Raw genomic sequence first — 69,323 nt, 5'->3', positions numbered from 1 at the left:
CTGATTGTCCGCGCGTTGCCTCTTTGGTCTCCGCGAGATCACCCTGGGGGCACGGGGCTGGGTTAGTGGAGCAGGATGATAGAAGCATCGCTCGGCCCTGCCTTTCAGGCACCGACCGCAGACGGGACTTCGGTGGTCACATCGTAATTTGGACTTTCGGCACGGCTCGCATGAGGAAAGCTGTCCATTCCGGCGAGGTGTTGCCATTTTCACTTCCCCGATATTTGAAAACCAAGAAAAGTAGACAAAGGTGTATCCGCCGTAATTATCTGGGGGTTTCAGGAGGTAAAATGGTGCTCGATCGGAGTCCAGTGGTGTGTCGGAGCCGAGCGGAGCTCGACTTGAAATTACCCTAATTAGGAAATTCTGGTCTGGAACTCCGAGTGGACTAGAACGTCTTATCTGGGTGAGAGACTATAAGAAACAGAGACACATGTTGATTTTTCATCAGAATTGAAGGAGTACGCCGATATCAGGACTTATTCTGTATTTATTGTGACAGTAACTGTCTTGTCCGATCGTGGAGTCATAACATCGGGGAACTATCGAAGACGCCACTCAATCCATACGGCAATCTAGTAGAAACAAGCCTGAACACAAGATTATTAAATAAACACAAATAGCTCTGTATTAGATGATGTTTAATAAGAAATCACAAATTTTCAATCTGTTTTGCGTATACAACCCATATCCATTTAATCACGCACAACATGCAGCTAACACACCTATTTTCGTCAACGAGTTCCATTTCCCTTTCTGCACAATGTGGTTGTCAGCTGCATGTTTAACAAAAGTGAGTATATCAATCAAGGATGTACTCACAAGTAAGAATGCATAGAAACATATTATCTGCGTGCAAGCCCATCTTTCTTCTCATTGTTCATGAATTTGTCTTTTTCCTTTCCTTTTTTTTCTTTTGGCCATAGTTTCCAAGAAAACCTGATAGGTTGCCTTAGCTCCCCCCAAACAATTTTGTTTCCTGTGCTAGCTCTGAAAGAGGGCGGTCCGGAAATTCGGAGAACCATTGGATAGCCTCGACAAGTTCATCTGCCAACAGCTCCGCTTTCGACTGTTCCAGTGTGTCACCGGTCGCCGTGATCATAAGATCGAGGCCCATTCCCCGTTTCATTGATACAATACCGACCTGGCCTTGCTCAAGTTTTGAATTCGCCCAGCTGGAGCTGGAAGAAGCACGAATACCGCCCATCTCGAAGGATCCTCCACCATCGGCTTCTTGATGGTGGACAATACAGCCAAACTTGGAGTTGCTCGGCCAATCAGTGCATTTCCGCACAATGTCTTCAAATGAGAGATAGTCGTAGGAGAGTGTTTCCAACTGCTGGACTTGTGTATGCCGCAGAAGATCCATGATAGTCCACTCGAGGCTCATGACGACACGCAGTGGTAGGAGATTGATGCAAGGCCCAAGAGCCTTGTCCACATTTGGGATGGGACAACCACGTCCGTGAACGACCTGACCGAAAATAACATCGCGATTTAGACCGCCAGATGACAATTTCCATATCAGTGCTGCTTTCACCAGAGTAGAGGATGTGATCTCAGAAATGAAACAGGATCTTGTGATCTCTCGTCTTGCACTGGTAACTGCTGTGCTGTCATTCTGCTGCGATGCAGGGGTTGAGGTAACACGTAAGAAGTCGAGAGTGGCGGCGGAAGCGTTTTGGAGATACTTGCGCCAAAACGAGAATGCTTCATCATTTGTATCATTGAGTCGATTATAAACCACTTCGCTGAACTGCACAGCTTTCGGAAGAGTGTTTCCTTCGTACGCGGCCGCTAGGGCCTGCCACAGCAAGTGCAACGAGGCACCATCATATTGGGCGTGCGATATCCGAAGGATGAAGATGCAACCCGGTCCATTGGGGCTAGTCACAACGGTGAAGCTCATAGGCAACGATCCTCGGGGCAGAGACGGAGAAATCTTTCGCTGGGACTCTTGGGTAATGTATGCCTCGGGATCTTCACATTCGACGACATCGAAGACCGGCTCAACCTCTTGGAGAATGACTTGGAAAATCCGGGAGTCGATTTCCACAAAGACTGTTCGTAAAATGCTATAGTGCGACATGAGTCTTTTGCAAGCCATACGGAGCCGGTCAATGTCCACGCCCGTTGGGAAAACCTGGGCGGTGGAGACTGGCGATGAGTGGGTAACATAGTAGGACTGGAAACCAACGGCCGGCAGGATATCGACCACATTTTCTGATACGAAAGAATGGTCTTTGTTTGCTGTCGTGGAGAGAATGGCTGCACGTTCAGCCTCAGTGACCGCTGAGTATGGAACATTCTGTTGGGAGGGGAATGCGTCCGCCTGCTGCGCATCGACAATGGCGGCCCACTCCGCTATTGTTGGATGTCGGAGGACATCGTGCGAACTGATCTCCATTTCTTGTGCACGGGCATTAGCAGCAATTTTCATCGCGAGAATTGAGTCTCCTCCTAGATGGAAAAAACTGTCATCTGCACCGACTGTCTCTGGAGCTATATCAAGCAATCCAGTGAGGATGGCGTGTAACCTCACAGCCGTCTCGCTCTCCAAAGGCTTCTTGTTTCTTTGTGCAGCAAAATATGCTCGCAATTCAAGAGGTGGGATTTCCTGAATGGCCTTGCTTAGCTGGTGTTTGTCCGTCTTTCCTGATACCGTTCGCGGCAGCTGGGCGACAGAGACAAAGAAGTCCGGAATCATGTAACCCGGCAGATCGTCTCGAAGATGCCGAAGAGCATTCGCAGCGGTAGAAGAAAAAGTGTCGCTTGGAACGTGGAGAAGATCCTGTTCTGTGCATGTGTTGTCCTCATATCCATCATATATGCACGCAACCAGGCGTGGAATCGCTACGGTCGGTGAGGTTGTTGGCGTGTCTGAATATGACTCTTCCAAGAGCATCACCTGCTCGATCACAATCTCGCTTGCCCCAGAGAAGAACCGCCGTACGTGATGTTCAATATCCTCCAGCTCAACACGCTGCCCCCGTACCTTAATTTGTCGATCTTTCCGGTCCTCAAACCGTAGAGAACCATCAAATATTTCATACCGGACAAGGTCCCCAGTCTTATAAAGCCGCAATTGCTTTAATTCTTGCTCCGAATACATACCTCGTAGCCAAACTGGTGGTTGGCCTTGCATAAAGGCTTCGGTTGTCTTTTCCGGTTCATCCAAGTAGCCTAGGCCTACCGCTGGCCCAGCGAGAACTAACTCTCCGACAGCGCCTAGAGGAAGTAGCCGGTTTTTGTCATCCTTATCAACGACCCAAGCGTGGACCCCTAAAGGCCGCCCAATATTGCGAGGATCATCACCCGGACGAACTGCCGATGTTGCTGTGCTGTAAACTGCACATTCTGTTGGCCCATAGCTGTTTATCAAAGTGACAGCCTTTCCCCATTCGCTGGTGTGAGAGGATGACACAGGCTCGCCTATAAGAATTAAGGTTTGCAACCAAGATGAGGCTCTGGTCGCGTCCAACCCACTGGCCAGTGATGGAGTTAGCATTGCATGTGAAACCGGAACAGGACAAACCCCAGTCATCATCATCTTATTCTGCTCCAAATCAGAAACTACGCAGACTGTGGCTCCCGCTATCAAAGTAGTGAGAATTTCCGCCACAGACACATCGAATGCGTAAGATGATGCTTGTAAGACTCGGGAAGAAGGATTCAGAGAGAACGCTTGAATTTGTTGGTCGGCTGAAAAGGTATACGACGAGTGCGATACCATGACTCCTTTGGGTGCACCTGTGCTGCCCGATGTAAAGAGTATGTATGCTGCCTGTTCAGGGTTGGTAGGGTGGCTGACATGGGATTGAGCATAGTGGCGATCGTGGTGATCAAGGGTCATGTTACTGCCGACCTGAATAACTTGATCGGCAAGAAGCCGGCTTAGTCCTACTTGGGCGGTAGACGATATGATGAGGTTCACCTTCAGGCGACGGCAAAGGTCCTGAAGTCTCCCCATCGGCTGCATTGCATCAAGAGGCACAAAGGTTCCACCAGCCTTCATGACCGCAAGAATAGCCACTATTGTCCAGCAAGACTTTTCAAAGCAGAGAGGGATAGGTTGAGCGGCATGAATTCCTGTTTTCTGCAGTTTTTCAGCTAGCTGTGACGCCAGCTGATCGAGCTCGCTGTAAGTGAATTCACCATCCCAGCTGGAGACTGCTTGATGAGTTGGCTGTTTTTTCGTGCGTTCTTCGATTATTTCGTGAATCCCAAACGGCACAGGACTTGGCAATGCACCATTCCAGGAACGTAGGCGTTGTTGATCATGGTCGCTTAGAAGCACCAAGTCGCCGAGTGAAGAATCCGGGTGCTGAAGAATCCTTGAGACTGCAAGATCAAAGTAGTCGGCCAGCTGGGTGGCCAAAGAGGGTGATACACGCGATGAATGGTATGTTAGAGCTGCTCGGGTCTGGCCGTCGTCTTCGAACACCACATACAGAGCAATCTCGTGCTAAAAGAGGCGTATATAGTTAGACAATGGACAGACAAACAAAGGGATTCCGGGGAGATAAGTAAACATCTATGAAACTTACAATACCTGGGTCCAATACTCGCCGCTGCGTCAGTTGGAGTGAGGCCGTCTCGAGGGGCGTCGCCATACCCGCTGGCAACGGGTAGTGAACTATGACACCAGTAGAGGCCAATGCCTCTATGGGAACTCCAGCGGCTCGCGCAATCTCTACCAATGGGAAAGACTGGTAAGATAGAATTTGGGAGTAATCCTGCTGCATATGAAGAGCAACGTCGTTGAGTAGAAGGTCAGATGCCATGCGTGCACGACATATCGACATGTTTGAAAATTGGCCAACGGCGCGGTCAATGTGAGGGACAGGAATCAACCTCCCTGATGTTGAAATCGCAAAGCACACATCTTGAGAGCCTGTTAAGGCTGATAGTGCCAGGGCCCAGGCAAAATAAACAAGATTGGATGGGGTCCAGTCAGTTGAGCGACAGAATGACTCGATATCCTCTCCACGGAAGGTCAGCGATAGCTCCAACCGTTTCATGACATCCGCGGAGGACTCGGAGGCGGTCTCAGGTACGCGTGCTCGTGGAAGGGCCAATGGTTCAATATCCTTCAAATACGACTCCCAGTACTTGCGAGCTTCATCGTGCGGTTCCCTCTGAACAAAGTTGATGTATTCCCGATATGGATCTGGCTGGGGCATTTTTGACAGTGGCGCATCATAGGCATGGCAAAGATCGAGCTCTATAATGGCTAAGGACATGCCGTCCAAGATGGCGTGATTGATGTCTAGTCGGCAAAAGACGCCTCCAGAGGAGTCGGAATGAACGGTGAGTTGATGCGGTATGGACTGGCCGTCGTTGCGCCACCCTATATTTGCAGAGGGATCAATGAGGGCGTCGGGCAGCATGGAATCATCAGCAAAGCCATCATGGCAATTTTCACCGCGTATTATGAGCACAGGTGTGTCAATTTCATGAAGCAGAGCCTGCTCGAACTGACCATCATCGCTCGCGCTTGGCTGAAACGTGACTCTCAGGGCTGAATGTCGGGAGACGACCGCCTTCCATGCCTTCACAAGGCGGTCTACATCCACAATTTCACCCCTTGTATTAACTTGCCAGATGAAGTGGGCGGCATATTTGTGTTCAAATTGCATCTGATTCAGCAGGATGCCCCGTTGTGCCGGAGTACAGGGCATTACGCCCGCCACATTGGGATCTCTTTGCTGCACATGCAACTCATGCGATGGTGCGAACCGCTTGGCAACCTGTAGAATTGTCCTCCACTGGAATAGATCTCCAACTGAATGGGCAATACCGACGGCGCGTGCTTGAGACGTGGCCTGGAGAGCTGAAATAGAATCCCCGCCGAGACGGAAGAAGCTATCCTCCACACCGATTTGTTCGGCAACGATCCCCAGTGCTTGTGCCCAGATTTTCTGCAAGGTGCTCTCTGTGGTGGTTGCGGTGTTTCGTCTCTTATCTGAAGTCTTCGGCATGAACATGGAATCCAAGTCTCGCCGCGATACCTTTGCGACGGAGTCACGCAGTCGCGACCTGTCTAGCTTCCCGCCAGTGGTCCGAGGCAGGTGTTCGAACGGTACAAAGATAGTTGGTATCATGTACTCTGGCAGAACATCTTCGAGTCGTCTCTTGACAGCGTTGACCATCTCCCCAAATGCCGTCGGTATCACGACATCCAATGATGGTAACAGCGAGGAAGGAGTAGGCCCCAGTGAGCCAGGATTACCTTTAAGCGCGATGAACACTGCCAGGCACGGATTCTTCACTGCGCCTGCCGGGGTGATAATATGGGCCACCACGTCTTCAATATCTGCAGGGAAATTGTGCTGCACCTGAGATTCCACTTCGCCAAGTTCAAACCGTTGTCCACGAAGCTTGACCTGGTAGTCTCTTCTTCCTACAAAGCAGAGCGATCCATCTATGTCGTACCGAACTAGATCACCTGTACGGTACACACGTTTGCTGGTATCCCTGTCATCTGCCAACCACAGTTGTTCCCGCATCCAGGGTGGGCAGGGAATAAACGAAGCATCGGTTTGCTGTGTATTATTCAGGTATCCGCGGCCAACTAGTGGTCCTTGCAGAAGAAGCTCACCCACAGCGCCGATAGGAAGTAATCGCTGAGGGTCTCTGGGATCGGTTACCCATGTTGCCCCTGCGATGGAGACCCCAATGTTGGCAGCCTCACCGTTGAGATTAAGAGACGGTTTCATTGTGAAGACCACTGTACACTCGGCAGGCCCATATGTGTTCAAAAGGTGCACTTTATCGGCCCACTGCCGGATGTCACTTTCTCGGACTGGCTCTCCTATCAGCATGATGGTATGCACTGAGCTCAAATCCGCCTGGGTCACTACCCGCAGTACAGACGGTGTTAATATCGCATGAGATGGCTGCAAGTTTGTGACAGCCCGAGCCAGGTGATCTGTCCGTTCAGATTCTGACAAGACGCAGACACAACTTCCAATGAACAGCGTCCCAAGAATCTCAAGGATGCTGACGTCGAAAGCATAAGATGCAAAATGGAGCATGCGAGACTTCCTGTTAAGCCTCATTTCCCGAGCATACGGGATGGCCATTGTCGCAAAGGACCCATTCTCAACGACAGCTGCTTTTGGTTTTCCGGTAGAGCCGGATGTAAAAACAGCGTAGAGAGCCCGGTGCGGGTTGGCAGGAGGGCTTCTGATTTCGCTTGAGCTTCCAGCGTCAGGACCTGCCGTCACCACTACGGTGTTTGACACCAGCGATTGCGCTGCAGCTTGGTGGTTGATGGAGGTAATTATGATAGGTGCCTGCAGTTCCTCGCAAATAGTGCGCAGTCGTCCGTGAGGATGGAACGTGTCGAGCAGTACAAAGGCCGCACCAGCCTTGAGAATGGCCAAAACCGCAACAGCGGTCCAGCGTGACCTATCAAGATAGATCGGAATGAACATGTCTGGTCCAACTCCCCAAGAGCAAACTGCCCTTGCCAGGGTATCAGATCGGGTATCTAACTCCCCGTAGGATAAGTTGCCATCCCAGGCGCAGACAGCTGGCGCCGATGGCTGGAAAGCACAGTGACCTTGAATGACTTCAATCACTGTTCGAGAGTCCAGATTAGGAATTTCTCTATTCCATGTCTTCAGGTCATGGAGGTCTCTTGGGTTGACCGTCGAGATTTCCTTCACTAAACGCTGTGGCTCTTTGTGGACACGCTGTAGAACGTGACCAAATTGGTCCAGAATCCGCTTGATTTGCCATTCTGGTAGAACTGTTTCATCAAAGGCCGCCTCCACAGTGGTATCATCAGGGCCGAGGATAATGGTCAGTTCCAAAACATATGTATTTGCCGCATCCTCCCCGGAGGAGGATTTAAGAGGCTGGGCAATGCCCAATGGCTCGTCGTGGGCCTCATCTCTTCCCTCAATCAGGAGGGTCTGAAACGAGCATGCTTGAATTGCTCCCGGCCCGACCGAAGCGATTTGAGACAATCCGACTTGCTCGTATGGGATGAGTTGCAGCATCTGTTCTTGTAGATCTATAAGAGCCTGTGACACTGTCACGTTGTTATCCACCGAAACAGACAAGGGTATCGTGGCAATCGTGGGGCCAGCCATCAACTCGATGCCACGGACCGGCGCTGAACGACCAGATGAGACGACCCCAAAAACAACAGTGTCGCTGCTTTGATACTGTGATTGTACCAGAGCCCATGCTAGTCGGCTCGCTGTAGTACGACTGACCAGTCCATCCATCACCGGGCCAGTCGTAATGGTACGCTGGACCTTTTTCGACGCCTGGGGTCGATACGATGGGAAGGGAATGGAAGGGAATGGGTCGGCATCAAAGCCGCTAAGTTTATCATGCCAGTATTGAAGAGATTCTTCCTTTTGGCTCATGGTGTATTGGATAAATCTCTGAAATGGAGCACAGCGCAATTTTGGTGATTCAAGGTCGTCGTAGACCAGCTGTGCCCACTGGAGGAGGAGAGGCAGCGACCAGGCATCGTAAACCGCATGATGCACGGTTATGCTCAGTTCAATGTGTTCTGGCTTCACATCGATCTCAAAATGGATGAGCGGTTGGCCAAAAAGCATCTCCCAGGTCGGTCCTTGATCTTTGTTTTGGCCACCAGCAGCAACTTTCCAACTGAGTTCGCAGTCGCGGATTATCGCTTGCAGACACCCAAACTCGGTTTGAACAAGACGCGTGCGAAGAATGCTGATCTGAGAAGAAACCCTTTCCCAGGCTGTCTTCAGCCTATCCAGATTGACATTTGCAGCCAGTTTGAAGTAGTGATGTGCAATATAGGAGCCCGGTCTTTCTGCCGTTAACGCAGCCAGACCAGCTTGCAATGCTGTGCAAGGATAAATGTCCTCAATTTGCTCTGCTGTAACATCACATTGACTCATCGTCTCTCTCTTAGCAGTCTCTCGCTGGGCTGAAGCTAGCAATGATAACGGAGAAATGGCATCTTCTTCGTGTATCGTTTCTCGTGCTTCGGTTTCCGGTGGTTTTGTCTGTTGGCAGACATGAAGTCGTGCGAGATCCTTCAATCTAGGATGCAGGAATACGTCTGGCACAGAAAGTTTAAGCCCTTGAGTGGCAGCCGCAGACGCTAGTTTCATGACAAGAATAGAGTCTCCGCCCAATCGGAAGAAGTTGTCATCCGGACCGATGCTATCAACTTCACGATGGAGTATCTGTGCCCACAGCTGCTGTAACAGTTGCTCGTCTTTGGTGGCCTCCCTGCGCTGTCTTGTCTTTGGACTGCCCTCGGATTGGTCCATCCGTACCTGAAGGCCACGCGACGCTTCATCGCACAGCCGGCGCCGATTCACCTTTCCGTTAGGCAGTCGTGGCACTCCAGCAATGGGCAGGAATGCATAGGGAATAAGAAACGCCGGAACCCTGCCTTGAAGCCTCAGTTCAGTCTCCTGTACTGCAGCTTCAAACGCGCGGTCTTTGACGTTCTGGTCAAGATAGACAATCGAGGCAACTAGATATGTGTTGGTAGAATTGAGAGGCTTGACAAGATCCGCGAAGACCAGTGGATCACATTCGGGCCAGCACTGTCGGATCTGATGCTCGATTTCGCCCAGTTCAATGCGCTGGCCGTGCAACTTGACCTGTCTATCTTTCCGTCCCAAATAGTGGATAGATCCATCCTCGAGAATCCGGGCCCGGTCGCCCGTTCTATAGAGACTACCCTGCTCAGTCCCACGGATGTGATGCAGCCATGGAGGATAAGGGAGGAAAACAGCTTTCGTGTGATCCGGCCTATTGACATAACCGCGCCCGACGATGGGTCCCTCGATGAGGAGTTCTCCCACCGCTCCAATGGGCATGGGCTTTTCCGGTGCTTGGGTATCGACCACCCAGGCGAGACATCCGACCGGGAATCCAATGTTTGCCGGGTCCTTCAAAAGGCATTGAGGAGACGGTTGGACTGTGGCGACGACAGAGCACTCAGAGGGGCCATAAGCGTTCATCAAATGAACATGGGGTGACCACAAGCGCACATCATTTTCACTCATGCCCTCACCGCCAAGAACGAGAGTTTCTAGAGTTGAAACCTGTCCGGGTTTGAGAATACGAGCTACAGAAGGTGTGAGTAACGCCCATGTCACTCGCATATCTTGAATTACTTCAGATAGCCTCCGAGCTCTGTCAATCTCATCGGGGATGCAGATACACCCGCCCACAAGAAGCGTTGTTAGGATCTCCACGATACTCGCATCAAACGCATACGAGGCAAATTGAAGGACACGGGAGCCTTCCCGCAGTCTTAAAGCCCGAGAGTGAGCCTCTGCTGCGGAGCGGAATGCCTGGTGCTCAATAACGCTTGCTTTAGGCTTTCCCGTAGAACCAGAGGTAAACACCGCATAGGCTGCAGCCCTTGGGGTTACTGCTGGAAGCCCCGCTACCTCATTACCTGCAGTGCATTTTGAGGTATCAGTCTCGATGTGAATGACCCTCGGAACAATGCTGGCTGCCAAATCCACATGCTTCGTGGATGCGAGGATGACAGGACACAGGAAATCTTGATTCACCATCTCTTGTAATCTCTCGGCTGGATGTGATGGGTCCAGCAAGATGAAGGCTCCACCAGCCTTCAGGACGGCCAGAACGGCCACCACGACCCAGCGGGACTTCTCGCAGCACACAGGCACGAACACGTCAGGACCCACTCCGTTTTCTCCGAGATTCTGGGCCAGAATAGAGGAGGCCTCGTCAAGCTGCCCGTATGTCATGTCGCCATCTGTGTCACAAACTGCAGATGCTGTAATGTGAGCACGGCTATACTGCTGGATGTCGGTATGAATACAGGTTCGCGCGGCCTGTGGCACGAACTGATTCCGTTGAAGCAGCCGGTCACGGCTCATTGGACCCAGCGGATCTAGCTGGCTTATGTGAGCATTGGAAGAATCAATGAGTTGCGATAGAATATGGAAGAAGGTATCGGACACCAACTCCGCCTGTGCATCGGTCACAACGTGGGACCAGTAAGTGAGGTCTCCACTGATCGTTTTATCGCCGACGATGATATTGACCGTTAAGTCATACTTGCAGTTGTCAGTTGGTTTCCTTATAGTGGAAAATGCTAGCAGATACGTACCTCAGTGGAGTCAATCCCAAGAGGCCCTTCAAGATTGATCTCTGACGGATAATCACTAGGCATCAGCTCCGTAGCCTCCCTCTGCAGGGACATGGCGGTGTTGAATAGTGGCTGGCACGCGAGGTTCAGGGAATGCATGACTTCCGCTAAAGAGCAATGCTGGTGTTCGAGATTCCGAGCGTGTGCGTCCTGGTTTTCTAATAGCGTCTTCAACACTGATGCATCCCCAGTCAAGGACAGTCGGCAGATGAGCAGATTGATCAATGGTCCAGACATCTTGCGTGCGTTGGGCACGGGGATATCGCGGCAGGAATTCAAATACCCGAAGCACACCGAGTCTGACCCCGTATAGACGCGGAGTACAACACCCCACGCTACTTGTAACAGGCTAGAAATGGTGATGCCATGGTGTTGAGAGAAAGATTGAAGGCGGCGTGCAATTTCGAAGCTGAAAGGTACCAGATTCAGCGCAGATGGCTCGGTTCTGGGGCTCTTGGTCACCAGTGAAGGAAAAATACACGCATTGGCGCCATCCAAATACTGCTTCCAGTACATCTCTGATCCCGTTAGATGATGGGTCTGCAGGTATCGAAGGTATGTGCTGTATGCGCCTGTCGGCTCACTCTCCAGCTGCCCATGATACGCACGGTGGAAGTCAGATAGGAAGATTTGCCAGGTCACGCCGTCAACAAGCATGTGATGGATGCTCAGTTCGCAGAAAACATCACCACCACGTTGAATTGTGAGTTTGAGCTTATGAGGTGTCTGTCCCTCCTGGCTTAAATGACTCTGATTCAATAATGACTGATAGGAAGAAGGTGATAAAGTCTCATCATCTCTCAATGATGCCTCGTCCTGTGAAACAACCTCGATGTTTCCTGGAGACGACTTGAACACAACTTGCAAGCTATGCTCGCCAGCCCTTTCAGTAAACACGGTGCGTAAAATGGGGTGGCGATCAACCACTTGTTGCCAGGCCCCTTTGATCCTCGAAATTTCGATGAGCGGAGACTCGCTGGATGAGCGGTGCACAATCCACCTGATATGCGACCAATACATCTGCGGGTTTTTCGCGTGGCTTAACCACATACCGAGTTGAATATGGGAGCAAGGATATATATCTTCGATATTGGATAAGGATATATCAAACTGATGGGAGATTTGATGCAGTAGCTCCTGGAGCTGTTCATTGGTCGTATTCGGCAACAACGGGAAATCCGATACTGTAAGTCTCTGTCCCTGCTGCAATATCTCAGGCACTTCTCGAAGAATTCCTTGACATGACTGGACCCATTGATGAAGTCGCTCTTGATTTTTCATATGTTTGTTGTAGACGAATGCAATATTTAGGCATCCATCTGTCACTGATGCTGTCACATCGATGAGGGCAAAGCGCGGCAAGTCCGCAGGCATCGGAACCAATGCCTGGTCGGGGATAGACTGCAACTGAAGAAGAGCACCAGGTCGCTCAAGCTGTTGAAACAAACCGGTGTAGTTGAATAGGATCTCCATTGGCGAATGGGCTGCGCAGTAGTTCATGCCTTCGGGGTGAAGATACCGCGAGGCAAAATAGGCCCAACCATTGCGTGGGATGGCTCGGCGGCCGTCCTTGGTCAGCTGGAGAAGCTCCGTAAAGTCTTGCCCTTTCTTTGCCCTCACAAAGACCGGTGCGATTGTGGTGAACCAACCTACGGTCCGAGAAATTTCAATTGCTGGATCCCATGGCTCCCGTCCATGACCTTCACTGAAGATAGCCGGCGCAGGTCTGTTGTCAAATACTTGAACAAACGCATACAGAATGGCAGCTTGGATGATTTCGACAGGACGAGTGTGAAAAGCGTCATTGGCAGCACCAAGGACTGACTGTGTTACTTCTTGGGATAGTCGGATGGACTGCTCGGCCGTGTCTGCCCATCTGTTGTTGGCTAATTTGGCTGGTGGTCCCCAGTAGCGAAGAGGAGCAGCTGGAATATCTGTAGATAGGGCTGTTTCGGGATCAAGGGACTCCTCTGTGTATGCTTGTTGCAAGTGGCACCACTTTTGGAACGACACAGAAGCTGGTTGTAGAGGAGACCCTGTAGTAAGAATATCTTCAAGGTCCTGGAGCAGGACCCGCCAAGAGACCAAATCAATGACCAGATGATGCGCCATCAAGCCCAGGTACTGCTCATGTGTCTCTGTTTCGATGAGGTCAACGACAAGCATTGGCCCGTCTTCGATGTTAAGTCTGCTCTGGCTGTCACCAAAGATCAATTGTAGGGTTGTATGTTCTTTGATAGAAGATAACTGGTGCTCACGGTACTGGAAGTTATTGGTCGCCTTTTTTCCTACAATCTGTTCCCAGTCGCCATCATCACTTTGCTTGAAACGAGCCCGAAGCATTGAATGCCGAGTTGTCAGATCCTCAACAGCTTGCTTGATCTTGGAAGCTGGGGTCGGCTTTGTGACACGGAGCAAAAACTCTTGCGTGAATCTGTGATGTCCATCTGGGACATGCTCGAAGAAGAGCTGTTGGATGGGAGACAGACCAAACCAGCTCTCCGTTGCATCCTCCGCCAAATGCTTACTTTTTGTTTGCGGTTCGTTGGATTCCTGGATCTTCTGGGCCAGCTTGCTGATGCTGGGGAAGCGGAATATGTCGGAGACCATTACATTAAGACCAGCAGCTTGACAACTGGCAGCCACCTGCATGGCACTGACCGAGTCGCCTCCTAGCCGGAAAAAACTTTCATTCACTCCAATCTGGTTGATCGGCCTGTTTAGAGTTTGCGCCCAGATCTGCTGTAACTGCTCTTCGCGCGCTCCTGAAGGAGACTGTGGCTTGATCTGTGCCGCACGGTACTCCTGCATTTGCTCCCAAGATAGCAACGCTGCCTTTTCGCGGAAATAGCGTCGATCAGTTTTCCCAGATGGAGTCAAAGGAACGTGGGATATTGGGAAAAAGATGGCCGGAACCATGAAAGACGGCAGGGACTCTGATAGGCGAGACTCAGCCATGGAGCATGCTCCGCGAAATTCAGCATTTGGAGGCAAGAATAGAGGCTTCTCAAGCCCATCATCCCCTGAAGGCGATGACGAAGCGAAACAAATGAACGCAACAAGGAGAGCATCCGGGCGGCCATCATCGCTAGATGACCGCAGCATCTCAGCGACAGCCTGTTCTGCTAGGGGAAATGCATGACAGAGATGATGCTCTATATCCGCCAACTCCAACCGTTGACCGTGCAGCTTCACCTGAGTATCCTTTCGTCCCAGATACCGGAAGCTGCCATCCCCTGTGTGTTGTACTAAGTCGCCAGTTTTATATAGCTGGCGGGATGGTGCATCTCCAAGTTGTCGTCGCCACGGTGGAGCATCAATGAAGACCTTGGATGTTTGTTGGGAATTTGACAGGTACCCGTTTCCAACAATCAGGCCTTCAATAACCAACTCACCGGGGCATCCCAGTGGCATTAGACGGTTGTGGTCTTCGGGATTAACAACCCATCCAACACCTCCCGTAGGAAAGCCTATATTTGCTGGGTCCTCTGACTGAAGAAGTGGCTGAATGCTGAACACCGCTGAACATTCAGCTGGGCCGTATGCATTGCGGACCTGAACGTGCGAGTCCCAGCGGGCCACGTCACTTGCCAACACGGATTCTCCGACGAATACCAGGACCTTGAGAGTATCCATGCGGCTTGGGGAGAGAATTCGTGTAACGGTCGGTGTCAGGCAAGCCACATCCACTGCGAATTCATTCATCACTTCCGTAAGTCGGCTTTGACAGTCTGCAGCTGAAGGAACGCACACGCAACCTCCCATGATCAGAGTAGACAGGTGCTCAATGATGCATGAATCAAAAGCTGGTGATGCGAATTGCAAGATGCGCGACTGTGGTGTAAAGTGGTATGGCTCTCCATGTGCCAAGGCACTGGATGCATAACCGGCGTGGGTGACAATGACACATTTGGGATTACCAGTGGACCCTGAAGTGAATGTAGCGTAAACAGGGTCAAAGGGAGAAATTGTGGGTATGGGAACAGGGTCACTGCCGTTCTGCTTCAAATCGAGCCCATCGATATTGAGATTCGTTGTGACTCCCAGATGAGAGGCCACAGAGGCATGAGCATTCGAAGTCACAATGACATTCGCTCTGAGTGTTTCACACATGGTTCGCAGTCGAGAAACCGGATATGATGGATCTAGTAATACAAATGCAGCCCCGGCTTTCATCACTGCGAGCATGGTCACTGCTGTCCATTTTGACTTCCCTAGACACAATGGGACAAACATGCCACGAGCCACTGAGTACTGCGATAGCCGAACAGCCAGTGCAGATGATATTATATCCAAGCTCTGGTATGAGAGTTCGCCGTCCCAGCTGCTGATTGCAGGTGCCAGAAGCTGCTGATCTGTGCGCTGGCGGATGAGCTCATGCACACGCGGGGGGGCAGTGTGGGTGACGGAGGGCATATTCCGGCGCATAAGCTCCTCTCGATCCTCTCGGCTTACTGGATCAAGCTCTGAAAGAAGCAGGTCAGACTCCTCGTCGATCTGCTCGTAGATATGGGCAAGTTGAGAAAGAATTCGCTCAGTTTGCCGAGAATCTATGACCCCGGGATCGAAACGCGCCTCGATCCACATAGCGTTGCTAGAAGGCCGACACCGAAGAACCAATGCGTACAGGTCGTAGTTCCTCTGTGTTGATTGATGTTTCGAAAATAAAGCGGGTAGTTGATGGCCGTCGCGCGGTTCCACGGACAGCAACGTTTGGAACTGACAGGCAGCCTTAGGGCCCGGACCAAGATGAAGTAGATTCTGCAACCCAACCTGTTCAAATTGCATCATGGCCGCCCATTGCTCCTGTACAGCAGCGAGAGCCTCAGCTACAGTGTGACTCTTGCATAAGCGGACGCGAACCGGGACCGTTGCGACGGCGGGTCCGCTCAGTTCTTGGACTCCAGGGACCGACACCCCGCGACCGGCGTTGACGGTGCCAAACAGGGTATCGTCGGATCCCGTATAGAGATACTGCAACACTGCCCATGCTAGGCGTAGCTTAGTGTTGACCGTAAACCCAGCACGGGAGCTCGGTTGGATATCGAATGTCTTCTCTAGCTGGCGCGTTGGTCGAGAAACATACCCGGCTGTTGGAAGATGAGGGAATGAAGTCATGGATGCCCTGTGCGCATCTCGGAACTCCTCTTCCCAAAATGCTTCCGCTTGTGTTCGTGTAGACTGTACATATTCAACCAGCGGTCGAAACGGACGGTGAACCAATTCTTGGCCTCTGTAGGCCTCATCCACCTGACGCAGTAACAGTGCAATGGACCAGTCGTCGCAGATTGAATGATGGATCATCATGGTCAAACTATGCTTCGTAAGATGGAGGGTTAAGTAGACCAGAGGCGCACCCGCCCTCCAGGCCACACTGCTCGTCATATTGGGCATCCCATCATCGTCGGACTCCTCGTGCCAAGGGACCAGCCCTTTCACCACCGCCTGCATTACGCCGCGCTGGCTGGTGGGGACAATTCGTGTTCGAAGAATCGGGTTGGCTTGAGAGGTCCGGTCCCATGCATCCCGCAGTCGTTTGGCATCAATCCCTGGCGCAAGGTGAAACTCATATTCCACTGTATACGCACTTGGGTCCTTGACGGTGGCGGCCATCATGCCTTCCTGGAGCGCGGTGCATGCATATACGTCTTCTAGCTCCTCCAATGTACAGTGGCAGTGGGTGGCCACCTCTGAGAGAACGTCATCCTCTTTAGGGGGGTCTGACGATGCCTCTGCGAATGATGTGTAGGTTCCCCCGTCCACCACAGATTTTGCTTTGATGTGGTTTCCATCTTCTGTAGAGCATCCGACTTTGACCCCTTCGTGATCGAGGTATTGAACTGCGCCTCCTGCCCCTATGGTGCGTGATGCGCTAGAGGTGCTTACGCATCTGTTCAACAATAATTCAACCTCTTTCATAGCGGTAGTGGTTTGTTAAAATAGAGTGAGAAGGTCTCGTCCTTTTCTTTCCTGAACAGATGAGGAGAAATACAATGAGATTAATTGTGGCTCCAGCAGAACACACTTCAGGTGGGCTAAGCGTGCTACAAGATCACGCCTTCTCCAGACAATGCTGGAGGTCCAATCTCATCCCAGCTGTCTAGATCCAATACATGATTCCATCATGCCCAACCCTAACTTGCGCAGCTCTGTGATTGTGGGGTTCATGAAGAATATCGATGATGCTGCCGAAAATCTTCGCAATAATAACCCCCCCAATCATTTTGGCTTTGACAAGCTTAGGTTACATCCAGAGCATGGTTAGCAATCGTCGTTTTAGACCTTATTGTAGACCCTATTGTAAACCATGTTTCTAGACTCTATTCTAGACCCTATTATAAACCCTATTTTAGATCTTTTAGTGGTCAAGGGTGAGGATGAGGTCGTAATGTGAACAATGGGGGAATCAGATTTGGTAGTTGGTTTTACATGATGGCCACCACCCGATTGGATACCATATCCACCATATCCGGCCATGAAGCCGTAAGCCACAGGGCGGCCCGCACTTTAAAATGCAACATTCAGTTCGCCACGAACCGGAATTGGAAATTCCCATGATGCGTGTATTCGTTTACGGTTGTGTTTACCGACCTATAGGCCGGAGCCAGTGATCATGCGGGGCTCGTGTGACTACTCTCTAGATCTTTACGTAGTTTCCTTTCTGTGCCTAACCTAGCGAAAATATACTTGTCGGATACCATGACCGTAAGACGGCTACGAAAAACTACAAGGTATTGAGCTTCAAACATTTTTGCTATTGTATTTTCCGTTGCGATAGCAAATGCCATGGACTCGCCTCCGGTCTCTCCTCCAGAGGAATCAAACCTTCGAATCGATAGGGAAGACAAGGAGAGCGCAAGCTCCCCTTCTTTCGCAAATTATTTGGTACTATTCCTGAAAGCCATCCTTCCCTATTGTACAGCGACTGATGCTCTATTTAGAGGATTGTTTCCTACGGTGCTAGAAATGGACGGGTATTCCTCGTTATCCTGGGGCTCATATGCGCCATGGGATCCGGAGTTGTATGTTCGAGAATTCTATCCCTTTTCTGTATGGATGACTGACGGCTTCCAGGCTCTGCCGTTGATGAACATCGTCTTTGGAAAACTTGTCGGTGACTTCAATCAATATTTTATACCAGGCGCAGCCCCAAGCGAACAGACCTTTAAGTCTTCGATCAATCAAAGCAGGTTGGGCTTCCATCCAGAATATTCGTATGGTTTGAGTTATAGAACTGAATATTTTGATTCTAGCCTTTATATCGTCTACTTGTTCATCGGCAAATTCGTGTTGACATACATTTCTATGGTAAGCCCATGCCTTTGTGGACCGCTGTCAGTCAATCACTCAACAAAATCGGGTAGGTTTGCTTTCGAACCCTCAGCTTATATGCATCTGCCGCATTGCGTCTCGAATATACCACGGCACTCTTTGCACAGCCGATAAGCCGATTGGACGAAATTTCTGTAGGAACAATAACCAATTCAATCACGGGGTTGTCGAATACAATCCAGCAAAGTGTCTCAGATCGGCTGGCTATCCTATTTCAGTCCCTTGCACTCCTTGTATCTGCCTATGCCATTGCCTTTAAATACTCATGGGCGCTCACATTGGTAGTCAGCGCGGCAATACTCTTTGTGCTGATCAGCTTTAGCTTGACGGTTCCCTTCCTGGTGAAGATACAGCGGAACGTCGATAAAGCTGATAATCACCACTCATCCGTGGCGGGGGACGTGTTCGCGTCCATTCGGACAGTTTTTTCTCTGGGTGCAGAGGCCCCATTGGCCAAGAAATATGCCCGACTAGTTGATGACGCCAAAAAGGAAGGATTGCGGATGACCCCCGTCACTGGTATCCATCTGGGGCTTCTTTTCTTTGCGATGTATGTGAGCTTCGCATTGGCCTTTTGGTTCGGATTGAAGCTCTACCGTGAGGGGCACATCGCCAATATTAACACTGTCATAACGTATGTCAAGTTCCGTTCAAGCGCATCTAACAGCATCTTTGACCATCACATAGGGTCTTTTTCTCTGTGCTCCTTGTGGTCACTGTCTTAGGGAGTATCGCTTCGCCGCTCATGGCCATTACAAAGGCAATCAGTGCCTCAGGTGCCTTTTTCAGCATCATTGACTCAAAGAAAATTTCTACAGCTGGCCTTAGAGACCAGGATGCACTCAGTCACGCCGATATCATATTTCGAGATGTTTCATTTACCTATCCAACAAGGCCAGGAATATATGCTCTGAATGGATTCAACGCGACAATCAAAAGCGGCAAAACAACAGCACTAGTGGGGCCTTCAGGCTCTGGAAAGAGCACCGTGGTCGCGTTGCTTGAGAGATGGTATCAACTGGGCGATGAATCATCATCAGATTCAACAAAAGATACCCTCTCGGGAGAGATTAATGTGGGCAATCATTGCATCAACGAATTAGATCTGAAATGGTGGAGATCACAGATCGGACTAGTTCAACAGGAGCCATTTCTGTTCAATGACTCCATCCACAACAACGTTGTTTTTGGGCTGATTGGGTCGAAATGGGAAAATGAACCCGAGGCCGTGAAAATGGAACTCGTAGTGGAAGCGTGCAAGGAGGCCTTTGCAGACGAATTTATCGGACGGCTACCTCAGGTAATTCCCCATGTCCGAATATCTATTCTTCTCCATTATCAACCGAAACGTTGCTGACGATGCTGTGGCAGGACTATTCAACTGTCATCGGTGAAGGCGGGATCACCTTAAGCGGGGGTCAACGCCAACGACTCGCTATTGCACGGAGCATCGTCGGGCAACCCTCGATCTTAATATTCGATGAAGCGACTAGTTCAATCGATGTTCGCGCTGAAAAGGTCGTCCAAGCTGCTCTTGACCATATATCAAAATATCGCACGACAGTCATAATTGCACACCGCCTCTCCACCGTCCGTCGAGCAGACAACATTATTGTGATGAAGGATGGAGTTAATGTTGAAAATGGAACGCACAAGGACCTCATAAAGAGAGGGCAGATGTATCATGGCATGGTTGGTGCGCAACAACTTGAACCACTTGAAGCTCTCGACAACGAAGATGAATGCGACGATATGATTATCCCTAAGGAGGAGATTGAGCCTCAAGAATACTCCATTCACGAGATTGAAGAAGAAGAAGAAGAAGATCTGCAAACCAGTCGTGAGTCCAAGAAATTTGGATTCTTTCGCTCGTTTTGCGTCATCGCCCGTGAACATCAGAGCCATTGGATTTTATATATTTTTATCATCGTGGGAGCCATGGGAGCGGGCTGTAAGTATCGTGTACCCTTGTTGCACACTTTAAACTGACTAAATTTAACAGCGGGATATGCGCTGCAAAGCTGGCTGTTTGCGCAGTTAATTCAGGTCTTCCAGTTTACAGGACAGAAACTCGTGAATGCAGCTAATTTCTGGGCATTGATGTTCTTCATCTTGGCTCTCGCCATAGCTGCATTCTATTTTATCTTGGGATGGGCCTCAAACTCTATCTCAATGGTGAGTTCGCCCACTTCTTCTGATTGGAATGAACCTCTAACCAAAGGTAGTTTGTCGTGTCCACGTATCGCAAGGATTATTTTATGAATATGGTCCGAGAGTCCGTGTCATATTTCGACCGGGAGGAGAACGCCTCTGGCAGCTTGGTATCCCGGTTATCAACAGATCCAAGGCAAATCCAAGAGCTATTTGGCCCTACCGGAGTCTTTCCTCTGATATCTGTTTTTAACGTCATCGGATGTGTCATCATATCTTTCATCTTTGGATGGAAATTGGCAGCTGTTACATTTTTTGCCGCAATGCCGTTCCTCTTCCTGTCTGCTTTCATGCGCATCCGCTACGAGATCATGTTTGAATCTTTAAACGCTGAAGTGTACAAAGACAGTTCGAAGTTTGCAGCCGAAGCAATGCGTGGATTTAGAACTGTCACTTCTTTGACCATGGAGGATCACATTATCAAACGGTATTCGGATCTGCTGCAGCGGCAAAGAAAAAAAGCACTTCGAAAAGCCTGGTATGCAACCCTTGTTTTTTCGTTTTCAGACAGTGTGGAACTATGCGCAATGGCTCTCACTTTCTGGTACGGTGGACAGCTGTTGGCATCTCGTGAATACGATACCACCGGATTCTTTGTGGTATATATTGCTATCATTCAAGGCGGCCAGTCTGCGGGGCAATTCTTCAGCTTTGGTCCCAACATCGCTCAGGCCAAGGCCTCTATCAACCGTATTCTCAGTACCCGATTGACAGCCAACCGTCAACTTCAAATGTCCACGACAGAACCGCTTTTCTTCCCTGACCAGAACCGCACCGCTGATATCGAGTTCCGAAACGTTACTTTTAAATATTCTTCTCGGAATGTTGCAGCATTTTCCAATCTCAGCGTATCAATCCCGAGCGGTCAATTCGTTGCATTTGTTGGACCCTCTGGCGCTGGGAAGTCCACTGTCATCTCATTACTCGAAAGATTCTACGAGCCCACACACGGCTCTATCCTATTCAATGGACGTGATATCCGCTCTATAGAGCTCTCTTCCTACCGAAGATGCATTTCTCTTGTCGCGCAGGAGCCAAGGCTATTCGACGGCACCATCCAAGACAATCTACTCCTGGGTCTTGACAACACGGACGACGAGCTCATGCAAGAACAGATGGTGCGAGCATGCCAAGATGCCGAAATTCATGATTTCATCCTATCCCTTCCCAGCGGCTACCTCACGAATCTTGGTGTCAGCGCGCAAACATCGCTCAGTGGCGGCCAGAAACAGCGTCTGTGTATTGCACGGGCTCTGGTCCGGAGGCCGCTCGTTCTTCTTTTAGACGAGGCAACGTCCAGTTTAGACTCTCAGTCTGAGAAACTCATCCAGGAGGCGATGGAGCGCCTAGCCGTGAAACGCAATATGACTATCATCGCTGTCGCGCACAGACTGGCCACCATCCAAAAGGCAGATAGTATATTTGTCTTTGGGGAGAGTGTCTCACATCAGGGGTCGGAGATTTTGGAAAGGGGGACGCATCACGAGCTGCTTCGAAACAAGGGGCCTTACTGGCAAATGGTATGTTCACATTCAAGACAGTATCAGACCGAGAGTAAGGCTTACCAGGAAACAGTGTCAAGCACAGATATTGGAGATGTAGATTCGCTCTTAGATCCCTGCAGGTCATCACTGTCAAAATCTACTTACAAACACCAAGCTCGATAACATATTTTGCATCGGTGTATGTTTGCCATCATCCAGAAAGAATACATTACTCCTATATGTTAATACGTATAGTTACCGCTATTCTTCGTAAAGCCCAGTCGTCCGTATAATATCCCCGGTTATTTCAATGTATCGCTTGCACTTCCCGGGCATATACTCCATCCAAATAAGCGGTATAGAATCTCTCTATAAGTATTGAGGTTGATAATTCATAGGAGATAGAAGAATATTAGTAGTTCGCAACAGTTTTAAGGTAAAGCCACCATGTATTCATATAAATATAGCTTGCTAATAATAGTAGAGACGGAGTTGTTCATCGAGGGATATCCGATTGTTAGAACTATGCTTTGAATTGCAAGAGCTAATGTGTCTAAATTATTATAAGAGTGGAATTCTTAAAATCTATACAGCAATCTAAGAAGAGCTCCTCTAGCTCTACTAAGAGTGATACCGGGTTAAGTGTGCTGTGTGCTTAAAACGCTCTGTGTGACAGAATAGGGCTGTTCTAGAAGTGTTATAGGTTAAGTGATCTTTCTAGGATTTGTTAACAGTTTTTTATGTTGCTATTTCTTATTAATAAGATTAAGAAGCTAATATCTGTCACGCTGTTAACGAACTACTATCCTACGAGAAATACACTTGACTCATTTCCCTCCTATTAATCAGGAGGACTACTCCGCTCACCGTGACGTGATGAGTCGGGATAATACCTGGAGAAAATTTCTCAGTGATTCTGTCAAACATCAGCTTATGTATTGATTTTGAAGGGTTTCTATGGAGATAATGCAAAGACGTTGTCATGAATAAGGATAAAAAAAATAGACTATTCTAAGGGCGGCACTGGATACCACCCAAAAACAAATATAATGGTGAAACATGGCTGATGATCATTCTTCTACCTTCCATCAACCACAGCCATATCAACTGGGATCCTTCCTATTGGCAGTCTTATGTAGGACGTGGTATATCGCCTAGGAGACTCACAATTGCACGGAATTTTGGATTTGGCTCCCCGGTTATAGCTTCCAAGTTTGAAAGAGCGGCTCCACCTTTCCTCTCGAGATTTTCGAGGTCCTCCCATGTCTGCTGAAGTGCACCCGTGTGCCGAAATATATCGAGGATCTGCGTCTTGACATTTAGTGCAAGCGGTGTTCCACTTTGCCGTTGTCGGAAAATTCCCATGATGACTCTTTGGGCCATTGGATCAAGTCCGCAACACACTGTGAGAGGATATGACAGCTTCCCTTCATCCAAATCCTCACAATATCCCTTCTGCGACGTATACTGTTCATCTTGTAGGTTCTGATAGTCGTCTCGTATCTGATACCATCGGCCAAGGAGTTTTGCAAGCTGATTTAACTCGGAGATCGGCCAATTTGGGATTGATGAAAAGTCTTGCATCATCTGGATAATCAACTCAAACATAGCTCCAGTCTTGCCATCCACCATAGCCAAGTATTCTGCAGTAGACGGACAGTGTCCAGTGACCTTCCAATTGAGATCCCAGCTCTGGCCTATGGCCAGCTGCTTCAGACCATGAAGGAGGATTTGGACTAATTGCGGATGCTGAACCTGATGTGTAGCAAGCCTGGATGCGGCTCGTGCTACCATATAAGTAGCACTGTTAATGCATTGGCCTGGGCCAAAGACTTGATGGGCTGTGGCAAATCCCCGTCGTAGAAACGATGCATCCTGGATGTCATCAAGTATCAGGGTTGAGTTATGAATATCATCAATCACGCTTTTTACCGTATCCAGATTGTCGTCGGGCAGTCGAAACCAGATATTTAAGGCATCGATGACTTTCGATCTCATATTCTTTGATGGGAGAGACTGGATGTAGTGCACAGGATCCAACAGAGCGGAATCGTCCAGAGTTGAACAACTGGAGGATTGAGTGGCCATATTCTCGCTCTTTTCCTCGATCGTACATATATCTATTCCTTTCCCATCTGATATGGTGCGGACCTTGTATCTTTCACAGGCAGCGGACCAGATATGATGACCGCCGAGCAGAAGCTCAAGCATCGCAATAAATCTCTGCACATGAGGTGGGGCATTTGGGGATGACTGGAAGAACTGTTTCGACAAGTGCTGATAGTTCTTCTCGTCCTTCAGGATTGCGTTTTTGAGCTTCTCTTTGGCTTGCTCCTCGGATCTGCCCTCTGTCTCCATTAATACCTTTATCGAGTTTTGTACCCTGTTGCCATTGTCTCGCTCAACTTCCCAACTAAAGTAGTCGTTTGTGTTGGCGAAAATCCGATCAGCGACATCCACAATGTGTTTAATCTGTTTCATCTCGTCATCTGACAACAGAATGCCAAGAGAGAATTCAAGGATGCCCCATATCGCCCTATACTCAGGTCAGAAGAAATTATTTCCACACCGTACCGTGGCAATGCCAGACATACCTCGTTCCAATATTTACGATTCGGTTGGATACAGAATCTTCGAAAGTGGTGGGGTTTGAGTTCACAAACACCATCGGCCGAAGCCAAAACTCCAAAATTTTTTCCCCCAGGACTTTACCTTCTGTTCCATATCTCGCAATAAACTCAAGCGCCACTTTCGACACAAATTCTTTCCCCCTTAGACCTCGTACCGATTGGATGGCACCGACTCCCTGAGTCATACCCAGAATTGAGGTAACCATGCGGTGATGATCCATTGCAGGTTCCAGGTCATCTCGTTCGACAATATCTTTCCTTTAGATTAGCATTGCTCATCCTACAATTGAATAAATCGAAAATGGTGTTAATATTCATACCATCATGAATAGTACCTCCCTCCAATATCATAGCAACTGTATCTAGCCTTTCTGGTAGGCATTCGGGGTATAAGAGACTGGACATGTGGCCAACACAAGAGCCCACATGGCAAGGGAGGTCTGATCGTCGTCCAGATATCGCCGCCATCATCTCAGTACTAAACAATTTTGCTGATTCGACTGTTTGCGCATCCTGTTTATGGAGACGGCTAGGTAGCACGGTGAAAGCACCGGATGGTCGCTGATGAACATTTTCCAGGGGCTCGGAGTGCAAGAAACCATCGGCGTCAGGTCCAGTGAACAAGATTGAAGATCGTGATCTACCAGACAATGCTTTGCGAATTTTAACTTTTAGTTTCATAATGACTTTGAAACAGAGCCCGGTTGTTGATGAATGTTCAAGGTTCCAATAGGGAAAACCTAAATTAAAAATCTGAAGACAAAAATAAAATTACTCAAGGGGAATCTCCGCCTTTTAAGTGATGGGAATATGGGGTCATCCCACGCAGTTATTCCACTAGGCCCTGTAATGATACATTGGACCCTTTTGTTTACTCGCAGATCATATTTGTTCTGGAACAGCGCTGCTTGCCCAGCAACATCCTCATTTAGGACTACGTATCTTGAAGGATCCGAAGAGGCTAATAAAAAGCAAAATAGCATATTACCGCACGAGTAAAAATTCAATATAAGGCGATTCCACATACAGCAGGAATGTGCTGGTCAGGAGAAGCCGAGTATACAAAGAACTTATCGTGTAATGACTGTATTATATCCACCGTAAAGTAACCATAATATTCGTTTAGCCGCCGCATAAATGTTGCTTATTGTTTATTCTTGTTCGTAAAAAAAGCATATTTTCAATAACTCAGCATTATATCCACCGTAAAGTAACTAATATTCATTTACCCACCATATTGCTTATTGCCCGTTACTTGTTGCTGTATCGAGTATGACATCTCCAAAAAGGGATGAGTCATGAATGTGACGAGCCACTGCGCGGGTGGTTTTCAGTGGAAGACAGTGGCACCTGAGGGTTCGGATTTGACGTGTATTATTGACTATTGAAATGTGGATGGCGCCGCGATGCCAATCTGGCATAGCAGACGGGCCGATATCAACAAAGAGCGTACAACCTACCACCCCCCTGATCTGTGGTACACTCCCCCTTACGTGCAAATACTCGTTGTCGAATTCCCAAAGCAAATAAAATAATTCTGCCGTCCTTAATATGGAAAAAGACGAGGAAAAAGGAAAGAAAAAAGAACACATATTTATCAATGTAGTTTCAGCTTTCTTTCTCCAGTCTCCAGATTATATGTTCATCTGATGAGCACCATTTAATTTCTCATTAAATCGCGCAGGCCAGACTAAGTTCTTCATTACGGAGCCATACGAGCAAAATAGAATGAGTTTGAATTCAACCCTCTGCATGTCGGGTGCGAACCCGGTTGCACTTTCTTCTTCCAACATTTGCAACCCTGGGTTCTACTGTACGTCTCATCAAAATGCGTATGATAAAGATGGAGAGAAACTGACAAACCTCCTGTATATAGGTCTGAACAATACCGCGGAGCACCCCCCAACTTATTGCGCACCAACCTCTGAATGCCTTATTACTCGACTCCAAGCCGTTCAAAATACCTGTTTTCAGCCACAAGGTGTATACGAACCTATAATATGTAGGCCAGGTTACTACTGCCCTCTCGGCGGGAAAAAGCAGTTACTTTGCCCCAAGGGGCATTATTGCCCGCTGGGTAACGTCAAACCGCTCAAATGCAAAAAGCTTTCAAGATGCCCTGAAGGCAGTGATCATGAAGTTCCTTTCTTCGGATTCCTAGTTTGTGGTCTTCTAGACTTGTTTTTGGTATGTCTGTTTTTATGGCCACATATTAAAAGGCGACCAAATCGAGGAGAGGGGAAAGATGAACCTGGAACACAAGAGTCACGCCTGGAAATGCAGCCGGCATCTAATTGTCTGACAGGGCCCGCAAATTGGCTAGGTCTATTGTTTTCAGAGGACACAGTGAATGTGGGTATGGAACTTGAATTTCGAAATGTCTGCCTTCGCAAGCCAAAATCAACTGAATTCATTCTTTCTGAAATCGATGGCAAAGCACAAACAAGCAGTCTCACTGGTATTATGGGACAATCTGGCTCTGGGAAAAGTATGTATCAACCAAGATGGGAAAGTCGATGTAAAATTGACTATTTCCGTCCTATAGCAACGCTTGTCAATATACTTGTTGGCAAGGTGAGGGCAACCTCGGGGTCTTTATCTTTAAACGGAATTGAGAAGAGATTGGCCAAGTACGCATCACAATCACAATAATATTCGTGGCTCGGAGTTTGATCCCACTAATATCCCGACTAGAGGACACAACTTTCGCACGCTAATCGGGTTTGTTCCGCAAGATGACATTATCCACCCACACCTCACTGTCTTTGAGAACATTCTTCACTCCGCGCGTATCCGGCTTGGGGGCGCATTAAATGACGAGATAATCCAGAAGCACGTCGATGCTATAATTGACGGCCTGGGCCTCAGTAACGTCAAACACAGCGTTGTGGGTTCCGAGCAGCGGCGAATCATCTCAGGAGGAGAACGCAAGAGAGTCAGCATTGCCTTGGAGCTGGTTGCAGCACCGCAAGTCTTAATTTTAGACGAACCAACCTCGGGACTCGATGCTCAAGCAGCTCTTTCAATAATGGAATTGCTTAGGTTGTTCTCTCGCCAGGGACTTACCGTTATCTGCGTTATCCATCAACCCCGTGTCGAAATCTTTGAGGCGCTGGATAATCTACTGATTCTCGATCTGGGAAAGGCCGTATACAGTGGGAAGGCCTTGGAGGCAAAACGGCATTTTGAAGCTCAGGGATACGTTTTCAACCCCAATCTTAATCCCGCCGATCTCATCATGGATATTGTGTCCGGGAAACTCCAGCCAGCGGACGCCGGTATAGTAGACCCCAAGCAGCAAAAATTGCCACATGACAAGATGGAACCTGTGACCTCAGGCTGCCATGATGAGTCAAATATGAATATGTCATTGTTTCATGAACTAGAGGCAAAATACAACAGAAGAGTTGCCGCTTGGTATAGACAAGTGTACCTCTGCCTTCTCCGCGACATTATCCAGCAGAGCAGACAGGCTGCCATGTTTCTGACGGAAATAATGGGCGGAATCCTGACGGGATTACTGATAGGATTGGCTATATACGAGCTTCGTGGTCAGATATTTCAGGGCATGTTTTTGCCACCATTTGAGGTTCTGTCCAGCGCCGTCAATTACAAGCTTGTGACCCAGCTGGGGCTTCTAGGCTGTCTTGCTATAAGTATGTCACTGACCTCCGTTATCTCAGCCCTTACTAACTGGAAGTGTTTATCGTAGCATTTGCTGCAGCCGCCCCAAGTGTCGGTATATTCGGAGAGGAGAGTAAGTGCTCCATTGTTTCATATATAGCTCGGTTTGCCTTGCTGACGCCAATCCCTAGTTCTCATCTTCCAGCGAGAGTCACTCTCGGGTCATTCAGAAGGTGCTTATTTCGTCGGAAAGGTTCTTTCGAGTCTCCCTCGAAGTTTTCTTGCTGCATTCCATTATACAACATTATATGCGGTACTAGCAACGCCTCATGCCTCATTTAACATTCTACTAGTGCTCAACTTCTTCTACTTTTATTGTGAGTGCAATTCGTCCGTTTCATAGGAGACACTGGAACACTAACTTGCCCAAAACTACAGGCATCTACGGCATTGGTTCTGTCGTAGCTGCAGTGTCTAGTCGTGAGAACGGCCCCTTAGTCTGTCTCTTGGTGACCATTGTCATTGCCGTTTTTGGGGGTTCGGAACCACGTCTACCAACGGTCAAGGGATGGCACATGGAATGGCTTTGGTATATGAGTCCCGGTGTAGGTGTTCATCTACTCATCAATATGTATGCACAATTGACACATTTTTTAGATGTGGTACTCGGAGGCCTTTGTTAGCGAGCACGTCACACCTTTCGCATATCTGTTTGACTTGGGCGCAGCTGCACAGGATACAGGGTATACCTTTAATCGCACAGGTTTTGATATCTGGTAAGCGGAAGGCAAAAGCTTTTTTTGGGTATAATTGTCTAATGCTTGTCTGTATAGTATGATGTTGCTTATTGGCTCATTATGTCGAGCTATTGGCTGCTTGTTGATGGTTATTCGGGCACGAACTGCCTGGTGGTAGAGATTTTTAACTATAAAAAAAATTCACAATTCGTTTTGAAATTCATACATAGACGTCTCTAAATGCATCGCAGATCCACACGCAACATTTAGGTATGGAAGATAGTTTCAGACTCCATGAATTGCAATATTCCTTGCCAATCCCAAGATCCCACACTGCCTAGTAGTCTAGTAGTGTCTGTTTCCTCCGAACCTCCACTCAAGGTAATGGCCAAGGAGTGAAGGAGAAAATGTGAACAGATAATACATCATGACAGGTCCCAACCATTACGTAAAATACAAGATATATTCCTAGAGGCGGGGGATCTACATCCACACCATAGTTAGCATAGTTTAAGTTAAGGCTAAGGAATTAATTCGCGAGAGTATGGAGGTATATCTGATTTCGAAGGTTGCTGTCAGACAGAATAAAAACAACAGATACAGAGATACACGTGACCATTGAAATCAACGTCTTGCCCGTTCTGAAGAGCGCAAAGTTCGTCTCCGCTCAAATAAGACCGCCTTTTCCTGTACTCTTTTGCGTTTCGTTGATTGTGCGGTAGAGGCACCATCGGATAATTTCCAGTCCGGGATTTTGTTAGTATCGACTGCTGGCTCAGGCGCGACGGCATTAGTTTCCAAAGGAGTTCGGAAACAGCTAGTAGGCATCTTGGATATCCCATTTGTTGAGCAAGTCCCAGTGCATGCACAAGGACCGGTGGCGCTAAACCGGAATTGTCAAAACTTTTCCTAAGTACGACTCCACCGTAACCCTCCGATATGGTGTCAATGGAGATGACGGTGGAACAGCTACGGTATGGCGTGAACTGAAATCTTAAAAAAAGTCGGGGTATTTCACACAGGCATTAACCCTACTTAGTATCGCGCTAGTATCGACACCACAGTAAGTTAGGAGTTAGTGAGTGAAGGCTCTCTAACTTGAGCTGAAAGGGCTTCTCATCGATGATGATTGATTTATATCTCAATTGACTTAAATATTTCCGCTATGATCTCCTGTATATGTATCTACAATTAATTCAAATTTAATGCAGGTCAAAACTCTTCTTCCCACAACTCATCACTTTTTTAGTCCAATGACCGCCAAGTTACGCGGACTCTCACTGTAGTCGAACACCGGCTGAACCCAGCAGTCTTTGACCGAGTCTTGTTCACGAAGGAATTGCCACCGATCCACAACAATGATAGCCTCGACAAGCTGAGCACTGAACGCCATTAAGCTCCACACAACACTCATATGTTTCCTCACGTGGTGGTACTGAGTCTCGTAGCAATGAATCTCCTCATCAGTCAGGGTAGCAATATGCTCCTGCACCTGGGAACCGTATATTGGGTCTCGACTCATTTTGATCGTCGCAGCACGAATATACGCAGTAAAGGACTTAAAAGCAGCTTTAGGTAAAGCTCCAATGAGAATAGTGTTGGTTTTAGCTTCTGGGTAGGTTCCGTCAGAGAAGGCGTCTTCCGGCACAGAGGGCTTAGGAAGAATTCTTCGATCAACGAGAATACGCTGGAGAAGAGCACGGAAGAAGTGACGGGTAAAGGACACTTCACTGTCATTGAAGCCCCAGTTGTATGGAGCTTGCATGGCCAGTGCACGAGCTGTGATGTTAAGCTTCACGCCGGTCGTTGCTCCGGGACTTCGGTAATTCTCGTAGTATTTAGACATAGGGAACCCATGCGGATCGTATGAAGTTCCAGTCTCTTTAAGACGAGGGTGGAGGGATTGAAGAATAGGGAGGTCATGTGTGTTTGGACCGAGGCGTTCCGTCAACAGATTGTAGCAACAGCCGATCATAGCGACAGCCACAATCGAAGGATTTAGAATCAGGGATCGTAGACCATGGTGAACAAGGTTTCCGCACGAGTGAAGGGACACGACCATCAATCTAGCATCGCTCTCTTCTTTGCTTTTCCCATGAGAAGCTTCAGCGGGGGTTGGATGGATAATATGGTCGATAATGGGCTCCAAGTAGCCATCTTGGATTTCATGCTCAATATAGCTGAGCGTACCACGGGTATGGATCTCTGGCTTCGGTACCTTTTCTTGTAATGGGCCTTTGGTGGGGGATCCCAGTAGCTCGTCAGGTTGAAGGCTAATATCGCCCAGCATCTCGAAAAAAGGAAGGTCTGAGACCCGCGAGCCCTCTATCGTTGGTTGGGAGGTATCCGTCGTTTCAGAAACAGTCACTTCTGGAGACCCGTCGTAGCCATCACATGAACTTTTGTCCTTGTGGAAATATCGGGCGTTCGGGTTCTTTGCCAACTTGGCTCGAACATCCATGCTCTTTGCACCGCTGATGTACTGATGCTTGCGCTCAATCGCGATGATATGCTTGTAGTAAGGCGAGCTGGCCAGTGTCCGTCCAAGATAGTTCTGTCCAGACCCAAAATCCACAATATGAGTGACTTTCTCACCGCGACGCTTATTGACAGTGTCTGATAGAGACGCGACATGTTGAGAAAAGCGTTCAACCTCGTGTACTTTTTTTCGGTTCATATGCATGGCAACTTGTTTTGGTAATTCGGTTCTCTTCGAAGATGAGATGTACATTTCTCGTTGGAGTGTCAGTAGACGGATCTTGAAAATGTAGTCCAAGAGGCTCTGGGGTGGGAATGCTCCTCCATTCCAAGTACGGCTGCTTTGATTTTCGGAAGGCTCGCCGGCGCCTCGTAAGTGCTCAATGTCCTCTCGTAGGAGTAGACGAATGATATCTTGAATATCATGCTGTTCGAAAAAAAAAATCCAATCTTTTGGCAGAATTGCTGTATAGAGGTCGGGCTCTCGGGTCAAAAAGTCGACCATGTGCACGCCACCGCACAAGTTCATAAAAAGCACAGATGTAGTGGAGAAGCAGAGGAGAGCCTCAATGTAAGCATCAGGGTGCTCCCACGCCCCGGAAATGGGTAGGGGGCGATTGAAGGTCATGCGAAATAACGATAGTCAATTGTCTCACCAAAGTCTCTATGAGAATTCTTCAATCGCGGGAAGCCGTTATTTATGGAGCTCTTTTTTGTCGCGAGCCCTGCTGAGTCATCTTCGGATCCTCAGGGCCTTGATGGGCTTGGTGAAGTAGATTACCCCTCCACCCCAATTTTTACCTTGAGACATGCATTAGTTTATCATACAAGTAGTAGCCTAGTTTATTCCTGCAGCGTTGAGTGTGATATCAATACCCTACATTCGCTTAGTGAATAGGGGCCTCACCTGGGCCGATAATGTTTTGCGTGTTATAGAGACAAATGCAAACTTTGAATGATTGACTGCATATTCTCTACTCTTTCACGTCAACATTGAGTCCAGTTGCGACATTTAATCCTGGCCAGAAAGGCTGCAAAGGCTACATTTGGTAACAGTCAGAATTTGGAGTGCAATTGTAATCCCCGTTAGGGCAGATGTGATCGACGACGCCATTTTGGTGGTAGGTTAAGATCGTGTCAAAATTTCTTTTATCAATATGTAGGAGACTCCGGATCCTTTTGATATTGAAATCTCTGTCAAGCTTGAGCATCCAAGTCCAGGTGGGCTGTCTTCCTCTGTGAGAACCTCACCCAGACTTTCCTCCACACAATTGGATCCGATTGCTAGTGATACAACTTCATTTGTTTTTTTTTGGCTTAATGTTTTCGTACTTATTACCCACTGTCCATGACCCAGCTTGAAGACTATCGGCGAACTCGAAATGGAGGCTGTGTCATTGGCGCTAGCTGTTGCTGGGACGTTGGATTTTTGTGTCAAGTAACAATCTCCGGAGTCAAGTCAAATGAAAAGATTTGCTGACAGTTATCTTTGCTATCGCTTTCTAGATATGGTAAAGTACTCGTCAAAATTTGTCGAGAAATACGGACCCTCAGCAAGGACATCGAGCAGCTGGCATTGATCATCGAAGGAATTTGGCTCAAAACAGAGGTACAGGTCACCTTATTGGGACGACTATGGAGCTCTGCCTCTTCGTTATATCCTTCGTTACAAGCGCACTATGCAGATGCCATCCAAGGTTTCTATCAGCAGATTCATTGGGCTCGGGATATACTTCAAAAGAGCAATGATCGCCAGCTATCAAGCTCCAAGCCTCTGGAAAGAGCCAAAGTGCTGTACCTAGTAAAAAGCCTCAAAAAGATCGTGGCCGATCTGGAACAATGGCAGCGAAGGTTTGATCCATCATGGTATTTAATCACACTTCTATCAGCCTCGAATATTGATGAGAAACTTCACGATGGAGGGAGCACCCCTTTCTCGACGAGACTCATCCAGATCAGAAACGCTATTCGTGGCGTCTCCGAACAGAGAAATGACTCTACGGACTCGATTTTCAAGTCGGAAGACTCTACGGGGATGGACCGCGATAAAATATCGGGCACGAATACTTATACCGCACGATACAATGGACGTCGGGTCCTGTTGGACAGAACAAACTATGGAATGAACGCCAACCTCCAGACAGTCAAAAGCCATGTCCGAGATCTGGCGCGCATGCTCATGCATGTTGACCCAGGCTCCTTTGGTCTTCTCAAATGCGTCGGCGCAGTTGAGGTCCATCATGATTCTGCACAAACCTCCCCAACCACACAATTTGAATACATTTTGGACATACTGGACAAGCTCAAATATCCCAGACATTGCGAAGCCTTCTGTTGAGCAATGCAAAGTTATCTTTGACAAAACGCATTCAACTTTCTAAGCAGCTCGCAAGATCAGTTATGTTTGTCCACACGACAGGATTCGTCCACAAGGGTATCCGCCCTGAAACAATAATCGTAATCAAAAGATGTTATCACTGATGTGGGGCCATCCTTCCTTATTGGCTTCGAGCGTATTCGACATGCCCACGGTCAGACGGGATCTCATGGGAGATCTTGAGTAGCATAAGAACATATATCGTCACCCTGTACGCCAGGGGCAATGGACCGAAGAAGCGTACATCATGCAGCTGATATATACAACCTGGGGGTTTGCTTGCTCGAGATTGGCTTGTGGCATTCCTTTGTACAGTGGGAGTCGGATGACAGCCAACCACACCCCTGGTCGGATTTGGACACACAAGATGCAATTTCCGAGAAGGATCCTCGCCATGGTGGATGTACCACCAAGAATAAACCGGTAACCATAACAAAGGATCGACTTCCAAGCTTAGTTGGAGATAATTACACCAGACTGGTTCTTGCTTGTCTGTGCTGTCTTGACGAAGGAAGTGAGGACGATGTCTTTGGAGCATTAGGGAATGGTATTAGGGATAGGGACGGCATCATGGTGGGCATCCGCTACATTGAAAATATAAGACTCTGGTTTACAATACCCTTTAATATTCTACCACAAATGATTTATTTTTCTCGTTAGGTTCTACTCAAAACCGAAGAATTGCTGATCTAGTTGTCCGGGTCTAGCAATTGTTGATAGTCATGGTCTCTAGCTCTATGATTCGAGGGAACAAAAAGGTACCCTATGTTGATTGTTTGAAAAAAGGGAGAGAGCCCACTATCATATGAACGAAACATCAGAATAAACGTTAAATGTTAATTCAGGTGAAGGAAATGTACACAAAGAGAACTAAAAGTAGATAAAGGACAGTATCTCGATATTTTAGGGCCTAATTTATAAATATATACCTAAAGAGTACCTATTCAACCCGGGAGGGCGTTCATTTCATGCCATCTTTAACTTGACCTCTACATATAGACAGGATAATGTCTGACAAGTCTTGGCTTTCCCTTTCCGTTTTAGTGCTCATCCCATGCCGCTTTTTGCTCACTGAGTAAAACTGAGCACGCCCCTGAGCATTATATAAGCATTGTTTTCGCTCACTGCGCATCACCTAACTATTATGTAAGCTAGATGATCCGTCACTAAGCAATCCGATCCCACTCACTAAGCGTGACCTGAGCGCTCTGATTTGCTCACTAAGCACCCCGATCCTACTCACTGAGCGCGACCTGAGCGAAGCGGAAGAACTAAGTTAGCAGCTAAGTCAGCAGCTAAGTCAGCAGCTTACCTCAATAAAATGCACCACACTAGCCTCATCTAATGCAGTTTTTGACCAAAACACTCGACCGTTGTCCCCTTAACGAAAGAATGGCATAGCGTTTGATCCTGGTTGTTTCGTCTCTAACAGCATAGTAGGGCTATATTCATTAGCATTACTATCTTACGGCTATGCCACCATTCAACTCGTCGAGTTTCCCATCCCGAATACCGTCTCTACTTAGTTGCGTAAAATATCCCACCCTCAATTTTTGGTTTTACAAAATTCTAGAAACACCCAACTGGTTTGTAATCCAATCTGGTGATTTATTCTGGTTCTTTTTTTCCGCTTGATCTTCGACGGACTGTCACTATTGCTGTTTGCCGCTTACTCCTAGGAATACGACTTTAACTATAGCGACCTGAACATTTGCAAAACCATTCTAGACGTATAGGCCACGTCTACTAGATAGTCTAGCCTCCCATAATAGCATTGGCGACCTCTTATTTGCCCGATATATTCTAACTAGTACAAATAAAACACCTCATAATAAGCAAATGAAGCCTAGTAGGTATTCCTAGGAGCTTCTAGACCTTTTGTGCCGCCACAATATAATTGGTGAGATAGGATAGATCCTAGGAGCTCAAGTACTAGTACCTATTCGCGAGAACTAGTACCGCTAATACTGAGAGTCAAAGTATATAAAGAAACACCGATCCCTCCTCAAGGCCTCATAAAATCTGCTCATAAATTTAGCAACTTCAGTAATCTAGGTCTATCTCCTTTTAACCCCTTAGCCAGAGTAAAAGCCTAACTATTATGTAGATAGTCTGATGCCGCAAAGAAAACCGACAACCTAATCGATATCCAATATTTCACAACCGATAAGAGTTACAATGCCGTTTCCTACGGATGCCCGAGCTCTAAGTTCGTTATATATGGTTAAGAGCCAAATAGGGAGATGTACGTGATGTACATTCTTCTTAATCTTGCTAGATATCGATTTAGACTAAATAGCAGCGAGACAACTGAACCTTTCGCAAAATTGGCCTAAACTAATACTTATTTAGATGAGATTTATACATCACAATACTACTACTTCGGAAACTAGGAAGGTCCTAAGTAGAGTACTATACCTAGAAGAGAAAGTTTAAAGATACCACGAATACGCACAAAAATGAGCCCTCGCTTCTTCCGTTTCTAATGAGTAAGTGTCTAATCTAACTATCGGCCATGCTATAATAATTAGCCTCGCTTACTAGTCTTCAGTCTATATCATTCCACTCTAACTTATAGGCATCCTCTTGACTCTAGCCCTTACGCCCTTACTTATTCGACTATGCTTCTTCCGGTAGTAGGACTTAAAAGCTTTTAGTCGAGTTATGATATTTAAGAGAACTAATCTATCGGAGCGGAGACGCGTATCCAGCAAAGCCAATATTAACTATATAGCTTTCTACGCTCAATACTTATGCGTACAATATAATCCTCAATTTCTTTAAGACAATCCGCTCCATTGGGTCTCCGCTTTCGCTGCTATAAAGCGCACTTAATAATAACCGACAAAAAGTGACACAGAAACTCTATGGCAATTTCAACCTATTCGGACTTAACAACCAAAAGGCCGTATTCTACATTATGCCCTCGGCGTTCTAGGTTTATATTGCAGATCTAGATTACAGTTTTTATTTATCTTATTATATTGTCTATATTTGCTAGGTCGATACGGTTAGATTACATATAATAGGTTTAGAATGTTGTGATTTGAGTGAGGCATTTGTAGATTAGGACCCAACCCGCTTAATTTTGTACTATCTATAGGAATAAATGAGCTTATTGAAAACCAGTTAGACTTTATCTTATATCCTTACGGTGGATATATAGATAAGGCCCGACAACCTACTCCTATATACTTATATTATCTCTGAAACACATTAAATCTTAGAAAATCAAAATTCATAGAAAGTGTAATTACGCCTCGAGACTCGATTGATTAATAGCCCGGCTATTTTGGTTATTAGCTTAGTAGGTGATGTTCTAGGCCCGTATTCGATACAACCGCTTATTATTTACCGCTATAAGGTAATTATAGCGGCTCTGTCTAACCTACATAGCCACCGCTTTAAGACAGATAAGCTACAATACTTAAAACACCTATAACCTAAGAGTTACATAAAATAGGTATGATCTTATATAATACTATTATCGTATAGTGCCGTTGCGGCTCTTAGTCCTTTTAGCCTATGATATCTCTTATAAATCATGGGATTTTATTTAAGCGCTCCGTAAAGGAATACCGAATCATGAAATTGTCTTAGGCTAAACCTTACGTCTAAGGGCTATAGCTTTTTAGAGGTCGATGTCACTTATCCGGGGGCTCGTCGGAGTATCCTAGGAACAAGAAGTTTGTTCTTCTTACTCCTAGGCTTTAAAACTTTAGAAGTACTCCTAGAAGCTTCCTTAACTACTGTGACGGTTTATAAATGCTTAGGTTTTACCACTACGCTATCTAGCCTTTGCCACTATGCTATCTAGCCGAAAAGACACAATGTTTAGTCACCGACCAAACGCCTAAGCTACTATATATGCTCGATCTCTGACAGTTACTTTTAAGAGTAAGACTCTTTCAATCAATATTACCTAAGTATCATTATAGATCACAGTTGCTTGCGTTTCACCACTAGGCTAGCTAAAGTGATAAGAAATAACTTGAACAGATCGGGTCAGTTGAGGTTTATACACGTTTTTAAGGTATAAAAGTAGCTTCCCCCTGGAACTTTCAATGTTTATTTGAGTGATTCCCACTATGGCAGGATAAGAGGTGGTGTTTCCCGAACTGGCGCTCGCTGAAGCAGCGGACTATTTTCAGACCCCGTCCGATCCACCACATCCACGTTCGACTAGGCGCTATGTATCATCCTCCCCGTCGATTTCCCCTTTTTGGATATTCGCGGCTTCCATTTTCGGTGGGGATTTGGTGTCAGAGTCACAACACTGACTACTTTTCTAATGTTGGGGAAGCCGTACAGCCACCGACCATTTTCTTGAATGTCTAAGATCGTTTGACTTTTCCGGATATCAGTGGAAGACCCGTAATCTCATCTGTTGTGTGTGCTTTCGATGGCCCGAACGCATGCTTTGAATGACCGGGTGGCCCGTAACGGTAAATTATCCGTGAATTACCTTCGAAGTAGTTGCATAGACAATATGCTACGGCAACACCGCCCTCGTCAGTCATTTCGGGTGACGTGTTTGGAGCGGTCTAGGTTAACGGGCTGCCAGGATAACCCTTCCTCTTTTGATTGTAAATACCCAGTCTTATGGTTTCTGGTGAAGCTAAATCGCCACTGCCTAGTGTTGGAGGGCACTCTCCATTTTTCCCTCCCTTATGGTCGCCCGAGGTGGATTCTAGATACTGTGGCTTACTCTAGGGATCCACTGACTTGCTAGTCGCGTCGATACCAAGCTCCTTTTTAAGCTTAGCAATCTTCTTATTTTAAGTAGGTGAGAGATCTCCCTTTTTGACTTTTTTGAGTTTTTCTAATTGCTCTCTTTTTTCATTCAGCTTCGCTTACTAGTCTTGCCTTGCTTTTGTATCTCGAAGCGGCCTGCCTCTATCTGCTATCGAAATTGATATATCCATAGGATCAGAATCCATGTTCGCACCTCCCTAGTCAGTACCTATAGGCTCAGAGGTTAGATCGAATACAAAGCGAGCCATTAATAGGCCTTAAAGTTTAGTGAGTCTGTCCTTATCTTGAGATGTCTTCTCATACTTTCGATAAAGTTTGGTATACTCGTCTTTTAACGCTTTGGTTTCTTTTATATCTTCTAAGTTTCTCGCTATTCTCTCGTCTAGAGGGTATAATGCAGATTCAAAGAACTTCGTAAGAGGCATAGGTAGCTTAAACTAGCTTGAAATGGCTTAAAGTGAGCGAACAGTGACTTTGAAGGAAGTGCTACTACTAGGAGGGAAGGATTATATTTGTATTTATAGGTAGCTAGGAAAGCTACGTAAGTAAAGCTGCCATCAGATTTGATCATTCCACAATCTGGGACCTCTCTGAGAAAACTGCGATCAGCCCGTGCAAGTCTGTTCGATTACATATAGAATCTGAGGACCTGTGAAATCGACGCCGAAAATGGCCTTTTTTGGCGCCAGAAACGGCCGTAACTTTGTAATCTTATACGTAAAGGAGATATTATAATTATAAGGTATATTATAGTAGAGGACAATATTACAGATAGTTTTATAAAGCTATTATTATCTATAAAGTTTAGAGTATTTATTAAATTAATAAAGATAGATAGATATTAATAGTGATTTTCAAGCGGCAGTGCGCATATCCACCCCATCTTGTAATCATCGGGACTCCGAGATACTGACATAAGTCAACTGTGTCAGGGCTATTGGTAACCGGGGCAGTGGTATGCTGAGGAGTGGAGTAAGAAGTGCGGAGGATGAAGAAAAAAGGGTGGGAAAGTGGCGCTACGGAAATAGCATGTTCTGCCAATAACCAAGTCATCATGTGCCAAGTGAGACTGGGGATTTACCATAAACCAATGAAATGGTTCTCGCCTTGTATATGTGGTGAGTCGAGCTGCCTTACCGTGCAGAGGCTGCCGATCCTTACTCATATAAGCAAAAAACCGAAGTGAAGTCATGCAGGAGCTTTGATAATTTTAACTCGGGTCAGATCACGAAGCCATATTCGGACTTTTACTAACCTGGCTTAGCTGCAGTACAGTAGATATGTTGAGTGGTTCTAATTAGACCGTCGTTTTCCTACTTGGACCATGGTTCTACTTAATTCGGGGTATATCTCTAACGCAATAACTTACATCAATAAAGTTACATATACTAGTAAATATCGAGATAGCGCAAGACAAAGCTACTGATATACTTTGGCATTCTTCACCACACTTATGCTCTTCATGCCCTGAATTGCTTGGGCTCCTGTGTGGAATACGCCTTTTCGCAGTAGCTCCCTAGCCAAGACCCTTCACCATCTATTCGGACTACCGACGGGCAAAGAGTCGCAATCGATTTAAAAATGAGTCGCCAAGATTCACAATCACACCTTCTCCGCTAGAATCTTCAGCACGAAGATTAAATTCCTCAACGGCTAGATGAGCCCTAGAGCCCGCAATCCCCCGTGGTTACCTTCTATGATAGCCATCTGGGACTAGGCTTGCTATAGACAATCGCTATTTCTGCACATCTTGCGTTGGCGATGGGAGCGTTACAATCGTAATTGCTTGGCACCTTGGCATTTCCTTGGTCACTTAATCAAAGAAAGATCGTTGGCTAAAGCGATGAGTTACTCCGTTTAATCTACTGATTCTCCGTCGGGGCTGAGGATATCTCATCATTTTCATCCTCAGGTTATGATAATAGAGATGGAGTTGAGACCGGAATACCGGCGGCGATGAGTATCTCTCCAAACTCTCTGTATATTTAAAAAAGAACTTTCTGTCCCGAAGTTGAGGATTCTATTCAACATCTTCCTGGGGTTTAAAATTATATTATTCAGATCTATATCATTTCAAACTACAATCATGGGTTTCCTGAAGGTCCTCGTCACGTGCCTTGCAACTCTAGCAGTCGTCGATGCCGGTACTCTTCTTACCGCCAGTAAAACCGACGCGGTCATTCCTAGCTCCTACATTGTTGTCATGAACGATGACGTTAGTACCGCTGAGTTTAAAACGCATCGTGACTGGGCTGCAAATGTTCATGCTCGTCTTTCTCGCCGTAAGAATGGCGAGACTGGACCAGGAAAGCATTTCGAAATCAATGGCCTGAAAGGGTACAGCGCTAGCTTCGACGAGGATACCGTCAAGGATATTGCCAATGACCCGGCGGTATGTTCCTTCAATACCAATCTTGACTCCTCGGGAGCTTTTTGCAATCTAACTCGTGGAAATATAGGTGAAGTACATTGAACCAGACATGATTGTGAACGCAACCGCGAACGTGGTTCAATCTAATGCTCCTTCATGGGGTCTTGCTCGCATATCTAGCAAGAAATCTGGTGCTACCGACTATGTGTATGATTCCACTGCCGGTGAGGGCGTCGTGATCTATGGAGTCGACACCGGGATTGATATCTCGCATTCCGACTTCGGGGGCCGCGCTAAGTGGGGTACTAACACTGTTGATAATGATAATACCGATGGCAATGGCCATGGCACCCACACTGCATCTACTGCAGCCGGTAGCAAGTACGGTGTTGCGAAGAAGGCCTCTCTCGTTGCTGTCAAGGTCCTTGGTGCCGATGGTTCTGGCACTAATTCGGGTGTCATCTCTGGTATGGACTGGGCTGTTAAAGATGCAAAGTCTCGCGGGGTCACTGGAAAGTCTGTTATGAATATGTCTCTTGGTGGTGAATTTTCCAAGGCTATGAATGACGCCGCTGCCAATGTTGTTAAGTCCGGTATCTTCCTCTCTGTTGCTGCTGGAAATGAAGCCGAGAATGCGAGCAACAGCTCCCCTGCTTCTGCTTCGGAAGTATGCACTATCGCGGCCTCTACCAGCTCAGATGGCAGTGCTTCATTCACTAACTTCGGATCTGTTGGTAAGAGCTCCACCTCCCCTTAGTTTGAAGAATTTTTCTAGTCACAGCAGCGTACTGACGGTACTACTACAGTGGACCTCTATGCTCCCGGGCAGAGCATCACAGCTGCATACCCTGGTGGTGGCTCAAAGACCCTGTCTGGAACCTCCATGGCCGCTCCACACGTTGCTGGTGTTGCTGCATATCTGATTGCTCTCGAGGGCGTGACAGCTGATAAAGCTTGTGCACGCCTTGTCGAGCTTGCTACCTCGTCTATCTCCAGGGCTCCTTCTGGCACTACGAGCAAACTTCTATACAATGGTATCAACGTTTAATGAGTAACCTCATAGCGTGGCGGATGATTTAACTATGGCCCCGTTGATGGCTATGTTTATATTCTTAGACGGGCTTTTGCAAAGCCAATGGAGGCTATATTCATGCGTGTTAGACGCCACGGTCTGTTGGATTATTCAGCTTCAGCTTATCTTACTCTTATTGAAGTGTGCGGAGATATTTTATAAAACTATAAAATATCGTGCTAACTAGATGACTTCCTAGGGTAACGAGAATCTTCATGGCTCAATGATATACTAGTAAATAGTAAATTTATAGTCATATTCGAAATCAACTTGACATAATTTACAGAAAGTATGCACCTGGGTATAATCCTATAGTTACACAATTTTGCTATTAAAGGAAAGACTCCCTTGTCATCCAACGTGATAGACGTGAATGCTACGGCACTTGAAGACTCGGATTTTAGTAGTTTGCTCAAGAAAGCCAGCTTTGTTAAGACCATCGGTATGGTTGTGGCATTGGATATCTTGCTCTTCGCGCAGATGCTGCAGACGGAAGTCAGAGCGGGTCGAAAGGTACTTATTTGAAGGAACTACTTCGTGTACTCCAAGCGGTGTATGCGCGAAATCCACCAGTGAGATCATTATCATTTCTTCGCCCAACTCACCTTCAAGCGATGAGCCAAGCCCTGGTGCGCTCGAGGGAACCAACTCTAATCGATTGAGCAACCTCGAGAAAGTCGTGACTCCGTCAAATCAAACAATTCAATATTCTTCCCCCGCGCTTGGAATCTCCTACCACAGGAAATCGAGGCTAATCTGTACATTGATGTCTTGAATAAGGAAGATTATGACCTTGATTTCCTGAAAAGGTTTGTCTATATTTACTAAAGTATCGAAAGCGCAGGAGAATAATTATTATAAGATCCAACTCCGGGTATCAAAATTCGGGTTTAGGCAAATAGCTGGGTATATCAGAAGGACTCCGTAAAAACTAGCGCATCATGGTATTGGGCCCAATGAACTAGTGGAAAAATGTAGGTAGTCGCACCCCTTGGGGTGTACTATATAAAGACGTTTGAGAACTGTCAGAGAGTGAATTTCAATCATCCAACTAACAAATTATTGCATTGCAGTTATTTAATACCTATATATAATGACGCGCTTTGAATTGCAGCATATATATTTCTTTCTTGATATAGTAGCTCTAGAAGCACCTAGCTACATGAAATAGTACTCAAGCTATTGTTCACCTCGATTGTGGACAGGTCTTAATTTCCAAGAAGTGAGAATAGAAAGAACATTACACATCACTAGATATTCCGTGTCCGTGAATAAGATAATTAACGGTATCTTAGTCGGTTAGCAGATTTCGAATTTCCTAAATCAACGACGATATCTCCTTCGGCGTTCCAGAGCGCAGCTTAGCAGCCATTCGGCAAAGGGCGACACAGAAGTTTAGCAGCTCGGCGGTATAAGCCTTACGTCTCCGATCACGGGCTAGATAATACAAGCATTTACGACTTTCAGTCATACATATCGTGCAAGGGGTCGTACCAGAGCACTACACTAGGTCAGCTCTGTCGTCGAATAGAGGAACGATAGTTTTAACCTTAGATTTCTTTTTCTAGCACTCGGTACAGGCCAGAGAGGCATTACGTCGCTGTTTTGTCGGCGAGTCCAATCTCAGATAATAGTTGCTAAATTCCTTATCCCTCGGCAGAAGCTCGCGCAGAAGATTATTCTTCGACATTGCAGGATTAGATAAGTGACGGCACTTCGCGGATAGAGAGGTTTAGATTTAAGAGTGGGCTTTAGGAGAATCATTGAGAACCAAAGAGTCAGGGGTACCTTTCAGGCTCCATTTGTTCTCCTTTCACATCCTTGCTCGCAGTTCTCTTTGTTTGCTAAACGGAAAATCATCTATGACAAACAAAGAACCTAGCTAGGAGACCCACTATAAGGGAACACTCCGCAATCCTATTAGCAGATAATCTATCAAACGGAAGCATCAGCTCTTATTGGCCACGTTACGTCCTAGAGCAACCCCCCATTATATTGAGCTGCAGTCGTTCCGCACGATCCCTAGCGTCTCAGCTAAACCAGCAAAATCGAGATACTTGCTCTTATACAGGAAGAGCACGATACGCACCAAGTTTATGTAGCAATTTAGCCTCCTTCGTCGACGCAAGCCAAATACACTTAACCCCGAATTACCGACTATCACTGAAATCTCTTCCGCAATGATAACGTCACGGCAATGTCCTTCTATTTTGAATTGTTTGCAAAACGTCGCAGCTCAGATAACATGCAGGACTAATACATAATTTGTTTTTAGGCTATCGTTACATATGTATACTAGAATACTGCCAAGAGCGGGGATCAGGATATCGACTTTAGTAGGTACTGTATATAGCGTGTCTTAAAAGAGGGTTCGAGAAAGAATCAAATTGGCGGACAGCCCCTATTAAGCATTCTATTGGTCCGGTGTAGATACGATCAGCTCCTTTTCAGGGAACCGGATCGACCGAGCCAGAACTAGAGCGCTTCCTCTTTCTTAGTAGTTTTAGGGATTTCTAAATAGCTTAGTGAAGTCCGTGCTTATCGTGTAAGTGATATTGTAACTAGCGTTCACTATTAAATATTTAGATATATCTATATAGTGGTTTTAAAAGGGGCTAATTAATATTAGGAATATATTAACTCTCAATATATTCTATTAGGTTATAACTTCGCGGCTAATAATCTAAGCGTTTGTCGGCTAGAAGACTAGAGTCCGATAAGCAGAAGGGGTAGTATCTAGGACGAATAACGGAATAACGGTATTTAATTACTTCATAGTGTCGGATTTACTGTATCTAGAGATATTCGGCGCAATAATCTCGCTACTAATAGGACAAGTACTATTCTATACACTTATAATAGAATCTTATTCGTGCTTCTAAGACTTATAAATCAATCGCTTTCTCACGCCGTATATATTTATAAATATAAGCGCTTCTTTCACATTTTTTTAAGCTAATAAAGTCTATTAGTACCTATAATCTAATATAAAGAAGACTACTTACCTTTTAATATTAATCTAGCAATATTTAGAAGGGTAGAGCCCTTTAATAGGCTCTTTATTTAGTAAATAGACAATATTAAATTCGCGGGCACACTAAGTCTATAGGTCTTAGACAAAGAGAAGTTTCTCTTTAAAGGAAAGCTTAGTAGTGAGGGCTATATGTAAAGAAGAGGGGTCTAGTATTTGCAGGATAGAGCCTGTCAACTAGGTAAGACGAAGATGCCTGGGAAGCAAGTAGTATATCGGAGGAATACAGAGACTGATTCTTGGAGAACCTCTAGGTTCTCCTGGAGTGCACTATTTAACATGGGGGATCAGCGTTACGGTGAGGAAACGCTGACGTGTCGACACCTGTATGATGTTGATCCTCTGGCAGTGCGAGAGATCTGTGCATGCTTCCTGAGGACTCCGTTACACTATAGCTATTACAATTCGCCCTACCTCCAGTATTATTAGGCTCTAAGCTCGCGTGAAAATATTATTTTCTAATAAGACCGGTTTGTCTTTACCGCGACTAAGGATTTTCTAGTCTCTTCTCTATTATATCTATTAACATTGATACTACTTAAGCTTAGATCGACGCTTTCGCACTATTAATTTACGTAAATTTAACTTCTCTGCCCCAAGTGAAACTTTATCGTTACAGCTTTCAAAGTTTTCAATCCGATTTTATATTTCCACTATTTCCGGTTATATCAAAATACTTTCTTTAATATACGCTAGAAGTTTAAGGGGTAAGCCGGGTTCACAAAATTGCCTATAGCCCTAGAAGTACTTAATGTGTTGCGATTAAGGCTCCTTATTTAGTATAGGCGACACTATATCTATAGAAGAGTAATAGGCCTAATAATATTCGGGAAATATTTTTAGATCGCGATATACAAGAATCTGCGAAACTAGAGCAGAGCTATACCTTTCTATCTAGGGCGTTAGTCTATAGGTCTTATAGTGTGGGACCACGCAGTCTCTAGGTTTGGATAGGTAAGCTAGGTAGATGGCCCAGTTATACGTGTAATACAATAAGGTTGATTGTATCAAGAGACTGAACGCTGGTCCGTCCAATAGACCAGCGAGAAATGCTTATATACACGACTGGCCCATTCGTGGGCGGTGAGATCCTAGATCATCCTCCATGCCTTAGGCGTTATCGACCTCCTTAGTTTGGTAGTGGTCCTGACATTATCCCCCTCCTTAGAGACCACGTCCCTAGGGTCTTATAGTGGAATGGGTTATTCCCGCCGGTCGTGTTGGTCTATTAAAACCATGTAGGGCAAAAACCTCTATCCTTGGGAGGGAAATCCCTGCATAGGAAAAGGTATCCAACGTCGACTAGGTCATTCCGGTATAAAGTGGCATATCTATAGTAGTGGTAATGGCTAGGAAGCATGTGATTAGTGTAATAAGAAGGGTCGTTCCGATAAGCTTTTATGGGGTATTCCGGTAGGGCTGAGTAGTAGGTTAAACGTTTGCTTGTTAACAGCAATTGCTATCAGACTTACTACCTATAAAAGGACCCTTTTTATGCTCCACGATCCTTCCTCTTCTTTCTCCCTAACCGATACGCTTATAACCATAGTAAGTGTCCCTTTTCTCACTATTTCTTAAGATACTACATCATCAACTAAGGCACCTAATACTTCCTTAGCTAAGGCCTACGTATTACCACGTAGAATGCATGTATAGTATGCCTTAGCACAGAATGTCCTCGTGTTCAATCAACTCAATACCACGCCCATCATACAGTAATACAGGATCCACGCTGTTCACAAGTAAGACCCTTGTTTAGGCCAAGTTTTCTTCGTGCCCAGCAGTTGTTTTGTCTGAGACTGCGTCGCGGCGATGAGTTGGATCCTCAACTTCAGCCAATTGAGCACCATAACCACTTGTCTGGTACGTGCGGAAGCGCCACACAGATACCTTTTCGTGGAACAACTCATCGAGCTCCTCCAGACTACGAAAGCCGGTCTCCGGGAAAAACAAGAAGGCCCATATAGCAGCGGCAAAGGAAAACCCACCGTAGAGGAAGCCAATTCGCGCTCCAAGATTTCCGTAACCAGGATCCTGAATGAAAGGGGTGATGAAAGTAACAAGGATGGAGACACAAAACCCGACAAAGGTGGCTATCGTGATCGTCTTCTCCCTGAGCTGCAGGGTCGGCACCTCGGCTGTTACGATCCACACACTAGGCGCCAGTCAGTGAAATGTCTCAGCTTTCATCATCCTATGTCAGGTGATGGACTCACCAGCTGCTCCAGCCGATAGACATTGCCGCCTGCCATATGAATATAAACGCAGCAGCGGTCTTCTGGCCGCTCGCGTGACTCGAGTAGCCAGAAGCCTGGATTGCTGAAATTATGTACATGCTAACCCACAAGGCCACCGCGGTGACGATTAGCAGCCAACGTCGACCAAAACGATCAGGTACGTAGAACGCGAAGCCGGAGGCAAGGGCCATGGTGAGCGACATCAAAATCTGAATCTTGTAAATGTCCTGGACGCCGAGTAATTTGAGGTAAACCACCGAGTAGGTGGCCATGAAAGAATTTCCCTGCGCTTGCTGCAGACACTGAACTCCGGTGGCTATCAAGGTGCGACGGAGGTTGGATCCTCTGTAACCCGGTTCTCAGAATTGTTCAAAAGGGCTAGATTTATGATAGAAAAACATACCTAAAGCATTCAACCCAAGATCGGTCAAATTGACTCTTGTTCTCTTTTTCCGCCGCCATGATCAGCTGGATCTCCTGGTCGACGACCTCTGGCGACGTGTCTGTGCGAAGAGTTCTCAAAGAATTGCCAGCATCCGCATGACGATCTTTTCCAATTAACCAACGAGGACTTTCGGGAACGAAGAAGGATCCGATCACGAAGATGATGGGTACAGTCAGTTGAAGAATGAGTACCAACCGGTATGCCCACTGGTCTGTCCGTTGATACATGCCCCAGTTCGCCGTGTTCACCAGAATTGCTCCGATCGAAATCGAAAACTGGTAACAATTGACTAGTGTTCCGCGGATGGAGAGGGGTGAGACCTCAGCTAGGTATGCAGGTACCGTGTTCGCAAGGATGCCCAGTGCTAATGAGTTTATGATGCGCCCAACCATAATCTGCCAGTAAGAACCCATAGATGTGCACTGGATGAGGATCCCCGCGATAGAGATCACAGAGGAAAGGCGGAAAGTTTTTAGGCGACCGAGATGATTGCCGACCATTCCAGCAATAACGGCGCCCACTGCAAGGCCTGCAATTGGAGGCCCGCTGCCTGCAGATTTCCAGGTTGACGGGAGGTCAAAGCTGTTGGTCTTGGGGTTGTAAACGCCGAAGTCATTAATGAACTGAGGCATCGCCAGCATTCCCGACCAATAGCCGTAATCTGTATGCAGTCAGCCAGGGTTGTACGTAGAACACAGTTGATAGTGGCTCCCACCGATACCAAATCCAATAGCACCGAGCTGTGCATATTTTCCGCGTTAGATCGATGCACTGGAACTCCAAACAACCGTTTTTGTTCCCACTTTCGTTGGGGTTTCCGATCACCTACAGAGCAATAAAGGGCAACCAAGAAGGTGGAGAGCGTCATTTCTTTCATGACGTTCGCGTCAAGGAAGCCTGTGATCAAGTCCATGTTGAGGGTATGATAGGACGGTAAGTTCACAATTTTCCAATCTCAAAGGTGGGGAAGTCCACAGAAAAAGTATTCTCTCGTATAAAATGTGGTATTTCCCGCGCTTTTGAGACTGAGAAGTCAATACCTTCCTGGCACCGATTGGATGAGTACTGGTTCATATACCATGCGGAGCTTCCGAGATTTCGGAATCTGGGGTTGAGCACAGAATGTGGAGAGAGGAAGATAAGATAAGCTATGGCGTTCCCACTTATTGGCTTTGGCCATCAGGACCTGGCCAATATGGTCGGCTATTTTGATAGCGACCGGCTATTTCCCCATTTTTGCGAAAGAGGCTTATCTGACGATCCGCGAGGTGGTTCCTTAGCAGAATGCAGGTCACAGCCTTGGGAGACCCCGCTCCAGCCTTAAGTGAGTCTAACCTGATTCGGTTTAGCATTAAAGTCATATGACTCTTGGCATACAGTAACTTACATACCTAACTCTCTTCCTCATACAAATTGTTTACTGTCGGAGGTGAAGATTTCGGTATCGACTAGTACTCATCGGGACCCCTTGAATCAGTCTCTTGGTTGATTGATTGAAAAACTATCTATAGGCTGCTGCTCAGAAGGGCCATCTGTTCAGGGGTTTGTTTAGCGCGTTACAGCACTGATCTCCCGACAATACAGTGGTGTATCATAAGTATTTGACCTCCGGTACTTCGGGCCTTGACCGCCGTTAATACCGCCTACTTGATTAGGTCATAAACCTCGCGCGTGTCAACATGATAGCATACACGCTATATACCAACGCATTCTAATACAACTCTCGCATTCTTGTATTTAAACATGCCTTTGATACGCGGGAAAAGGGGCAGTGGCTGATGTCATTAATATATCCTACTAGCTATTAACTGAAACTGAACTTTCTGAGGTTTCTGCATGGCAGTATAAAAAGTGGGCCTTAGGTCAAAGTACCGGATATCAAATCCACTATACACCGATTACTATACAAGACAGGTCGGAGGTTGGGTGCTGAATCATCCTGCTCCTAGTGGTAAGATATCCACCTCCCTTATTGACATTTACTTCCCTCCTACCCAACTTTACGTGAGTGATCGACTCCCTACATCTAGATCTATGTAGATCCAGCATGGCCCTAGTTGCGCGGGAGTCATGTGACCTCGCATAGATGAATTTATACAACAGTAGTTAACATAGAAGACGCGACTGTAGGTTTTTTTTTTTTTTTTTTTGGGTTTTTCTCCCCGCTGGGCTAATCTAGAGTCCGAGTTTCAGATTCGCTAACCGTCTCACCTCCTTTTGCCCGGGGGTCAGCCCTTCTTCGTCTTCGTCTAAGCGTAGCAGTCCCATCGCCTTCAGACCATCGTCACTTAAAATGTTTTCTGTCCGGGCCCCGTGGTCTTCGTGCTCATATTCCTTCTCAAGGCTACCCTGCTGCCGTACGAAATCGGAGGGCACATCCGCCTTTTCGAACGCCGCACGGGTAAGAACGAGAGAATCCGCGTTGTGGGGAGTCAGGGGGTTGCATGAATTGTAAGAAACACTGGAATCATTTTTGCCTAGGTTGAGCTGATCAACCCCGTGTACCAGGTCACAATGCCAGAAGACATAATCCCCTGGCCGCACAGGGGGAATGCCGACTATCGCCTTCTCAATTGCCAAGTGAGGATGGTGATCCGCCATAGGGAAGAACTGGGTGTGTCCAGGGCTGGCCCCTGGAAAGGTGGGCAATGAGTCGTTGTACTCTCCGGTATGGAACAGCGGACGCAACATGATATAGGCAACAGATGCTTTCAAGCTCGGCAGGAGGCGTAGGGTTCCCTCGCCTGTGTTCGTATGCGATAGCGAGAGCCAGCCTTGGAGACTGCGCCAAGTTGAGCACGATATTCCGGATTGATAAAGGTCGGTCTTCGCCGCGACGCGGTGGTCTGCCGCCCAGCCATCCCAATCTTCCCAATTGCCCTCGAAAATCGCGGCGAAATTCTTGCGATTTTCCTCGTCCTCCCATCGCTCGATTGCACCGCTGTCAAGGTGTGGGGCCAACGGGAATTGGTCGGTGTTGTCACTGGGGTAGCGGATTCGGAATCGATCAGGGTAGACCACCTGGCTGTCCAAATCAATGAGGGTCGATGGATCGGCTACATGCCAGAGCTGGGAGACAGCTCTCATAGCCTCAATGACTGCGGGGTGCGAGCGAATCTGCACCTGTGCGGGGGTCCAGAAGGTATTCCAGCAGGCCGGCCTTTTAGCAGGATGGCCGCCGACTCCGGGATGTCGATGCACGTAATCCTTTAGCGACGCTTCCCAGGCCGTAGCCTGGTCCTCGCTCACGACATTGCGTAGAATCACGCAGCCACGGTCTCGTACAATATCGGCGAAGGCCTCAGGAAGACGACCGTCTAATATCTGTTCTTTAGCCGCCACATCATCCGGACTGGACATGGAGAACACCAACCATTTTTTCGAACATCATTAAAGTCAATCTCTGGAACCAAAGCAGAACCAGATTTCTCAATTAGCGCAATCTCTTTTGTCAAAACCTTGAGAAGTCTGTCATAGGACTCAATCACCCTCTGCTTGTTTTCGGGCTTGACTAGGGATTGTTTCAAAACTGAGAATCTCTCATCCAACAGCGGGGCACTAGCAAGCGCAGTGTCAGCGGGGGAGAGGCTTTGGTGTTTGCTACAATGTACTCACTTGACAAGCTGATGGATCTGCTTTTGTAGGGTGGAATTCATGTCAATTGGTCGAGAAGGAGGTTTTCTTTAGCAGTGCTAGGCAGTAAGATAATCAAAGCACGAAACTAGGTTTCTGGTGTCCTATGTTTCTCTTGTATGTCTTCTCTCGTCGGAAAGTTGGGAGTCCATTGACATAAAATACCGCAATTATCGGGATAAGCTAGAATTCGTCGCCAGAAAGTCTAGGTTCCTTCGGGCTTCTACGCCACTTGCAGTATCAAGAACAGCCGGTCGCTAAATTCAGGCGTTCCTCGGTAAATTGCCCAGGAGAGATCTGCAGATCTGCGAAAATGCCGGCCTCTGCATCATTTCTACTGCATTCCATTTCTGGGGCCTCAGATCACAAATGGATCAATCCCACTCTGTCCGAGCAGCTCAGAATACCTAAGGCGCCTTTCATGCGGTTTTTTCTGGGGAAATGCAGTATGGAGAGCTTCACGGGCCCTGCGTAAGTTCTCACCTGCCTTCCCAAGAACCTCAAATCGCTCCAGAACCCAAGCCCGATGAATCATGTCATCGGACTCAAGTGCCACCACGAACAAAGGCCAGGCTATTCGCCCCATGGCCTGATCCCCTTGGTCACTATAAGTACGGAACCCGAGGGTCATTATCTCTCGTAATGATGAGGTTTGCTTGACATTTAATGCCATCGATGAATTGACGAGGCTGTAAAAGCAGAGGACAATCGCATGGTAGAATGGAACAATAGCCCGGACATTCAGCACGTACGTCCTCTGTGGGCCTTCTTTCGGAAGTTCAATCAAACTTGCGGCCGTGAGGAGGTCTTTATACCTCAGTCCAACGTCTTCTATAGCGTATGCCAAAGTCTTCTTGTCAACTCCGAGGCTCGAGTTGGGACATTCATCGACAGGGGCAAGTTTAGAAAGCATGTAGCGAAGCTGGCCTGCCTCCGCTTGGAGGCAGAAGATTTGGCTGCACTGGAGATCCTCAATAAGCTCGCTTTGAGGATAACTGGCGCCCCAAGCTTCATGATATACGAGAATTGCATGCTTCTGAAGAATGTTAAACCCCCTGAGTCGTGAAAGGGCTTCGTTCTCCGCCAAGTCCGACATAGCTTCACCAAGCAGGTCGTTGAAGGCAGCCTCAATTCCATTGAGAGCTGCACCACCATCTATCAGGGAGATCCAGATGAGCATCTGGCTTGAAAGGGAAGTGATGTGACACCTTCCTCTTCCGAACGAGATCGAATGTCTTCAGCCCCTTGCTCGTCAAATTGAGGGCCATTCTCGGCGACGATGCTTCGGAGATTTCTTAGTCGTCCTTGGAGCAACAAAGCAGCGCCTCGTAGGTGAGTTGAGAGACCCGCTCCGGTACCATCGCCGTGAGTCCGCTCCAAAGCAATCATGAGCCAGAGAGCAGCAAGAATGAAGTCCAGATCGGACATCTGCGTGAGATCCTGGATGGCGGTCGCCAATAGCCGAAGCGCCGCGCTGTAATGCTCAACCGCCTCTGATTTGCGGCGCTGGGCCGTTGAAGGATGCGAGCTTTCCTGACACAACTGTAGCGACCCCAAGGCACACGCCATGTGGAGAACCAGTGGACTTCTTTGGCTCAAGGTCCATATCAAAGCTGGTCCACTGAACTCTGGCGACTTCGTGTCTACACTAGGTGATATTACAAAACGAAGACAGTGGATGGCCTCATAGTCAGATTCTGACAAGAGAATGGCGCAGGCGGGTGAAAGCGTGATGCTGGAAGTTGATGTAGGACAAAGTGGGAGTGAATCCAGCCCATGCGTGGGAACATGTTGCGACTCCCCGGTCGGTGACTCCGGGGAGACAGTCGAGCCTCCTTCTGAAATTGGGTCCTTGGGTTGCGACCCAGGCAGAGGAGCAGTTGAGCCAGTAAGTGGTACCTCACTATTTTGGGGGCCGAGTTGCTCCGCCGCGGTGTGAGAGCCATCGCCTTGTCTGGACGGCGAAGTCAAAGTAGTTTGTCTGGAGTACGGCTTTCGTGGCCGCGGCGTGTAGTCACAGTGTCGATTCAAGCGAGTGCACCTTGCGCAATTTGGACGTCCTTCGTCGCACTTGACCTTCTTGTCCCGACAGGTTTGGCATCCTCGGCGCGACCGTGACCTGCAGGTAGCAGAGTGCGGATCACCCTCCCGGCTCCCAACGGAGGAATAAGGCAAGGGATGCGTTGGGGGGGTCATGTCAAGGATTGCGAGGATCAACAAACCCCGAATTAACCGAGTCCACTAGGAGAGCCACGAGGATGAGGATCAAAAGGTCGAATTGCTCTCACATGTTCCCTCGCATCAGTCGTTGTGGACGATATTTTCCGATCGGCAATTGCGTTGATGGGGCAAATTTGCCTCAGGTCGGTAATTTGTGAATAGCCGAGGAGCGGTAGACGAAGGTTGAGGAGATTATGACGGTAACCCTCAACAAGCACAGCCCCTTATCATGGGGGCTCAAGCCGGCGACAAACTCATGCTTTTCAAGAGCAGCAGGTCGCGAAAAAGGTAATCATCCATCCAAATTACCCAAACTACAAACATGGCGCTCGCAACAGCTTCAATCGATGATCCCGAAACATGGCATCTTTTTGCCAACCTCGACAATGAGTTCTTGAAGGTACTCCTTTCGCTACTTGAAGCTGTCCTCAATTGATGCGTAGCCTACTAAACTGGAAGCAGATGGTGGAGGGTGGCGTGCAGTCGAGGTTCCACCGGGGCGATGCACCCTTGGGCTTGCCCGAGATGCGTGCGAAATGGGATGCGGACTTCAGGAAGGAAGCAGACCTTCTCCTAGAAGAGTCGAAAGGGGAAGTATCGGAGGAAGAAATTTCCATCTCTGTCCGGGATGGTAGCACGGTGCGCGCGCTGGTATATCGCCGCACGTGCAGCCCAGCGGAGAAAGGGCCGCTTTTCATTATCCTCCATGGCGGAGGATTTCGAATAGGCAACGCGGAAATGGAAGCGCGCGCATGTATCGGTGCCACACAGACCTATGGCTGTGTCTCAGTCAGCCTGGAGTACCGGCTGTCTCCAGAGAACAAATTTCCGGTGGCTTACGATGACGCGTGGGACGCGTTGTTATGGGTGAGAGATTGTTCCAAAGGTGGAGGTGTGGAATTTTTTATGTTAACCAAGAAGAATAGCTATCCAGAAACGACTCTTCTTTGGGTGCGGATGTCGCCCAGGGATTTGTATTCGGAGGCACATCGGCCGGAGCTCATATAGTAAATGCCCTTGTCCATCGAGCACGCGACGAGATGCTCCATCCTCCAGTGACAGGTGTCTACCTGAGTGTCCCACCATCTTTAGCGCCACAGGCCCTGACAGATGAGTACAGGGATCTATATCGAAGCAGAGAGGCACTCAAAGATGGGTTCACGCTGACGTCCGAGTCCATCGAGTTGTATGATCGAGATGTAGAACCCGACTTCACTTCTCCTCTCTGGAGTCCTCTTCTTTGGCCGACTGGACACGCCAATTTGCCGCCTACATTTTTTCAAATTTGCGGTGCTGATCTATTGAGAGACGATGGCTTGATTTATGAGAGGGAATTGAGACTGAAATGTGGCGGCAAGACCAGGGTTGTTGTTTACAATGGCCTGCCACACGTCTTCTGGTACACCCATCCATCTCACCCTACCAGTGAGAAATTTGCTAAAGATACAATCCTCGGCTTGGGCTGGCTCCTTGGCAAAGAAGTCTAGGTCTCCTTATGAAAGTCACAAAGCACTCTATATAGCAAAAATGAGAACTAGGCGACCCTCCTATCTTGATAATTTGTAATATTTTAATAGACATGTAGAGCTTATCTAGGACTACAAACCGGTATACCCTACGTTCAGGATGAATGGGTGATGGTAGTGCTATGATATGTCTGAAGTGAAAGAGAACTGACAGAAAAACCGACCGAGATGTCCGCTGTTGCTCCTCCCCCTAATTCTCGTTTCGGTCGCTGCCAAATTCTGTCTCCCACAGCGGCCGTCAAAGTGAGCCCGATATGTCTAGGAATTATGAACTTGGCGAAAGCTGGCACGTCTCTTTTATGTCAGAATCTGCTTCCTCGAGATTTTAGACCGGTAAGACATAGCACTCGCAGGGCCAAAAATTGCTCCTAGAGGACGTTGAGGCCGTTGTGCAAAGTTGTCCACCTGCCTGAGTGTGAGGTTTCTATTTACTCGAGCTATCTCGTAGCATAAGTTGGAATCAACCGAGTCAACCAAGGACGCCCTAGGTTTCATTATTATCGGAAATGTCCTATCAATGGTGCAGGAACAGATGGTCGATCATTCCGGTCGGAACCTGGTCCGAAAAGTCCTACTGTGTATGCGGAACTCTCTGATTATCTCCGTCGGGGTGGGAGTGATGCGGGCCAACACCACAAGATAAGTGGTAGGGTTCTTGGGACTACTACACAATATGAAACAGATTTTTGGAATAATATATTGTATCCAACAAGCCATCAGCCGTTTGAACACACTTCATACAAAGTGACCTTAGCCATGTTCAACGATATCACGAAGCCGCCTCCTCCACTCCCAACTACGGAGCTTTTTGAACTTGAGGATGGACTATCCCTCATGCCCCCACTCTCTCGCAGGGCACATGGTCCGGGATTAATTGTCCTTATTCCAGACACAAGCCAGCAACTGGCTATCATCGATGGAGTTCCGTCTCAACCAATTAAATGGGCTGAAGAAGGTTACACTTTGGTAGCCATCCAGAGACGGGCACTGATCACTGGAGCGAAAGATGCGCTCACCAGGGCAGCCGAATCCTTAGCAAGGTGTGAGAAGTGTGCGCCAAATGGAAAAATTGGTCTTGTGGGTAAGTCATGACTATTTTGAAACTCCTCTAGAGGGATTATGACATCCTTTGTTTCAGCACTAAAAGAGATTCAGCCTACGATCCGGAGCTCTGGAACCATGCAGCACCGAATCTACCACTTGTTCCGTCAATCGCTGGTGCGGTAGTTTACAGCCATGTGTCTGATGAGCCAAGCCTCGAGGCTGCTGCTGTGCCACTTCTCCGGCACTTAGCCGGCAAAAGGCCGGGCACAACAGAGAAAACGAACACCACAACAGCGTTCTACTATCCCAACGTAAAGTCTCATCTCTTTGCAAGCCCCTTCCAGGATCAATTCAATTATTGGGCCGAGTCCGTTTCACATACTCGAAACTTGTCATTTCTGAAGCCTCTCATGAACGGACCGTACTTTGATCTTGAAACAATTTGGGATGAGCATACCTATTATGAGTTTACCGATCGCTCAGTTGAGCATACTATGAGCACGATGGTTGATCAGCCATATGTAAACCATGTTCCAACGGTTGGTGGCTTTACCCAAAACCATTGAATTCAGGCAGCTAAATCCGATTTTAGTTGACTGGGGGAATTGGCCGCGGACCTTTGACACACTTTTATCGACATAATTTCATCTTCGATAACTCGGCTGACACCGAGACAGAACTGATCAGTCGGACCCTGGGAATTGATAGAGTGGTGGATGAGTTTATTTTCAGGTTCACACACGACAAGGAGCTTGACTGGCTGTAGGTCAATTTGGTTCACTTTCGAAGATCTGTTGCTAATGGACAAAACTTTTATATAGGCTACCAGGGGTACCACCGACCCACAAATTCGTTGAGGTACCGTTTACCGCGGTCGTCAATATCCGAGGCGATAGATTGTATCACGAGCACATATCGTGGGACCAGGGAACAGTGCTCGCGCAGCTCGGCTTAATGCCTGAGTATTTGCCATTTCCATACCCTTTATCGGATGGGACTGCAGGCCCTGCTGGCAAGCGGTTTGAGTACCGTGTTCCTGTGGCTGGTATTGACACAACAAAGAAGGTGAGGGATAGGAACTCTGTTCCGTCCAATGAGATGTTCAAATACAGTGTCAGAGAATTATCGGAATGAGGTTAACTTTGCCTTGACTTCTTGAATCATTTCATGTGGGAATCCTGATCCATTGAGATAAAAATGCAAATCGAGTTTTTATCTTTATCCACGGAAGAGCTGAGAAATATCCTTACTCGTGTATCTAGACGGAACGTAACAAGCATTCTCCAAACTTTTCCCTGATCTATCTCAAAATCTTGCGTGATAAATATTCTGGGCTTATTTCCATCTCCGCGGCACAAATTCGTTATATTAATCACATTGGCCATAGGAATCTCATCACGATCGCGAATTCTCGCGTTGAAGTGGAACAATCCCAATTGTCATTGTTGCCCATACTCATATTTTGAGGGTTTGTAGATTGGAGAGTGCTGCAGAAGAGATTCGGGAAAAAATGATCGACTAAGACTCGGGTGGGTGGTAGACTAGCTGCGATAATGGCACAGCATATCTCGATGGTGGAACCGATTGATACGAAGGCTGAATACCAGGATGGGTCTTCAGTGGCGTAGAGGTTAATCACATGGACAAGACCGCGGATGCCAGCAATACAGGCACTAATGTTTGATGAGCAAAGTGTGTGGGCGGATGGGGCGGTTGACTCTCTTACACTCCATCAAGAGAAAGCAGAAAAACGACGATTACTTTTATTCGCCACGACATATAGAGTCTTAGTTGACTGTCAGACTAATTTTGTTCCAGGAAGATTAATCCCTAGAATGGTCTCCAATGGGAGTGACAAGATCCAGAAGTCCGAGGCACGAAAGAGGGAACCGAATGCAGTCCAGAAGGGCAGTGCAGGAAAGCAGGTACTTATATTGATAGGGCAGTCCCACGGATCCCAGGCAGCCCCAACTAGCTAGCATCGGAAGCAAGCGGCCAAAGTGAAGGCGACCGTTATCGCGACGACGAAGACTATGGTGCTAATGATTTACGAACGGAGATGTGGTAACCGTCGTAGGTATAGCACCAGTAACGAGCATTTTCTGAGGACTGTGGCAACTCCATAGAGACGATGGATCACGAGCCGGTACTATCATCAAATATTCAGTAAAGTGATAGGCTGGTAGGCTACAAAGCGACATACCTTGACAGCAACGGCAGACTCGGACTTGGAGATGGTGCTTTCGTGCCTCCCAGTTTCATACTTAATACCTGCGGCTTTTTTCTGGGTTTTCAGGAGGGTTCTCACGGTTAGATGTGGCAAAATGTACAGCAAGCATACCGAGTGGGATGCAAATAACATTGGCCACTGATACAACTGTTGCCACGATTATGAACCGATTGTCTGCACCTGCCCGCCGCCGGAAAACAAAACAAGAGATAAGGCGGAAGTCCACAATAATAGCAGTCACTATCATTACAATTGGTGTTAAATCACAACAACATCTCCTTGATCATCATAGTTCTACATCGGACGGTTTGAGTCAAGGCTTTCCACTGTTCATCATTGACGCAGCCCTACGTGCACTTCCTTACGGTTCCAACGGCGACGCACCAATTGGTGAAGAGGCTGTTGCATTATTCCCGGACGCAGTTGGTTTGTGAGTACAATTTAACTGAGTGACTAGGTCGATCAAATACTTTGCAAACCCTCTTGTGGAGCATCAGAGAAAAGGAAAGACAGGGGCCACGAAACGCGCCCATCCGTCACCTGCTTGCATGCCTTCGTCCATGCCGCTCACTTCTTCATTAGGACTGTTCGGGAAGATTGGATGGTTAAGAATTCCCCGCAATATTGATTAGGTATTCTCTATAGAGGTAGTTGATGGAAAAATTGCCGGTGTCCCTTTAGTCTGCAGCTACGGAGTACATGAAATTAGAACACGCGTGGGAAATTCGGGGGTGGAGCCGGACTGCCCCTTGAGGTAGGCTCCTGGGGGCATACAAGTTGGAGCCGAAATCCTACAACTGCCGCAGAGAGATATTGATCTAGGGCTAAAAGCAGCGGCCTATTGGCCAATAGTACACTATTTCCTAGAAATACCTAGGTTCCGGACTCGATAGGATGAACGGTATAGGGCCTGGATATTCCATTAGACCAGACCGTAGTCCGATCCGTTTCGTGTCCAGTACGGTTCGCTATGATGCTAAACTTATCCGTAGAGCGCAACTAATTTTTTGGACGGTTCCGTACAAACTGTTAGGGCAACTATGAGTTGAAAGAGCTGCAAGACATACAAGATGTCTCTTATCCATCGCCAATCATTTTCGCCTTTGGTCTGTATCACTTTGGGCACTGGAGGTGGCAACAATACATAGACCGGCCTTGTTAGAAAGCAAGGTCGAGTTTCCTCCGGCTCTCCACCTCCCGCCAAGTCGTCTTTGTAAGGACATCGTGTGTCAAAGTCAGGCGACATATTCACGGGACACTGGTCGATTCCCATGGAAAGTAGACGTGAGGTGGATTCTTTCCCACTTCCAACGAGGTCTCAGAAGAAGTTTAGAAAGATTGCTTAAAAGATAAGTAAAAGAGTTGCAAAAAAGATGATCAGAAAAAGGAAGTAAATCAGCACCGAAAAAATACAAAAGAAATCAATGGATTACGATGACTCGGACGAAAATATTTCACAGTCAATAGCGAGAGACATTTGACATGATATGCATCCGAACAAAACACATGAGACTGTTAACCTCAATAAATAGATATGAAACCAAAGCTCCTTCACAGCATATGCTTATTCTCCAACTTATTCATCTTGTCGTGGGCCTTGATGAACTTTTTATAATTCGGAAACAATCCCTGGGGATCATATTTTTCCCGAATTTTCAAAAACTTGGCGAGAGCACTGTCACTCAAAACCCGAGTCTATATGCGGAGGTAAGCAATTGTACTCTGGGAAAGAGAAACGACTAGACTCACATTCGCATCGTCGTTGTTGACGTCCAACTCCGTGACGTATTGGCCGACAGCGACGGGAAAAGCTCGCCTATAATGATCCCTCATTGGCTGATAGATGCCTGGCTCGAGCTTTGGATCCGTCCATCCAGTAATTGTGGAGATGTACAGATCTTGTGGCAAACTCAGGGCAGCATCTTCCTCGTCAGGGACAATGTCACAGTGGCAGATGAACACCGACGAAGTTCTGGTGGGAAGCTCTAGCATGGCTGACTTGATAGCTTCAATGAGCTGCATCAAGTTAGAATATATTGATATTGTTATTAGAAACAATACTTACTCTTGGGAGCGGGCAAGCTGGATCATTCATGATGCTATTGATCTGCCAGCGCTCGGTTTTGCCGTTCCCCAGGAATCCACGCTTGCGGTTGAATACTTCTTCGAAAGTTCTCCTCTGAACAGGCTTCATCTCCAACAAGCTGTCACGAATGGAGTCCGGCATTTTGTCATATGCGCTTAAAAGAGTATGGGCTTCACGTAGTGTATCGGTATAGCACAGCAAGTTGAGATTCATATGAAGCTTTGCACCAGAAGGAACGTCATCCGTGGTATATCGAGGATCATACTTTTCAAGGTAGTCGATGGTGATGTTCAAGTCAGTTCCGTACTTGGGAGTGTCTCTTCCACGTTCGATAGTCCATGTCATCAACTCCTCGTACTTGTCACCGACCTCGAACTTGAATGTTCTCTCCCACATATTGGACGCTCGAATGGTTCGCCCCCAGAAGCGGGTGACGACACCAAAGAACCCAAGACCACTGCCACGAGCAGCCCAGAATAGTTCCTGGTTCTCTGTACGACTGGCAATCAAAATGCGTCCATCGGGGACAACAATCTCCATCTTCATAATCCAAGTCTGACTGGTCGCGCCCCATCCACGCACAAACCAGCCCTGACCACCTGCGAGCATAAAGCCTCCGGAACCGACGGTGGGAGCATGGCCATGTGGAAAGAACCGCTTTACCTCGCCAAGTTTCTCTGCAAGCTCCTCAACGCGGCATGATGGTCCAAAGCAGATCTCCCGAGTAACGGGGTCGTAGTCTATTTTCCGGTTAAGATTCACAGTATCGATGAGAATTCCATCTTGAATGAGGTTCCCCAGGTTCATAATATGACCCGAAGAACGGATACCAACTGTAACACCCAGTTCCGATGCGCGCTTCAACGCAGCCGACACATCCGTAGGGCTTTCAACTACGTGAATCTCACGGGGATAGCGTTTGGGAGTATCGGCAGTGGGATTCATACACCGACACCTCTCATAGTCTGGTGTTCCACAGACAAGGACCTTAGAACCATATTTTGGCTTGGTGTCATACCGCGGTAGTGCCATGTTGAAATTGCTTGGGTGACGAGGACAAATTGGGGAGTACTATGAACAGGTAGAATGCTTTTCGAAGTAGATGCTGGCTTGGAAACCATTGTTTCAATCGAAGGACTCGGACGATTATTTATCCTGGTAACAACAATCCTCAAACATAGTGCACCATCGGAAACACTGTATGGCAGGGTGGAGTTGGTATACTGTCGCAGTTCGGAAGTTCCTGATACTGTAACAAGCCCAGCTTGCGTCTACCCGCTGACTGAAGACGGATCTCTAAATGCTTTGTCCCGCGCGTGAAGCTCAGCCCCGACATGAGAACTCGGGTCCTTACAGGCCATCTGTCGCTCCAAAAAGCTGGGGAAGCAATTCGGCTTCCCCAATAAACATAACCCGTCGCTGCCCTGGGCCGTCTGATCAAATTCAGTTGAGGATCCCAAATAGGCGATCGGAAAGGTCCCGGAACTTAACTCTCTCAGTATCTTCAAGGCCGCCTAATCAAATTCAGTTGAGGATTCCAAATAGGCGATCGGAAAGGTCCCGAAACTTAACTCTCTCAGTATCTTCAAGGCCGTCTAATCAAATTCAGTTGAGGATTCCAAATAGGCGGCGATCGGAAAGGTCCCGAAAATTAACTCTCTCGGTATCTTGCCTCTCTTTACCACCATCAATGTTCGGTATCTTCAGATTGGCCCGAGTTCGGAGCGGAATCCAGAGGGTGATTTCCTAGCCCGCTTCTGCAAGGCTTCCGACAGGGGATCCGCTTGATGATGAGGAGAAAATGACTTAACTGAGGCCAAAGACTCTAGTGCACAACCACTTCAGTAATGCCACTTGTCTATAAAGGAGTACTTGATTGTCTATACCATCTCTGCTATGTCCCAAGCAATGCCCATCAACACAACTACAATGGCTGAAGAACAAAATGATCTAATCGTTGTAGGGGCAGGTAAGCAGTCATTATTGCTAGAATCGGCTCAAATCTCACACGTGCTTTGTTAGGCTGGTTCGGGCTTGCAGCAGCCAAGCATTATATTCAACTGCATCCAAACGAGCGTGTTGTCGTCATCGAGTCAGCCAGCAGCTGCGGAGGGACATGGGCGGAGCACCGGCTGTACCCGGGGTTGAAGTCAAACAACATGATTGGATCTTACGAATATCCCGATTTTCCTATGTCTGAGGACATATACGGGGTCAAGCCCGACAGTCATATTCCTGCTGCCGTTTTGCACCGGTATCTGACGGATTACGCCAAACACTTCGGAGTTTTTGAACGGGTTGTCTTTAATACCGCCGTAGACTCTATTGAAAAGGGCGCGGATGGTGGGTGGAAAATCCATACAGTGTCTGAGAAAGGACCGGCTTCTCTGCAGACTAAGAGACTTATCTTGGCCACCGGATTAACATCAGCGCCGAATATGCCCACATACCCTGGACAGGATTCTTTCGGCAAACCATTCTTCCATGCAAAGGACTTTCGGTTGCAGGCTGATACTTTGAACACATCAAAGAAAGTAGTCGTCGTCGGAGGTGCAAAATCTGCGTTTGATGTTAGCTTTGCCTACGTTCAGGCCGGAGTTCAAGTGGACTTAGTCATACGTCCGGATGGAAATGGGCCCGTCTGGTTGTGTCCGCCATTTGTGACCCCCCTGAAAAGGAAGCTAGAGGAGTTGCTGCATACAAGATGTCTCACCTGGTTCAGCCCCACGCCATGGGGGGATGAGGATGGGTTTTCATTGCCACGAAAGTTCCTTCATGGCACCAAGATTGGACAACTTCTCGTACATAACTTCTGGCACGCTCTGAGCTCCGATGTCATCGAGATGAACGGATATGAAGATCATCATTATCCCAGTCTCGCTGCTCTTAAACCGTGGACTTCGGCATTTTGGACAGGCAGTGGAGTGAGTATCCACAACTTCGACACAAGTCTCTTTGAGCTGGTTAAAGAGGGCAAGATCCGAGTCCATACGGCAAACATTACCAATTTGACTCCCGGAAAGGTTCATCTATCTACCAGTAATATATTGGACGCCGATGCTATAATCTGTGCGACTGGGTGGAAGAAAACTCCTTCATTTCAATTTACAAACTGGGATGCTGCACTCCCTCGCTCAGAAGTTGAAATGGATAAACTCATCAGATCTGCAGATGATGAGATTCTTTCCCGTTTCCCCATTCTGAAGTCCCAGCCATCGCTTCGTTTCGAGGCAAAAAACCCTTCGAAGCCTCAACGACTCTACCGGTTTATGGTGCCACCAACCCTCTGGGAAGACCGTACGTTGGCATTTGCTGGAATGATCTCGTCTGTCAGTACTTCTATTTGCGCTAGTCTTCAGGGACTGTGGATCTCGGCGTATTTCGATGGAAACCTCAACCGAGTTCCCGCCAACCAAGAGGAAGCCATCCAGGAAGCTGTTAGTAATTCCCAGTGGGGTAAATGGCGATATCCCTGTGGTTATGGCGGCGAGATTGCCGACTTTGCCTTTGATGCTCTTCCATATTTTGACCTCATTACCAAAGACATGGGATTGAAGAATCACCGCAAGCCGCCTCCAATGTCCGAGATGACTGAGCCATACAAGCCCTGGGATTATAAGCAAGTGGTTGAAGAATGGCTTGCGATTCACCCAGTATAAGGTATCGAAAACTCGGAGAAAGTACCTGATGCCGTTCATACTTACTGAGTTGACTGAGAAGTTGTTGATTTTATTTGATGCGACTATTTGTTTTTTCTTGCGAGAATATCATTTCGGATCATGGGATTTTCGTACGCATGCTGTAAGGACTAGTGCCAAGGGAACTAATTGAGGTGATTGACTGATTGGTTGGAGCACTATCTAGGCACTATCTAGGAGTTCGCTGTTGAGAAGGTTTTCTATCCTCCAGGGCGATACTGGCGTGTTACAACGGCGATATTCCGAATTGATTCACTTTACCGTACGGAACCTTAGGGGTTTGGGTGGACGCTGAATCATCCTGTGTCAGAATAACTAACTAATGGCTCGACGGGTATTTTTATCCAGCTGCCGCATTGTAATCTCACGCACACGTTAGGCCGCTACACCTAACGGATTACATAAGACACATTCTGCCACTAGGCCAAAAGGTCGTAACAACAATCGGGACTCCGATTGTGTGCTGTAGCGGTATATATACTAGGCCCTAGCGCCTGCCCGGGACCACAGCATTCCTGACACTAAATCACATGATCCGCCTAAATGGAAACTGTGCCCCGACCTGGACGTTGGACAGATCATATTAAAAAGAGTTTTCCCGCTTCTCTGCTAAATTATAAATATAGACATGATAGCTAGACCAGAATAGCATCGTTTTCAATAATTGTCACATAACACTATCTGGTAGATTTACTAGTGTATACACAAATTTCGCACTCCCACATCTTGTTTTTAGCGGTAATTAAGGTATTGGCGCTCCGTTCGACAGTTGATATTGTCAAATCTAAACTGTACGACGTCATAAAATGGAACTGCAATTCAAGAATAAATAAGTCCCTAATTCAAACAAATCTAGGGATGCCCTACAATTTATGGGCGCAATAACTAACAACAAACTAATACAAAATAGGGAATAGGCGGTGAGAGTCTATGCTTCACATCCCAATCTTGACAGATATTAATGCAGCAAATAATTACTGACACAGATCTTGAGTGTGCAAGGATTCATAACACGAGGGACGCAAAATGAGCGCCTGTATTTACTCAAGATACTCAACCAGCTCATAGCCATCAAACTAGTTTCGATACATCCTCCTAGCAAACCAGATGGGCAATAGGCAGGGTAGATCTACAGAACTTGCGGTCAGGCTACTCACGGACCAGGTCCGTACGGCTTGGTCCCACAAGGCAGTCGCCTCGCTTTTACAGCTAGACATTATGGGAGCCTTCGACACAGTAGGCCACCGGCGACTCCTAGACACCCTACAGAGGAAGGGCTTCCTACAATGGGTACTCAACTGGACCCAAAGCTACCTCACGGACCGGAGTGCGACGCTTTTCTTCGACGAGGAGGAATCTGACCCAATCCGGATACAGTCCGGAGTCCCATAGGGATCCCCCTGTCCCCTATACTCTTTCTTATCTACATCGCCTGTTTATATGAGGCGCTCAAGGAGGTCTAAGGGATATCGGTGATTGGCTTTGCGGACGATATAAACATAGTAGCCTTTGCCCTAACCGCGACCAAGAACTGCCGGATACTTTAGGAGGCCTAGGAGGTGTATGAGCAGTGGGCAAGTGCCTACTAGGTGCAATTCGAGCCAGAGAAGAGTGAGCTCGTCCATTGCACGAGGGCACGGACGCCGCCAACTGACGGGATATGGCTGGGGATGTACAACTCTAGCCGTAGGCATCAACACGCTTTCTACGGGTCTAGGTTTACCGGAAACTCACCTAGTGGGCGCACGAGCAACAAATACGGCGGAAACTCGAGACCCAACGGCTCGCGCTCACGAGGTTAGCAGCATAGACATAGGGATACTCACTCGCAAGAGCCAGAGAGGTATATACGAAGGTCATATTGATCGAGCCGTCAATTCTAAATTACACGGAATAAGTCAGGGGAAGGGACTCATTCATTAGCTGCTTTGGAGAAGTACGCCTTGGAATATTCGGGGGCCTACTTGAGCGGGATGACCTGGTGGGACCCATCGCGGAACCGAAAGCTGCCCATACGAGTCGTAATCCCGGATTTGCAGACCAACGAAAAGATGCTGCCCTTGTTGTCAGTCCCGAGTATATGCAGCTCAAACCAGGTTCCATTCTGAGTGGCAGTAGACTCACGTGAACAAGCGTGTAGGGTTGATGGTGAGATATTCGCATTTGATGCTTTTCTGGCACACAATGAGGTCTTTCCCGACAGAGGATCAGTTACTCCTACTACTACCACTATAGAAAGTTGACTTATTATCTAATAATACTTGTACTAATTAAGGGGGTTCACCTCCCTAATTCGCACGTGTATACGATCTATAGATAGCCTCCCATATATACAATTGGACTACAATTTGCAAAACGATAATAAATCTTTATTTACTTTTTAATATATTATACGAACGCAAATAAATATCCCTTTCATTATAAATCGCATATAAGAGGTAGATACGTGGTCACCATAGTAGCTTTTTCGTAAGTAGAATTCAAAGATATATATTCGTGCTCTTGTACACATACCTCTACCTACCATCATCATCCCTACCAGGCCGCATCTGAGGGGGAAAAAGGAGTTAACTAGATTGAACGAACAAGGCCACTAGATATTCCAACGTGAAGCTGAATTTTCACAGTATTCATTCTATCTCATTCCATGTATGTGACCGTTTTCGGCTGCAAAAACTCATTGATGCCCCATTCGGCATTAAAACGACCCCAGCCACTGCTCTTCTGACCACCATGCGCCAATGCAACCTCATCATGAACACTCATGCTATTAATATGAACAGCACTGCAAATCAATTAGTTTGTATTTCAAAGAGGAGCGAGTTACAAAAAAAGAAGGGGAAACATTGATCAACACTCACCCGGTATCCACCTGTCGGGCCATCCTAAGCCCTCGTCCAAGGTCGCTGGTGAAGATGGAGCAGGACAGGCCATATTCAGTGTCGTTTGCCAGTGCAAGAGCCTCTTCATCAGAGTCTATTGAGTAAAGAGATACAGTGGGTCCGAAGCTTTCCTCATAGAAAACGTCCATGGTTTTATCAACTCCCTCGATAACCGTTGGCTTCAATCGCAGCTTGGATTCTTCTTTAGAGTCGGGAAAAGTTTCGCGGCCGTGAGGATCACCAGTCAACAGTTTTGCTCCCTTTGCCTCTGCATCGGTTGCCAACCGTCGATTTCTGTCCACGGCCCCCTCCTGAATCAGAATACAGCTTTTACCAACACCAGAGTCCCATTTCTCTACCTCCATCAAGAAGGCTTCGCGGAAAGGCTCAAGAATCTTATTCGATATGAGAATGCGCTCCGTGCTCATGCACGCCTGTCCTGAATTGACGAATGCACCGCGCGCACACTCTCGTGCTGCGAGCTTGATGTCAGCGTCCTCGGTGACAATTGCTGAGGCTTTCCCACCAAGCTCCATCAATGCCGGCTTCAGGACCTTGGCTGCCTCGGCGGCTACCAAAGACCCCACAACCGAGCTTCCAGTAAAGTTCACCTTCCGAACGGCTGGGGCGTGAATTAGACGGTTTGTCACCGCAGCAGACTCCTGGCGTTGCGTATACAGAATGTTTAGAACACCAGAAGGTAAACCGGCCTCATGAAAAATCTCGCCAATATGGTGGAAGCACCGCGGGCTCATTTCAGCTCCTTTCAGTATGCAAGTGTTTCCTGCTGCAATTGGATACAAGGCAGCACGAACTCCGAGCAAATATGGCGCATTCCATGGAGCTATTCCAAGTACAACACCGTAAGGCACTTTGTAAAGCAAAGCACTCTGGCCGTCTTGCTGGGGGTGTGGAATTTGGCCAGTCAGACTCTGTGCCAGTCTTCCGGCAGCATCTCGAAACATCTCCGCAGTTGTGGCCGTGTTGAATCTGGCAAAGCCGGCATCGGCTCCGATTTCCTCTCGTATTGTGTCTTCCAGCTCATCGCGACGCTTGTCGAACAGGTCGGCAGATCGAAGTAATATGTCGCGGCGAGCAGCCGGTTTGGTGCTGGCCCAGTTTGGGTAGGCGGACACCGCAGATGACAATGTCTCATCTGCATCAGCTTGAGATGCAGCTGAACATTCATAAATTGGCTTTTCAGTAATAGCGCTCCTCACGGTGAATGTGTTGGCTGTGACGTGTTGTCGACCGTTGATCCAGAGAGGGATTGTTTTCCGCAGAGCAGAGGATGCTCCATCGAGCGTAGGCAGTATCATTCTTGCAAGAATTAAAGTGACTCAAACATTCCTTTCTGACCTGAGCAAATCGGATCAGAGCGGAGTCATATACATCATGAACGCTATTTAATCTCTCTCGCGTATTTACTCACCATTTGCCTCCTTGTTTCTAATTCCGAAAATTCCGAAAAAGGCGCAAACCAGCGCGTCCGACCTGAATCATGACGCGTCTTCTTATCAGCCAATCTCAAATAAGGCCAATAAGTTTCCTAAATTCCCTACACTTCCCTGGTCCAATGATTGGGGAGTGGACTATCTTGAAGGTCCTCAAACAAAAGATGTGTGGGAGCTAATCAGAAGAAAGGCAACGATGATAGGCATTGCCTTATCAGCCAATGAGTGACTTTTTAGAGAACCCCACGCCGCCGTCGCTCCCGCTCGATGCGGGGGTGGCCATTAAGGTTACCGGGATATTGATATTGAGTTGGGACAGGTATCCCCGTTGGCGTTGCGTTACTGAGCGATCGCATCTTTTCTCTCCCCCAAAATCCTTGTTGGAATCATCATGTCTCCCTCTCGACAGGAAAACGGCGACCAAGAAGCAAACACTGGGCGGAGGACTCGGGCGCCCTATACTCAACGCGCTTGCACCGAATGCAAGCGCCGTAAGCAGCGCTGCAGCGGCCATGAACCGTGTAGGAACTGTGAAAACCGCTCAGTGCAATGCAATTATGGGACATGCGATAGCTCGCACTATGACGGGGGTAATGATTGCCTAAAGACGGTGACAAGGTAAG

At 47.4% G+C, this 69,323-nt stretch overlaps 17 protein-coding genes across 17 annotated transcripts in view; 8 read left to right on the top strand and 9 right to left on the bottom strand.

The window, feature by feature from the left end:
- PENARI_c030G03430 (uncharacterized protein) overlaps positions 1-188 on the bottom strand; it is a gene marked incomplete at both ends in the record, with an annotated part of 2,281 nt that extends 2,093 nt beyond the window's left edge. Inside the window, 2 exons of the mRNA XM_022636374.1 lie at positions 1-57; positions 117-188. The exon at positions 1-57 is cut by the window's left edge and continues 802 nt beyond it. Of these exons, the coding sequence (XP_022483784.1) occupies positions 1-57; positions 117-188 (129 nt within the window). The remainder of the gene's footprint in view (positions 58-116) is intronic.
- A 764-nt stretch (positions 189-952) lies between these two features.
- On the bottom strand, positions 953-17,062 carry PENARI_c030G11979 (uncharacterized protein; the record flags this gene model as incomplete). Its single annotated transcript, XM_022636432.1, has 4 exons — positions 953-3,432; positions 3,487-4,465; positions 4,548-11,051; positions 11,105-17,062. 4 exons carry the CDS (start codon positions 17,060-17,062, stop codon positions 953-955), a joined length of 15,921 nt encoding a protein of 5,306 aa, XP_022483790.1.
- A 6,239-nt stretch (positions 17,063-23,301) lies between these two features.
- On the bottom strand, positions 23,302-24,838 carry PENARI_c030G05156 (bifunctional terpene synthase/polyprenyl synthetase family protein; the record flags this gene model as incomplete). Its single annotated transcript, XM_022636389.1, has 2 exons — positions 23,302-24,706; positions 24,765-24,838. 2 exons carry the CDS (start codon positions 24,836-24,838, stop codon positions 23,302-23,304), a joined length of 1,479 nt encoding a protein of 492 aa, XP_022483713.1.
- A 1,714-nt stretch (positions 24,839-26,552) lies between these two features.
- PENARI_c030G04092 (uncharacterized protein) lies at positions 26,553-29,339 on the top strand (the record flags this gene model as incomplete). The annotated part of the gene is made up of 10 exons (XM_022636381.1): positions 26,553-26,613; positions 26,677-26,781; positions 27,106-27,288; positions 27,346-27,430; positions 27,495-28,456; positions 28,513-28,557; positions 28,616-28,801; positions 28,863-29,029; positions 29,082-29,200; positions 29,258-29,339. The coding sequence occupies 10 exons, from the start codon at positions 26,553-26,555 to the stop codon at positions 29,337-29,339; spliced, it is 1,995 nt and encodes a 664-aa protein (XP_022483738.1).
- Positions 29,340-30,398: 1,059 nt separating this feature from the next.
- Positions 30,399-32,267, bottom strand: PENARI_c030G07535 (uncharacterized protein; the record flags this gene model as incomplete). Its single annotated transcript, XM_022636403.1, has 1 exon — positions 30,399-32,267. One exon carries the CDS (start codon positions 32,265-32,267, stop codon positions 30,399-30,401), a length of 1,869 nt encoding a protein of 622 aa, XP_022483707.1.
- Positions 32,268-33,021: 754 nt separating this feature from the next.
- PENARI_c030G09511 (uncharacterized protein) lies at positions 33,022-33,977 on the top strand (the record flags this gene model as incomplete). Its single annotated transcript, XM_022636418.1, has 2 exons — positions 33,022-33,077; positions 33,146-33,977. 2 exons carry the CDS (start codon positions 33,022-33,024, stop codon positions 33,975-33,977), a joined length of 888 nt encoding a protein of 295 aa, XP_022483762.1.
- A 6,880-nt stretch (positions 33,978-40,857) lies between these two features.
- PENARI_c030G02344 (S8 family peptidase) lies at positions 40,858-42,190 on the top strand (the record flags this gene model as incomplete). Its single annotated transcript, XM_022636365.1, has 3 exons — positions 40,858-41,163; positions 41,231-41,876; positions 41,949-42,190. The coding sequence occupies 3 exons, from the start codon at positions 40,858-40,860 to the stop codon at positions 42,188-42,190; spliced, it is 1,194 nt and encodes a 397-aa protein (XP_022483758.1).
- A 4,810-nt stretch (positions 42,191-47,000) lies between these two features.
- PENARI_c030G00545 (sugar porter family MFS transporter) lies at positions 47,001-48,840 on the bottom strand (the record flags this gene model as incomplete). Its single annotated transcript, XM_022636352.1, has 5 exons — positions 47,001-47,400; positions 47,462-47,827; positions 47,886-48,588; positions 48,643-48,667; positions 48,757-48,840. The coding sequence occupies 5 exons, from the start codon at positions 48,838-48,840 to the stop codon at positions 47,001-47,003; spliced, it is 1,578 nt and encodes a 525-aa protein (XP_022483711.1).
- Positions 48,841-50,102: 1,262 nt separating this feature from the next.
- Positions 50,103-51,583, bottom strand: PENARI_c030G09339 (uncharacterized protein; the record flags this gene model as incomplete). The annotated part of the gene is made up of 3 exons (XM_022636414.1): positions 50,103-51,244; positions 51,301-51,485; positions 51,543-51,583. 3 exons carry the CDS (start codon positions 51,581-51,583, stop codon positions 50,103-50,105), a joined length of 1,368 nt encoding a protein of 455 aa, XP_022483776.1.
- A 396-nt stretch (positions 51,584-51,979) lies between these two features.
- Positions 51,980-53,756, bottom strand: PENARI_c030G02380 (Zn(II)2Cys6 transcription factor; the record flags this gene model as incomplete). Its single annotated transcript, XM_022636366.1, has 3 exons — positions 51,980-51,993; positions 52,044-52,715; positions 52,769-53,756. The coding sequence occupies 3 exons, from the start codon at positions 53,754-53,756 to the stop codon at positions 51,980-51,982; spliced, it is 1,674 nt and encodes a 557-aa protein (XP_022483740.1).
- Positions 53,757-54,102: 346 nt separating this feature from the next.
- Positions 54,103-55,267, top strand: PENARI_c030G07694 (alpha/beta hydrolase; the record flags this gene model as incomplete). Its single annotated transcript, XM_022636405.1, has 3 exons — positions 54,103-54,180; positions 54,243-54,647; positions 54,707-55,267. The coding sequence occupies 3 exons, from the start codon at positions 54,103-54,105 to the stop codon at positions 55,265-55,267; spliced, it is 1,044 nt and encodes a 347-aa protein (XP_022483785.1).
- A 795-nt stretch (positions 55,268-56,062) lies between these two features.
- Positions 56,063-57,484, top strand: PENARI_c030G07605 (uncharacterized protein; the record flags this gene model as incomplete). Its single annotated transcript, XM_022636404.1, has 4 exons — positions 56,063-56,387; positions 56,462-56,889; positions 56,943-57,112; positions 57,172-57,484. The coding sequence occupies 4 exons, from the start codon at positions 56,063-56,065 to the stop codon at positions 57,482-57,484; spliced, it is 1,236 nt and encodes a 411-aa protein (XP_022483720.1).
- Positions 57,485-60,131: 2,647 nt separating this feature from the next.
- Positions 60,132-61,698, bottom strand: PENARI_c030G10332 (FAD-binding oxidoreductase; the record flags this gene model as incomplete). Its single annotated transcript, XM_022636423.1, has 3 exons — positions 60,132-60,275; positions 60,330-60,596; positions 60,646-61,698. 3 exons carry the CDS (start codon positions 61,696-61,698, stop codon positions 60,132-60,134), a joined length of 1,464 nt encoding a protein of 487 aa, XP_022483774.1.
- An 897-nt stretch (positions 61,699-62,595) lies between these two features.
- PENARI_c030G02327 (flavin-containing monooxygenase) lies at positions 62,596-64,325 on the top strand (the record flags this gene model as incomplete). The annotated part of the gene is made up of 2 exons (XM_022636364.1): positions 62,596-62,635; positions 62,689-64,325. 2 exons carry the CDS (start codon positions 62,596-62,598, stop codon positions 64,323-64,325), a joined length of 1,677 nt encoding a protein of 558 aa, XP_022483729.1.
- Positions 64,326-65,390: 1,065 nt separating this feature from the next.
- Positions 65,391-65,756, top strand: PENARI_c030G09343 (uncharacterized protein; the record flags this gene model as incomplete). The annotated part of the gene is made up of 2 exons (XM_022636415.1): positions 65,391-65,400; positions 65,464-65,756. The coding sequence occupies 2 exons, from the start codon at positions 65,391-65,393 to the stop codon at positions 65,754-65,756; spliced, it is 303 nt and encodes a 100-aa protein (XP_022483737.1).
- A 1,248-nt stretch (positions 65,757-67,004) lies between these two features.
- PENARI_c030G03372 (aldehyde dehydrogenase) lies at positions 67,005-68,565 on the bottom strand (the record flags this gene model as incomplete). Its single annotated transcript, XM_022636372.1, has 2 exons — positions 67,005-67,149; positions 67,226-68,565. The coding sequence occupies 2 exons, from the start codon at positions 68,563-68,565 to the stop codon at positions 67,005-67,007; spliced, it is 1,485 nt and encodes a 494-aa protein (XP_022483710.1).
- A 526-nt stretch (positions 68,566-69,091) lies between these two features.
- Positions 69,092-69,220, top strand: PENARI_c030G04019 (uncharacterized protein; the record flags this gene model as incomplete). Its single annotated transcript, XM_022636379.1, has 1 exon — positions 69,092-69,220. A coding segment is annotated over one exon (129 nt), but the record flags the coding sequence as incomplete, so codon positions are not given.
- Positions 69,221-69,323: the final 103 nt, after the last annotated feature.

The sequence above is a fragment of the Penicillium arizonense genome (genome assembly GCF_001773325.1).
Source record: "Penicillium arizonense strain CBS 141311 chromosome Unknown PENARI_contig030, whole genome shotgun sequence".
NCBI classification, from domain to species: domain Eukaryota; kingdom Fungi; phylum Ascomycota; class Eurotiomycetes; order Eurotiales; family Aspergillaceae; genus Penicillium; species Penicillium arizonense.
The sequence above is the reverse complement of the archived record's forward strand: the minus strand, read 5'-3'. Positions and strand labels throughout refer to the sequence as shown.